General features: G+C 44.7%; 2 protein-coding genes across 14 annotated transcripts in view; both read right to left on the reverse strand.

Moving 5' to 3' along the window:
• LOC110536139 (transforming acidic coiled-coil-containing protein 1) overlaps nucleotides 1–24419 on the reverse strand; it is a 36446-nt gene extending 12027 nt beyond the window's left edge. The window contains exons 1-2 of one of the 3 annotated variants that reach the window (XM_036935997.1): nucleotides 24128–24419; nucleotides 2037–2128 (exon numbers count right to left, since the gene is read on the reverse strand). In XM_036935997.1, coding sequence (XP_036791892.1) covers nucleotides 2037–2128; nucleotides 24128–24192 — 157 coding nt within the window. In that variant the 5' untranslated portion in view covers nucleotides 24193–24419. Of the gene's footprint in view, nucleotides 1–2036; nucleotides 2129–5105; nucleotides 5917–24127 lie in introns of those variants that run through there. The other 2 variants (XM_036935995.1, XM_036935996.1) reach the window with 2 other exon arrangements.
• Nucleotides 24420–31390: 6971 nt separating this feature from the next.
• Nucleotides 31391–60019, reverse strand: LOC110536142 (phospholipase DDHD2). 11 transcript variants are annotated; one of them, XM_036936001.1, is made up of 20 exons: nucleotides 59934–60019; nucleotides 58932–59161; nucleotides 56165–56357; nucleotides 55695–55882; nucleotides 55328–55417; nucleotides 55039–55159; nucleotides 54647–54736; nucleotides 54204–54345; nucleotides 53634–53842; nucleotides 48801–48868; nucleotides 47845–47964; nucleotides 47679–47774; nucleotides 47346–47540; nucleotides 37215–37241; nucleotides 36390–36545; nucleotides 36170–36272; nucleotides 35866–36027; nucleotides 35522–35623; nucleotides 34166–34331; nucleotides 31391–32609 (listed from the first exon to the last, which is right to left on the reverse strand). In XM_036936001.1, exons 2-20 carry the CDS (start codon nucleotides 59079–59081, stop codon nucleotides 32528–32530), a joined length of 2460 nt encoding a protein of 819 aa, XP_036791896.1. In that variant the 5' UTR covers nucleotides 59082–59161; nucleotides 59934–60019; the 3' UTR covers nucleotides 31391–32527. The 11 variants fall into 11 exon arrangements, 10 of the variants coding, with proteins under 10 accessions (XP_036791896.1, XP_036791894.1, XP_036791895.1 ...); XM_036935999.1 differs by having other exon boundaries at nucleotides 58932–59164; nucleotides 59754–60011; XM_036936000.1 differs by having other exon boundaries at nucleotides 58932–59099; nucleotides 59748–60011.
• Between the last annotated feature and the right edge of the window lie 12070 nt (nucleotides 60020–72089).

Below are 72089 nucleotides of genomic sequence, written 5' to 3' on the forward strand. Positions count from 1 at the left end.
CCCAGTGCGCAGGGTGGAAAACATCTCTGGAATAGGATGGGGCATTGGGTGTATGTATACCAAATGGCACCCTATTCCCTACATAGTGCACTATATAGGGTGACATTTGGGACGTATGGTGTCTCATCTTTAAACCCTACAGTGACTCAGACCACTGCAGCCCCACCGCCTCAGTTCATGGCTATTTAAAAGCATGTATGGACTGAGGTATGTTTGAATATCCTCTCACTTCCTGTTAGAACACTCACAATGGCTCCTCACTTCTAGAATGCTAAGAATGGTACCTTACAATGATCCCTGTGTCAACAAACACCTCGTCAAAAGCAAACACTGATACACACACACACACACACACACACACACACACACACACACACACACACACACACACACACACACACACACACACACACACACACACACACACACACACAGTAATACAGTCGTGGTTTGAGTACATGTTCAGCCCAGCTGCTAACATACTTCTGGGTGCTGGGGCTGCTCATTCCAGTCTGGGCTGAGAGGGGCTCTAGCCCAGGCCCCTGATGTGCTTCTGTTCTCTGGGGGCCGGGGCTGCTCATTCCAGTCTGGGCTGAGAGGGGCTCTAGCCCAGGCCCCTGTCAACCACATTTGAGGGGTTAGGCTTCAGAGAGAATGCATCGCTGAGCAGTCCTGCCACTATGTCCTGCATGTCTCATTAACGTTGGGATACATGCAGCTCTACAGACACAAGTCAGTGTCCTTGGGTTATTACGTGTGTGTGTGTGCGTGCACGTGTGCGTGCGCATCAGGGTTGCAGACTCATACTGCTGTACAGTGATCTCGCTGTTACAGAGAAATCCAGCAGATTTCAGGAACACAGAACAATGAGACTACACAGCCATCCACACACGCACGCCAACACACACAGACACACAGACACACACCCTTGTGATATTGCTCTCTCTTTCTCAGAGAGATAGGGTGTGTCAGATCATCTTTCAATTGTCCTTTCTCAGAGATATCAATAACATGTCACAGTTAAACTGCCCTCTGTGGATGTGTAATACAGAGTCATGACAATCCCAAATGTATGCTCTGTCAGAACGAAGAAACGTTCCTTATAGTATACTGTAGAATACTATACTACACACTGTAGTATGCCTCGATCATGTGTAGTACTTACTATATAATGTTGTAGTATACTGTAGTAAATACTACAGTCTGCAAAACCACTACTGTAATTACTATAGTATATACTATTATTTTTCTTACTGCAGTACTTCTACTATAGTAAACTGTAAATAGTACAGTATATTACAGTAAAGTCCACAAAAACACTACAGTGAATACTATTGTATTCAACCATAGTATACTATTTTTTTATGTGGGCAGACATCAGACATCTAGTGTTGTTGTTACCATGTAGATTGCTCCCTGAGGTGACGTAGTCAAGTAGACTGTGATTATTCCTCCAGACTGAATTGTCTCTCAGTGAATGTTTTATTTAGGGCACTAACCCAAATATACACAAGCAGCATGTGATTGGCTGCTGTTCTATAAGAGGAGGGGTTGTTATTGTCTACAGAGACAGAGATGTAGTACATTTGGATCATAGAATGCCATCTTCTGATTGCATTGTGTCTAGATATAGGATAATGAATCCAAAACAAAATCAACTAATCCGGTCCAAGACGCCACAGAGCAGTTCATTTTAATAGGAGAACATTGTGTGTCTACAAACTCCACAATGGTCAACAACACATGATCTGTTTCATATGACCCGTGTGGGATGTACGTTTGGTGTGTGTGTGTGTGTGTGTGTGTGTGTGTGTGTGTGTGTGTGTGTGTGTGTGTGTGTGTGTGTGTGTGTGTGTGTGTGTGCGTGCATGCGTCTGTGTGTGTGTGTTTGTTAGAGGGGCACTCTCGTTTATGTTGTTGCCACTGACCCAAAAAAGAGTTGTCTTTATTGGTCTCTGTGGCATTACTGAGCAATAATAGACTAGCTTATGACCAGCGGCCATCTGTCAATTTGTGAGCTGAGGATGGAGTCTCACCTTTGTCGGCAGAGTTATCCAGCTGGGTCAGGTCATTCTGCAGACCTGGAGATTCCGCCACTGGAGTCTCAAAGTTCCCTTCTGAATCTGAACTAGAGAGAGACAGCGAGAGAGAGAGACAGCGAGAGAGAGAGACAGCGAGAGAGAGAGAGAGAGAGAGAGAGAGACAGAGAGAGAGAGAGAGAGAGAGAGAGAGAGAGACAGCGAGAGAGAGAGAGACAGCGAGAGAAAGAGACAGCGAGAGAGAGAGCGACAGCGAGAGAAAGAGACAGCGAGAGAGAGAGACAGCGAGAGAGAGAGAGAGAGAGACAGCGAGAGAGAGAGAGAGAGAGAGAGAGAGAGAGAGAGAGAGAGAGAGAGAGACAGCGAGAGAGAGAGAGAGAGAGAGAGAGAGAGAGAGAGAGAGAGAGAGAGACAGCGAGAGAAAGAGACAGCGAGAGAGAGAGACAGCGAGAGAGAGAGAGAGAGAGAGAGCGAGACAGCGAGAGAGAGAGAGAGAGAGACAGCGAGAGAGAGAGAGAGACAGCGAGAGAGAGAGAGAGAGAGAGAGACAGCGAGAGAGAGAGAGAGAGAGAGAGAGAGAGAGAGAGAGAGAGAGAGAGAGAGAGAGAGAGAGAGAGAGAGAGACAGCGAGAGAGAGAGAGACAGCGAGAGAGAGAGAGAGAGAGAGAGAGAGAGAGAGAGAGAGAGACAGCGAGAGAGAGAGAGAGAGAGAGAGAGAGAGAGAGAGAGAGAGAGAGAGAGAGAGGGATTACAGGTCAGTACACTGATCTATTTCCTTGGAACTTTCAGGACGTCTGGTGGAGTGAGGTCATACCTTCTCTATGATGTCATATCCTGTCATGTTAGTGTACCACCTGCTGCTCTGTATGGCTCCTTCAACAGCCCGCCAATGGAGTTTATAAGGAGTGTCACAGTAAGATAAGTAAAGGGGGAGGAAAGGGAAAGAGGGAGGAAGGGGAACCCTGCCTGGCCACCTGCTTCCACTAGCCTCCTCCTCATCCTGCCAACGTGTCCTCAATACACAAGGACAGACTGTGTCGCAGTCTCTCGCTCTCTTCCACTTTCTCTCTCTCGGTCTCTTTCACTCTCTCACACACACACAGAGTCTTGTATAGCTAACCTTGTGGGGACACACAATTCAGTCCCCATTCAAAGTCCTATTTTCCCTAACCCCCTGACCCTAACTCTAACCTTAACCTGTACTCTAACCCTAACCCAAAAACCTAACCCTAACACTAACCCTAGCTCCTAACCCTAAACCTAATTCGAACCCTAACACTAATTCTAACCTTACTCCTAAACCCCATAGGAACAGCATTTGACCTTGTGGGGACCAACAAAATGTCCCCAGTTGGTCAAATGTTGGTCTGTTTACTATTCTTGTGGGGACATCTGGTCCCCACAAGAATAGTTAAACATGTCCACACACACACAGCTTGGAAATAAGTCTGGGCCTGGTGTCTGGGACCCAGAGATGGGTGTGTGTGTGTGTGTTTTCCCAGGCACTTAAATGCACATCAGACCGTCCACACACTAATGAAAAACAGCTCAGGGGAACAAAGACACTCCTGAAACACAGACAGACAGCCCTCCCTCCCTCTCTCTCTATATATCACACACATCACATCTAAACCACACAGAGGTAATCCTTAAAAAACACACACACAAAGCAGGCCCAGACAATCAGTCCCAGCGATGGCCTCTACACTGAGATCTTGGACAGTTACTTGGAAACTAGAAACTGGCACAAAAAAATCCCACATCTTTAGAAAGCTCAACCTCCCTTCCCCCAACCCTCCTCCAACCTTCCCTAACCTTCCACCAACCCTCTCTTCCTGGCCCTCTCTCACAGACAGACATATTATGAAAGCAGACAGATTATTTGTTGTCCCATAAGAACGCAAATAGAGCTACAGTACCTACAAAAACAGTTTTACCAGAAGGAAGGAGGGGGTGTCTGAGTGTGTATGAGTGGTCACCTGCTTTTAGACATGACAACATGATCTAATCACGGTTACGCAGAGCGGCAGCAAAGAACAAGAGACCACGTCAAAACAACATCACATCACATCTCCCTCTTTCTCTTTCTGACTCTCTTTCTCTCTGTCATTTACTGCCTCTCTCCCTCTAGGTTTCTGCCTCTCCTTCCCTCTAGGTTTCTGCCTCTCTCTCCTTCCCTCTAGGTTTCTGCCTCTCTCTCCTTCCCTCTAGGTTTCTGCCCTCTCCCTCCTCTTTCTCTCTCTCTCTCCTTCCCTCTAGGTTTCTGCCCTCTCCCTCCTCTATTTCTATCTCTCTCTCCTTCCCTTTAGGTTTCTGTCTCTCTCTCCTTCCCTCTAGGTTTCTGCCTCTCTCTCCTTCCCTCTAGGTTTCTGCCCTCTCCCTCCCCTCTTTCTCTCTCTCTCTGTCTGTATGAATAATAACAGAAAATTCACCCCAGTCATCCGGACAGGTTACTTCAGTCTGCTGATAATCTCTCTGCACGTGTACACACACATTGTCTCTCCTCTCCCTCGCTCGTGTGCCAGACAAGAGAACAAGAGACCACGTCAAAACAACATCACATCACATCTCCCTCTTTCTCTTTCTGACTCTCTTTCTCTCTGTCTTTTACTGCCTCTCTCCCTCTAGGTTTCTGCCTCTCCTTCCCTCTAGGTTTCTGCCTCCCTCTCCTTCCCTCTAGGTTTCTGCCTCTCTCTCCTTCCCTCTAGGTTTCTGCCCTCTCCCTCCTCTCTTTCTCTCTCTCTCTCCTTCCCTCTAGGTTTCTGCCCTCTCCCTCCTCTCTTTCTCTCTCTCTCTCCTTCCCTTTAGGTTTCTGTCTCTCTCTCCTTCCCTCTAGGTTTCTGCCTCTCTCTCCTTCCCTCTAGGTTTCTGCCCTCTCCCTCCTCTCTTTCTCTCTCTCTCTATCTGTATGAATAATAACAGAAAATTCACCCCAGTCATCCGGACAGGTTACTTCAGTCTGCTGATAATCTCTCTGCACGTGTACACACACAATGTCTCTCCTCTCCCTCGCTCGTGTGCCAGACAGGCATCACACACACACACACACACCTGTAGCCTACTTACTTTCCCCCTTCATCCTTGGTTCTGGGCCCTCCGTCCTCCTCCTCCCCTCCTCCCCGTACAGCTGACCAGGTCCATTTGGCCCACTGGACCGGAGACAGCAGAGACCCCCAGGACATCTTTATTGAGACACACCAGGTCCACTACCACTCCTTTATACAGTACCCCACCCTTTGGGTACGGTTCCACCGCTCTGGCTCTGATGATACTCCTGGTTCTAGTTCTGGTAACCTGATGGTTCTACAGTTCAATTGTCGGTTCTGCTACTCCCACACAGAGTCCAGTTCTCGTCTTCAGCTAGTGTTCTGGATCGGACTCTGCTGCTCCTCTGTGCATCAGCATCAACACACCAGAGGAGAGGAGCGGAAAGGAAAGGAGAGGGGGAGGAGGAGTGACTCACCACAGAGTATGTTTACCTCTCTCTCTTCTCCTTCTGTCTAGCTCTCTCTTTGAGCTGTTGTGTGTGTTCTTTCTCTTTGAGAGGATGTTGGTTTTATGGCATCTCTCGTTTCTCTCTTCTCTCTTCACTTCCTCCTCTTGCTCTAGTTTCCCAGCCTGCTCTTTTACATTGTTGATTTCCGGAACAAACTGTGACAGAGGCTGACAGTTCTGTGATGACGCTGTTGGTTTCTGACTCTCTGTCAGATTACAGATTAATGTAGCATCAGTAGCCTCTTCTCTTCTTCCTCTGCCTCTCTCGGTTTCTCTCTGCCTCTCTCTATCCTCCGCTCCAACTCTGAATGCTAGACCAGCAATCAGCTGGCTGCCAGACTGCTCCCTCCTCTTTCCTCTCCCCGCTCCCTCCCTCGTCTGCTCTCACTCCCACCCAAAGAGAGTTTGCCTAGCCCTCCACCCCTTCCCCCATCTCTCTCAGGCTGTTCTATTGTGAAATGGAGAGAGGCATGTTGTGAGAGGAGGGAGAAGAGAGGGAGGGTAGAAGGAAGGGGGTGAGAGAAGGAAGGGAGCAAGTTTCCTGTTTCAAAAGAGCCGTTGGATTTTTAAGAGTCAGCTGACTGTTTACACAGAGTGGTAGATCCCTAGTGTCCCAAGGAGTGGGAAAGAGAGGGAGGAAGAAGGGAGAGGAGGAGAAGGAGGAGAGAGGAAGACACCTAACACAGCTACAGTAGGACGACAGGTTGTACACATGTTTCTGTCAGACCTGACCAGACACAATATAGATAGAGAGTTAGATAGATAGAGTTGATGTCGGAAGTTTACATACACTTTAGCCAAATACATTTAAACTCAGTTTTTCACAATTCCTGACATTTAATCATAGTAAAAATCTCTGAATTATTTATTTAAGCTATTATTTCTTAAATCACTTTCCCAGTGGGTCAGAAGTTTACATACACTCAATTAGTATTTGGTAGCGTTGCCTTTAAATAGTTTAACTTGGGTCAAACGTTTCGGGTAGCCTTCCACAAGCTTCCCACAATAAGTTGGGTGAACGTTGGCCTATTCCTCCTGACAGAGCTCCTGTAACTGAGTCGAGTTTGTAGGCCTCCTTGCTCGCACACGCTTTTTCAGTTCTGCCGACAAATGTTCTATAAGATTGAGGTCAGGGCTTTGTTATGGCCTCTCCAATACATTGACTTTGTTGCCATTTTGCCACAACTTTGGAAGTATGCTTGGGGTCATTGTCAATTTGGAAGACCCATTTGCGAACAAGCTTTAACTTCCTGAGTGATGTCTTGAGATGTTGCTTCAATATATCCATATAATTTTCAATTCCTCATGATGCCATCTATTTGTGAAGTGCACCAGTCCCTCCTGCAGCAAAGCACCCCCACAACATGATGCTGCCACCTCCGTGCTTCACGGTTGGGATGGTGTTCTTCGGCTTGCAAGCCTCCCCCTTTTTCCTCCAAACATAACGATGGTCATTATGGCCAAACAGTTCTATTTTTGTTTCATCAGACCAGAGGACATTTCTCCAAATAGTACGATCTTTGCCCCCATGTGCAGTTGCAAACCATAGTCTGGCTTTTTTATGGCGGTTTTGGAGCAGTGGCTTCTTCCTTGCTGAGCGGCCTTTCAGGTTATGTCGATATAGGACTCATTTTACTGTGGATATGGATACTTTTGTACCTGTTTCCTCCAGCATCTTCACAAAATCCTTTGCTGTTGTTCTGGGATTGATTTGCACATTTCGCACCAAAGTACGCTCATCTCTAGGAGACAGAACGCGCTCCTTCCTGAGCGGTATGATGGCTGCATGGTCCCATGGTGTTTATACTTGCATACTATTGTTTGTACAGATAAGCGTGGTACCTTCAGGCATTTGGAAATTGCTCCCAAGGATGAACCAGACTTGTGGAGGTCTACATGTTATGGTGAGTGAATGAGGACCCAAAAGCGAACTAACTTAAACAGAGCTTCTTTAATAACCAAACATAGGTAGGCTCAGATAGACCGGCAGATTCCGACAGGACAGGACAAGGTTACAGCAAACATGACGATAGTCTGGCTCAGGCATGAAACACAACAAACAAGAATCCGACAAGGACAGGAACAGAAACAGAGAGAGATATAGGGACCTAATCAGAGGGAAAAAGGGAACAGGTGGGAAACGGGGTGAATGGGTAGTCAGAGGAGACAAGGAACAGCTGGGGGAAAGCGGGGGAGAAAAGGTAACCTAACAACGACCAGCAGAGGGAGACAGGGTGAAGGGAAAGGACAGAGACAAGACACAACATGACAGTACATGACAGTACCCCCCCACTCACCGAGCGCCTCCTGGCGCACTCGAGGAGGAAACCTGGCGGCAACGGAGGAAATCCTCGATCAGCGCACGGTCCAGCACGTCCCGAGAGGGAACCCAACTCCTCTCCTCAGGACCGTACCCCTCCCAATCTACGAGGTACTGGTGACCACGGCCCCGAGGACGCATGTCCAAAATTCTACGGACCCTGTAGATGGGTGCGCCCTCGACAAGGATGGGGGGGGGGGGGGGGGAAGACGAGCGGGGGCGCGAAGGACGGGCTTGATGCAGGAGACATGGAAGACCGGGTGGACGCGACGAAGGTATCGCGGAAGAAGAAGTCGAACTGCGACAGGATTAATGACCCGAGAAATACGGAACGGACCAATGAACCGCGGGGTCAACTTGCGAGAAGCCGTCTTAAGGGGAAGGTTCTGAGTGGAGAGCCAAACTCTCTGACCGCGACAATATCTAGGACTCTTAGTTCTACGCTTATTAGCAGCCCTCACAGTCTGCGTCCTATAACGGCAAAGTGCAGACCTGACCCTCTTCCAGGTGCGCTCGCAACGTTGGACAAAAGCCTGAGCGGAGGGGACGCTGGACTCGGCGAACTGAGATGAGAACAGCGGAGGCTGGTACCCGAGGCTACTCTGAAAAGGAGATAGCCCGGTCGCAGACGAAGGAAGCGAGTTGTGGGCGTATTCAGCCCAGGGGAGCTGTTCTGACCAAGACGCAGGGTTACGAAAAGAAAGACTGCGTAAGATGCGACCAATAGTCTGATTGGCCCGTTCTGCTTGACCGTTAGACTGGGGGTGAAAGCCGGAAGAGAGACTGACGGAAGCCCCAATCAAACGGCAAAACTCCCTCCAAAATTGAGACGTGAATTGCGGACCTCTGTCCGAAACGACGTCTGACGGAAGGCCATGAATTCTGAAAACATTCTCGATGATGATTTGTGCCGTCTCTTTAGCAGAAGGAAGCTTAGCAAGGGGAATGAAATGAGCCGCCTTAGAGAACCTATCGACAACCGTAAGAATAACAGTCTTCCCCGCTGACGAAGGCAGTCCGGTGACAAAATCTAAGGCGATGTGAGACCACGGTCGAGAGGGAATGGGAAGCGGCCTGAGACGGCCGGCAGGAGGAGAGTTACCGGACTTAGTCTGCGCGCAGACCGAACAAGCAGCCACGAAACGACGCGTGTCATGCTCCCGGGTGGGCCACCAAAAACGCTGGCGAATGGAAGCAAGCGTACCCCGAACGCCAGGGTGGCCGGCTAACTTGGCAGAGTGAGCCCACTGAAGAACGGCCAGACGAGTAGGAACGGGAACGAAAAGAAGGTTCCTAGGACAAGCGCGCGGCGACGGAGTGTGAGTGAGCGCTTGTTTTACCTGCCTCTCAATTCCCCAGACAGTCAACCCGACAACACGCCCCTCAGGGAGAATCCCCTCGGGGTCAGTGGAGGCTACTGAAGAACTGAAGAGACGAGACAAAGCATCAGGCTTGGTGTTCTTAGAGCCCGGACGATAAGAAATCACGAACTCGAAACGAGCGAAAAACAGCGCCCAACGCGCCTGACGCGCATTAAGTCGTTTGGCAGAACGGATGTACTCAAGGTTCCTATGGTCAGTCCAAACGACAAAAGGAACGGTCGCCCCCTCCAACCACTGTCGCCATTCGCCTAGGGCTAACCGGATGGCGAGCAGTTCGCGGTTACCCACATCATAGTTACGTTCCGACGGCGACAGGCGATGAGAAAAATACGCGCATGGGTGGACCTTGTCGTCAGAGAGGGAGCGCTGAGAAAGGATGGCTCCCACGCCCACCTCTGACGCGTCAACCTCGACAACGAACTGTCTAGAGACGTCAGGTGTAACAAGGATAGGAGCGGATGTAAAACGATTCTTGAGGAGATCAAAAGCTCCCTGGGCGGAAACGGACCACTTAAAGCACGTCTTGACAGAAGTAAGGGCTGTGAGAGGAGCTGCCACCTGACCGAAATTACGGATGAAACGACGATAGAAGTTCGCGAAGCCGAGAAAGCGCTGCAGCTCGACGCGTGACTTAGGGACGGGCCAATCAATGACAGCTTGGACCTTAGCGGGATCCATCTTAATGCCTTCAGCGGAAATAACAGAACCGAGAAATGTGACGGAGGAGGCATGAAAAGTGCACTTCTCAGCCTTCACAAAAAGACAATTCTCTAAAAGGCGCTGGAGGACACGTCGAACGTGCTGAACATGAATCTGGAGTGACGGTGAAAAAATCAGGATATCGTCAAGGTAAACGAAAACAAAGATGTTCAGCATGTCTCTCAGGACATCATTGACTAATGCCTGAAAGACAGCTGGAGCGTTAGCGAGGCCGAAAGGAAGAACCCGGTATTCAAAGTGCCCTAACGGAGTGTTAAACGCCGTCTTCCACTCGTCCCCCTCCCTGATGCGCACGAGATGGTAAGCGTTACGAAGGTCCAACTTAGTGAAAAACCTGGCTCCCTGCAGGATCTCGAAGGCTGAAGACATAAGAGGAAGCGGATAACGATTCTTCACTGTTATGTCATTCAGCCCTCGATAATCTATGCAGGGGCGCAGAGACCCGTCCTTCTTCTTGACAAAAAAAAACCCTGCTCCGGCGGGAGAGGAGGAGGGGACTATGGTACCGGCGTCAAGAGCTACAGACAAATAATCTTCGAGAGCCTTACGTTCGGGAGCCGACAGAGAGTATAGTCTACCCCGGGGGGGGGGTGGTTCCCGGAAGGAGATCAATACTACAATCATACGACCGGTGTGGAGGAAGAGAGGTGGCCCTGGACCGACTGAACACCGTGCGCAGATCGTGATATTCCTCCGGCACCCCTGTCAAATCACCAGGCTCCTCCTGTGAAGAAGAGACAGAGGAAACAGGAGGGATAGCAGACATTAAACATTTCACATGACAAGAGACGTTCCAGGAGAGGATAGAATTACTAGACCAATTAATGGAAGGATTATGACAAACTAGCCAGGGATGGCCCAAAACAACAGGTGTAAAAGGTGAACGAAAAATTAAAAAAGAAATGGTTTCACTATGATTACCAGAAACAGTGAGGGTTAAAGGTAGCGTCTCACGCTGAATCCTGGGGAGAGGACTACCATCCAGGGCGAACAAGGCCGTGGGCTCCTTTAACTGTCTGAGAGGAATGTCATGTTCCCGAGCCCAGGTCTCGTCCATAAAACAGCCCTCCGCCCCAGAGTCTATTAAGGCACTGCAGGAAGCTGACGAACCGGTCCAGCGTAGATGGACCGACAAGGTAGTGCAGGATCTTGAAGGAGAGACAGGAGTAGTAGCGCTCACCAGTAGCCCTCCGCTTACTGACGAGCTCTGGCCTTTTACTGGACATGAAGTGACAAAATGACCAGCGGAACCGCAATAGAGACAGAGGCGGTTGGTGATTCTCCGTTCCCTCTCCTTAGTCGAGATGCGGATACCTCCCAGCTGCATGGGCTCAGCACCCGAGCCGGCAGAGGAAGATGGTAGTGATGCGGAGAGGGAGGCGACGGAGAGCGCGAGCTCCTTTCCACGAGCTCGGTGACGAAGATCAACCCGTCGCTCAATGCGAATAGCGAGTTCAATCAAGGAATCCACGCTGGAAGGAACCTCCCGGGAGAGAATCTCATCCTTTACCTCTGCGCGGAAACCCTCCAGAAGACGAGCGAGCAAGGCCGGCTCGTTCCAGCCACTGGAGACAGCAAGAGTGCGAAACTCAATAGAGTAGTCTGTTATGGATCGATTGCCTTGACATAGGGAAGACAGGGCCCTGGAAGCCTCCTCCCCAAAAACAGATCGATCAAAAACCCGTATCATCTCCTCCTTAAAGTCCTGATACTGGTTAGTACACTCAGCCCTTGCCTCCCAGATTGCCGTGCCCCACTCACGAGCCCGTCCAATAAGGAGAGATATGACGTAGGCGACACGAGCAGTGCTCCTGGAGTAAGTGTTGGGCTGGAGAGAAAACACAATATCACACTGGGTGAGGAACGAGCGGCATTCAGTGGGCTCCCCAGAGTAACACGGCGGGTTATTGATTCTGGGCTCCGGAGATTCGAAAGCCCTGGAAGTGGCCGGTGGATCGAGGCGGAGATGGTGAACCTGTTCTGTGAGGTTGGAGACTTGGGTGGCCAGGGTCTCAACGGCATGTCGAGCAGCAGACACTTCCTGCTCGTGTCTGCCTAGCATCGCTCCCTGGATCCCGACGGCTGAGTGGAGAGGATCCGAAGTCGCTGGGTCCATTCTTGGTCGGATTCTTCTGTTATGGTGAGTGAATGAGGACCCAAAAGCGAACTAACTTAAACAGAGCTTCTTTAATAACCAAACATAGGTAGGCTCAGATAGACCGGCAGATTCCGACAGGACAGGACAAGGTTACAGCAAACATGACGATAGTCTGGCTCAGGCATGAAACACAACAAACAAGAATCCGACAAGGACAGGAACAGAAACAGAGAGAGATATAGGGACCTAATCAGAGGGAAAAAGGGAACAGGTGGGAAACGGGGTGAATGGGTAGTCAGAGGAGACAAGGAACAGCTGGGGGAAAGCGGGGGAGAAAAGGTAACCTAACAATGACCAGCAGAGGGAGACAGGGTGAAGGGAAAGGACAGAGACAAGACACAACATGACAGTACATGACACTACAATTTTTCTTTAGCTGATTTCTTTTGATTTTCCCATGATGTCAAGCAAAGAGGCATTGAGTGAAGGTAGGCCTTGAAATACATCCACAGGTACACCTCCAATTGACTCAAATTATGTCAATTAGCCTATCAGAAGCTTCTAAAGCCATGACATCATTTTCTGGAATTTTCCAAGCTGTTTTAAAGGCACAGTCAACTTAGTGTATGTAAACATCTGAGCCATTGGAATTGTGATACAGTGAATTATAAGTGAAATAATCTCTCTGTAAAGAATTGTTGGGAAAATGATTTTTGTCATGCACAAAACAGATGTCCTAACCGACTTAACAAGAAATTTGTGGAGTGGTTGAAAAACGAGTTTCAATGACTCCAACCTAAGTGTATGTAAACTTCTGACTTCAACTGTAGATAGATAGATAGATCAATCTATCTCTATAACATGAACAACATTCAGTTTGCTACTGCTGTATTTGTTCCACTGACTCTTCTATCCTCATCATTACAGTTTACTACATCTGTCACATCAAAACAAATCCAACTAAAACATTTAGTTCCTCTCATGAATAGACAACAACCATCCTTACAACCCTCCAGACCTGTTCTCTCTATAGTGGTTTGTCAACCATATGGAAACTCTCTCTTTCCCATCTCTGCAGACACACACACACAACATGAACCACACATGAATACATACACCCACAAGCCTGAAGGGTGCTCATGATGGCTTACATAACTCACAAAATGCGCACACACAGACACACACACAGACACACACACAGACACACACACAGACACACACACAGACATACACACATACACACACACAGACACACAGCACTGAGTACCACATGTTGTGGCAAAATCTGACTAACAACCATCCCAATCACTGAAACACACACACACACACAAACATACACACAAACATACACACAAACATATGCACACACACAAACTAGTCCAAGCCAAATGAGATGTGTTGTACAGTGCCTTGCGAAAGTATTCGGCCCCCTTGAACTTTGCGACATTTTGCCACATTTCAGGCTTCAAACATAAAGATATAAAACGGTATTTTTTTGTGAAGAATCAACAACAAGTGGGACACAATCATGAAGTGGAACGACATTTATTGGATATTTCAAACTTTTTTAACAAATCAAAAACTGAAAAATTGGGCGTGCAAAATTATTCAGCCCCCTTAAGTTAATACTTTGTAGCGCCACCTTTTGCTGCGATTACAGCTGTAAGTCGCTTGGGGTATGTCTCTATCAGTTTTGAAAAATCGAGAGACTGAAATTTTTTCCCATTCCTCCTTGCAAAACAGCTCGAGCTCAGTGAGGTTGGATGGAGAGCATTTGTGAACAGCAGTTTTCAGTTCTTTCCACAGATTCTCGATTGGATTCAGGTCTGGACTTTGACTTGGCCATTCTAACACCTGGATATGTTTATTTTTTAACCATTCCATTGTAGATTTTGCTTTATGTTTTGGATCATTGTCTTGTTGGAAGACAAATCTCCGTCCCAGTCTCAGGTCTTTTGCAGACTCCATCAGGTTTTCTTCCAGAATGGTCCTGTATTTGGCTCCATCCATCTTCCCATCAATTTTAACCATCTTCCCTGTCCCTGCTGAAGAAAAGCAGGCCCAAACCATGATGCTGCCACCACCATGTTTGACAGTGGGGATGGTGTGTTCAGCTGTGTTGCTTTTACGCCAAACATAACGTTTTGCATTGTTGCCAAAAAGTTCAATTTTGGTTTCATCTGACCAGAGCACCTTCTTCCACATGTTTGGTGTGTCTCCCAGGTGGCTTGTGGCAAACTTTAAACAACACTTTTTATGGATATCTTTAAGAAATGGCTTTCTTCTTGCCACTCTTCCATAAAGGCCAGATTTGTGCAATATACTGATTGTTGTCCTATGGACAGAGTCTCCCACCTCAGCTGTAGATCTCTGCAGTTCATCCAGAGTGATCATGGGCCTCTTGGCTGCATCTCTGATCAGTCTTCTCCTTGTATGAGCTGAAAGTTTAGAGGGATGGCCAGGTCTTGGTAGATTTGCAGTGGTCTGATACTCCTTCCATTTCAATATTATTGCTTGCACAGTGCTCCTTGGGATGTTTAAAGCTTGGGAAATCTTTTTGTATCCAAATCCGGCTTTAAACTTCTTCACAACAGTATCTCGGACCTGCCTGGTGTGTTCCTTGTTCTTCATGATGCTCTCTGCGCTTTTAACGGACCTCTGAGACTATCACAGTGCAGGTGCATTTATACGGAGACTTGAATACACACAGGTGGATTGTATTTATCATCATTAGTCATTTAAGTCAACATTGGATCATTCAGAGATCCTCACTGAACTTCTGGAGAGAGTTTGCTGCACTGAAAGTAAAGGGGCTGAATAATTTTGCACGCCCAATTTTTCAGTTTTTGATTTGTTAAAAAAGTTTGAAATATCCAATAAATGTCGTTCCACTTCATGATTGTGTCCCTTCATGATTGTGAATACTTTCGCAAGGCACTGTATGAGAAACATCAACCATGACTAATCTAATAACCATTTTCTACTGTGGAAGAGCGGAGCGAGGGATGGAGAGAGAGAGGAAACAGTTGACAGCTTCTCTTTTATCTCTTATTTCATGTCCTCTTTACTCTGCTCTCTTCTGCTCAGACGTGATCAGCAAGATGGAGAACACACAAAGACACACAGAGGCTACCCTCTCTCCCTCTGACACCTTCTCCGTCTCAACCTCTCTCAGACCAAACCCCACTGTAGACCTTTGAGAAAGAGAGAGGAAGGGCAGAAGAGAGCGTGAGGGTGCGTACCGCGTATTCTGTATATTTTTGTAGGACTTTTTGTCATGTCTATCAGGAATGCCTGGCATAGCTTGCCCTCCCCTCTCTATTGTCTGCTGTCTGTGGCAGGCAGGACAGACCTGTTGGGGGAGCTATTCAACCGTTTTTATCACAGCCTTCACATCCCTTATCACCATGTCAACACCCTCTCTCTACATCTGTATAGACCAGGGTCCACTCACACTACCCTGGTCAAGCAGACACAAGATTTGTTTCAGAATGTGAGCTATTGCGAGCTCAGGCTGGTTTCACAAGGCTACACCCAGACTACATGTGGGATAAACAGTCCACTTTAAACACAAGCACACGTACGCATGCACACACAAACACAGTTAGGTCTGACAGAGCAGAGGTTGAGAGTGCCTTGACTCACAGGCAGGAAAATGTGCAGAGGAAAGAAAAGAGAAGGAGATGAAGAGAAGACAGAGTGAAAGAAAGAATAGTCAGGTCTTACGTAACTCCTTTCCTTGCATCCAGAAATAGACCAGCACACATGGAACACTGGCGGAGCCACAGACATATAGCCATACTCTAGTCTAGAACCCATGCAGTCTGGAACACACTGACACTTCACACTGACACTTCTAGAACAACACCAAAGGTCTAACTCCATGAAGCTTCACAGAGCTTAAACCAAACAGAGGCTGTTTCTATAGAGTAAAGAAGGATATTAGAATTCTAACAGACATACAGCCAGTCACATTTATGACTATAGATGACTTCAGCTTCCCTGAGTAAACACAGAGGGTGAGTAAACACAGAGGGTAACATTCCCTGAGTAAACACAGAGGATAACATTCCCTGAGTAAACACAGATGGTAACATTGCCTAAGTAAACACAGAGGGTAACATTCCCTGAGTAAACACAGAGGGTAACATTCCCTGAGTAAACACAGATGGTAACATTGCCTAAGTAAACACAGAGGGTAACATTCCCTGAGTAAACACAGATGGTAACATTCCCTGAGTAAACACAGAGGGTAACATTCCCTGAGTAAACACAGGGGTAACATTCCCTGAGTAAACACAGATGGTAACATTCCCTGAGTAAACACAGATGGTAACATTCCCTGAGTAAACACAGAGGGTAACATTCCCTGAGTAAACACAGAGGGTAACATTCCCTGAGTAAACACAGAGGGTAACATTCCCTGAGTAAACACAGAGGGTAACATTCCCTGAGTAAACACAGAGGGTAACATTCCCTGAGTAAACACAGAGGGTAACATTCCCTGAGTAAACACAGAGGGTAACATTCCCTGAGTAAACACAAAGGGTAACATTCCCTGAGTAAACACAGAGGGTAACATTCCCTGAGTAAACACAGACGGTAACATTCCCTGAGTAAACACAGAGGGTAACATTCCCTGAGTAAACACAGAGGGTAAAATTCCCTGTGTCTGGAAGTCTGACCACATCCTAACCCTATCCCCCAGACAACTAGCAGACTAGTGTGTGTGTGTTGTGTACGTGCGAACAGTCTAGTCTATCATCCCTTTTCATTTAATTAAGATGTGACTGAAAGTGACAGGTGTGTGTGTGTGTGTGTGGTTAGGAGCTAAATATAACTAGTATGATAAACATTCATTGTAGCCACATGAGGAATGATATACCGTATGAGATAATTGAGCAGGCTAGGACACACAGATGGGGATTACCAAAAGCGTTTTAATCCCTTCCATGACTCTGAATGATGATCTGAACAGTACATTTGTCTTTCCTATAATAGCAGGTCTGCCTGGTGAAGCCGTGGCACTGAGACAAAAACAGGTTCAACAACCCCATCTGGTGGTCAATAGAAGTCAACATATCTCTCCTTCTGGTCAAGTAGGCCTACATACTATAATGTAGTGGTGAACCAGTCCCTCCAGTCTAAGGCCATACATACCTAAACACTGAGCACCTTACAGCACCCTAACAGTTTTATTCATGGTTTGATCACAAAACACTCAAACTGTCCATGTGAACTTATGGTGGATACACATGAATGTTGTCTGTCTTGTGCAAGAGGAGAGCTCCATCTAATGGTGATCAGTGGTCTCTGACCAGGTCCAGTCTCTTAACTGTCAGTCTGGAGGAGAGGCTCTGTTTTAGTCAGACAGAAACACACAGGAATGAGAGAGAAAATCACTGTTTAGAGTGCTAAGTACACCCACCCTCTGTCTCTACGAGTCCCTCTCTGTCTCTCTCTTTCTCTCTCTCTCTCAGTACCTCTCAGTCTCTCTATGTCTCTCTCAGTCACCCTCAGGCAGTACTAACCATGTTTGAAATTTGAATACTGTTGTACAACTCTGTTCTGAATGCAGTAATGCTTTAACCTAGTTTCTCCCATGCTTGTGTATGTGCGTGTACGTGTGTGTAGAGCATCATCATGACGGGTGTTTAAATATAAATGACTATTGTCGGCATGGTTACAGTAACCAGGCCAGCTGACATTACATCATCATCCTGGGGATGTAGTCTGAAGTGCATTGCATCATCTTGTACTCCAACAACAGCCCTTGTAATTGTGCTAGATGGTGAGAGAGAGAGAGAGAGAGAGAGAGAGAGAGAGAGAGAGAGAGAGAGAGAGAGAGAGAGAGAGAGAGAGAGAGAGAGAGAGAGAGAGAGAGAGAGAGAGAGAGAGAGAGAGAGAGAGAGAGAGAGAGAGAGAGAGAGAGAGAGAGAGAGAGGGGGATGTAGTCTGAAGTGCTTTGCTTCATCTTGTACTCCAACAACAGCCCTTGTAATTGTGCTAGATGGTGAGAGAGAGAGAGAGAGAGAGAGAGAGAGAGAGAGAGAGAGAGAGAGAGAGAGAGAGAGAGAGAGAGAGAGAGAGAGAGAGCGAGAGAGAGAGAGAGAGAGAGAGAGAGAGAGAGAGGGGGAGAGAGAGACATGAGTAGGAAAGACAAGTGCAGATAGTGCTACAATCAGTCCTTTGATGCTGAATTTGGGAGGCATCCCCGAGATAGGGGATAACTAACATCTGCACATTTAATTTAGGCCCCAGAAAACACACACTGACACACAAATGATAGATGAAAGGATCAGTACAACCTCTACTACACAGAGGTCTAGACATATTATCTTGAAAGATTAAGGACACCTGCTCTTTCTATGACTTAGACTGACCAGGTGAAAACTATGATCCCTTCAGATCAGTGTAGATGACGGGGAAGAGACAGGTTAAAGAAAGATTTTTAAGCCTTAAGACAATTGAGATATGGATTGTGTATGTGTGCCATTCAGAGGGTGAATGGGAAGGACAAACAATTCACAGTACATTCGGAAATTATTCAGACCCCTTCACTCTTCCACATTTTGTTACGTTACAGCCTTATTGATTAAAAATATTTTTCCCCCTCAATCTGTGTGTGTGTGTGTGTGTGTGTGTGTGTGTGTGTGTGTGTGTCAGTGTAAGTGTGTGTGAGTGTGTGTGTGTGTGTGTGTGATTAGTCGTTGCAAAAGAACTAGTGCAAAAAAGGGTCAATGCAGGTAGTTTGGGTAGCCATTTAATTAGCTATTTAGCAGTCTTGCTGTTCAAGGTCCTGTTGGTTCTAGACTTGGTGCATTGGTACACTTGCCATGTTACAGCAGAGAGCATAGTCTGTGGCTTGGGTGGCTGGAGTCTTTGACAATTTATGGGGCCTTCCTCTGACACCGCCTGGTATAGAGGTCATGGATGGCCTGGGAGCTCGGCCCCAGTGATATACTGGGCCATACGTACTACCCTATAGCGCTTTGCTGTCGGATGCCAAGCAGTTGCATACCAAGCGGTGATGCAGCCAATCAAGATGCTCTCAATGGTGCAGCTGTATAACTTTTTGAGGATCTGGTGGCCCATGGAGGAGGGGTGGTGGGGGGCGGTGAGGGGAGGGGGATGAAGAAATTAGGAGTCAGATTTCTGTTCCACTTAAAAATTATGAAGAGGCATTGTGTGTTTGGACCATGATTGATCCTTAGTGATGTTAAATTGAAGCTCTCAACCCGCTCCACTAAAAGCCCCCTCGTGCGAATTGGAGTGTCCTCGGCCCTCCCTTTTCTGTAGTCCATGATCAGCTCCTTTGTCTTGCTTACGTTGAGAGAGAAGCTGTTGTCCTGGCACCACACTGCCAGGTCTCTGATCTCCTCCTTGTAGGCTGTCTCATCGTCGTCGGTGATCAGGCCTACCATTGATTGGCATGTCGTCTGCAAACTTAATGATGGCGTTGGAATCGTGTGTGGCCACGTAGTCATGGATGAACATGAAGTACAGGAGGAAACTAAGCATGCACCCCTGAGGGGCCCGCATGTTGAGGATCAGCGTGGTGGATGTGTTGTTGCCTACCCTCACCACCTGGGGGAAGCCCGTTAGGAAGTCCAGGATCCAGTTGGAGAGGGAGGTGTTCAGTCCCAGGGACCTTAGCTTAGTGATGAGCTTCGAGGGCACTATGGTGTTGAACGCTGAGCTGTAGTCAATGAACAGCATTCTCACATTGGTGTTCCTTTTGGGAAAGGCAGTGTGGAGTGCAATAGAGAGTACATCTGTGGATCTGTTGGGCCGTATGCGAAATGGATTGGGTCCAGGGTGTCTGGGATGATGGTGTTGATGTGAGCCATGACAAGACGTTCAATGCATTTCATGGTTACAGATGTGAGTGCTACATGGCGAAAGTAATTTAGACAGTTTACCTTGCCGTTCTTGGTCATAGGGACTATGGTGGTCTGCTTGAAACATGTAGGTACAGTATTACAGACTGGGTCAGGGAGAGGTTGAAAATGTCAGTGAAGACACCTGCCAACTGGTAAGCGCATACTCTGCGTACGCGTCCTGGTAATCCGTCTGGCCCTGTGGCCTTGGGAATGTGAACCTGGTTAAAAGGTCTTACTCACACAGTTATCTGGAACAGCTGGTTCTCTCACGCATGGTTCAGTGTTGCTTGCCTCGAAGTGAGCCTAGAAGGCATTTAGCTTGTGTCACTGGCCAGCTCGTGGCGGGGTTTCCCTTTGTAATCCGTGAGTTTGCAAGCCCTGCCACATCCGACGAGCTCAGAGCCGGTGTTGTAGTATCAGCTTAGTCCTGTATTCACGCTTTGCCTGTTTGATGGTTCGTCGGAGGGCTTAGCGGGAGTATTTATAAATGTCTGGGTTAGGGTCCCGCTCCTTGAAAGTGACAGCTCTAGCCTTTAGCTCAGTGTGGATGTTGCCTGTAATCCATGGCTTCTGGTTGGGATATGTACGTAGGTCACTGTGGAGACTGAAAAGTGCATTGGAACATATTCCAGTCTGTGCTAGCATAACAGTAGTTTAGCATCCGCTTCATCGGACCACTTCCTAATTGAGCGTCTCACTGGTACTTCCTGTTTGAGTTTTTGCTTGTAAGCCGCAATCAGGAGGATAAAGTTATGGTCAGATTTGCTTATCTTTTTGCCTATGTGTGTGTGTGTGCATGTGCGTGTGTGTGGCTATGAGGGATAAAATTGTGGCTCTTATTTGCTGATCTATTTCAAGCAAATCATCATTTTTAAGTGGAACAGAAATCTGACTCCTAACTTCTTCATCCCCCTCCCCTCCCCTCACCGCCCCTCCTCCATCTCTTTCATTCCTATTGTGAGTTGAGAGTGACCTGCATTTGGAGGGGTTCTCAGGGGGAGTGGGATATACAAAAAAATTCACTTCCATTTCACACCACACACTTATACATGTGTGAAACAGGGCAAATATAAGCACGCCCTATCAGATCTTTAGAGCCTATTCAGAATGTAGAACGTTGATCTATCTTTGGCCTGAAGCTCTCCCTCTTCCTCTCCACCTCTTCTCCTCTTCCTCTGTTCCTCTCCACCTCTCTGTCAGTACTAAATCACCAACATTACAACTCGCTGTCTATAGACAGACATTGTGCGTGTGTGTTCGTGTGCATGCAGTGGTGTAAAGTACTGAAGTAAAAATTATTGAAGTACTACTTAAGTACTGTTTGGGGGTATCTGTATCTTACTTTTTATATTTTTTTAACTTTTACTTTTACTCCATTACATTCTTAAAGAAAATATGTACTTTTTACTCCTATACATTTTCCCTGACACCCAAAAGTACTAGTTACATTTTGAATGCTCAGGCAGGACATCAATATGGTCCAATTCACAAACCTAACAATATAAAGCTTTGCCATCCCTACTGTCTCTGATCTGGCGGACTAACTAAACACAAATACTGTGTTTGTAAATGATGTCTGTGTGCCCGTTTGTTCGTAAATGTAAAAACAAGAACATTAAGTCACCTGGTTTGCTTCATATAAGGAATTTGATGTATAGCATTTACTTTTTCTTTTTACTCAAGTTTGACAATTGAGTACTTTCCCCATTACTGTACTTAAGGACATTTAAAACCAGATACTTTTAGACTTTACTCAAGTAGAATTTTACTGGGTGACTTTTCATTTTTCATTTCCATTAAGGTTTTTATCTTTACTTTTACTCAAGTCTGACAATTCAGTACTTTTTCCACCACTGTGTACACCATTGTTTGGGGGAATTATGTATCCTGTGTGTCCCTGTATTGCTACACACAATAGTCTGGTGTCTGTCTGTCCCTCTGTCCCTCCTCTCTGTCAGTCTGTCCTTTCACAAGACAGAAGCCACTCATCAGTAAAAGGCACATTACAGTCCGCTTAGAGTTTACCAAAGGGCACCTAAAGGACTCCCAGACCATGAGAAACAAGATTCTCTGGTCTGATGAAACCAAGATTGAGCTCTTTGGCCTGAATGCCAAGCGTCACGTCTGGAGGAAACCTGGCACCATCCCTAAGGTGAAGCATTGTGTTGGCAGCATCATGCTGTGGGGATGTTTTCAGCAGCAGGGACTGGGAGACTAGTCAGGATCAAGGGAAAGATCAACGGTACAAAATACAGAGAGATCCTTGATGGCAAAGGTTCACCTTCCAACAGGACAACGACCCTAAGCACACATCCAAGACAACGGAGGAGTGGCTTCGGGACAAGTCTCTGAATGTCCTTGAGTGGCTCAGCCAGAGCCTGGACTTGAACCCCATCGAACATCTCTGGAGAGACCTGAAAATAGCTGTGCAGCAACGCTCCCCATTCAACCTGACAGAGCTTGAGAGGATCTGCAAAGAAGAGTGGGAAAAACTCAGTCTGAGGCAAATGTTCACCTTCCAACAGGACAACGACCCTAAGCACACAGCTAAGACAATGCAGGAGTGGCTTCGGGACAAGTCTCTGAATGTCCTTGAGTGGCCCATCTAGAGTCCGGACATAAACCAGATCGAACATCTCTAGAGAGACCTGAAAATAGCTGTACAGATACGCTCCCCATCCAACCTGACAGAGCTTGAGAGGATCTGCAGAGAAGAATGGGAGAAACCCCAAATACAGGTGTGCCAAGCTTGTAGTGTCATACCCAAGAAGACTTGAGGCTGTAATCGCTGCTAAAGGTGCTTCAGCAAAGTACTGAATAAAGGGTCAGAATACTTATGTCAATGGGATATTTCAGTCTTTAATTTTTAGTAGATTTGCAAAAATATTGTCATTTTGGGGTATTGTGTGTAGATTGAGGGGGAAAAAACAATTAAATCAATTTTAGAATAAGGCGGTAATGTAACAAAATGTAGAAAAAGTGAAGGGGGTCTGAATACTTTCCGAATGCACTGTAAAATCAGCCAAACAAAGGCGGCTCTGTCTGTAGGCTTTCCTCTGATTTTATGAGGGCTCCAACTAGCAGAAGAAGTCTCAGATCCAAGTCTCGGAGCCACTCAGGGCTTCAGGCTGTAAAATACCTTACAGTTGCACTACTCTGGGTAATTCAGTGTCAATCAGAATGACCTCCACTGTAAACAACTGCTGTGGAACATAACAACACCACTAATACATCCAGTGGTACTAATGAGACACCGTGACAACAGGATGGTTAGAGCAGAGCAGCATCATGGTTTGACTGGGTAGTGCGTGTGTGTGTGTGGGGTACTAAAGGGAAAGTGATGAAGTGTAAGAGGATTAGCAGATCATTAACATGGTACTGATCCACTGGGTCCTACTTGGAGAAAGAGAGGACTGGCTGGTATGTTACCATGGATTTATGAGTTAGTGAGTGAGTGAGTGAGTGAGTGAGAGAAATAACAACCAGATCTTTTATCACATAAGACCATAATTAAGGGACTCAACCACACCTTAACACTTGACTGAGGAGGACATCAATACCAGAGATAATGCAGAAAAGGCTATATTGACAGAAAATATTGTTCTCCTGTTGACTGATTACTGAATTTACATTCCACTATTGGGTTTCTTATGTACACATCTAGAACATTGTTTCTATCTTTCTCCCTAACATGTATTTGTAATTGAACTGCTTTTCATGAAACACTGTGTAGTATCATATAATTCAATTTTAGCTTGAACGTTTTTGCTTGTTGCTTCTCTGCAAGACATCTTACTTCACAAGGGTTGAAGTTATACAAAACTGTGAATCCAGCAGCTGTTAGTGGTCAGGTGTGCCTCTGTCAGAAGTGTGTCTGTCAGTAAACCTGACCACATCTCTCTCATTACATCATTATTCATTACATTAGATTAGCCTCTACTAATGATCCTAATGACCTGTTCTCTCCTTCCCCTGTTCTAAAATGAAATAATTTACATTGACATGCTCACAGGACAGGAAAAATATCAATTTGGATAGAGTGCTCTAAAAGAGACATGCCAGTCGCTTGGAATAAGTCATAACACACACACACACACACACACACACACACACACACACACACACACACACACACACACACACACACACACACACACTGTAACAGTGATAGGGGGGTGTAGTCTACTCACATGCTGCTCTTCTTCCTGGGGGAGCCAAAGGAGTTCTTCCTGTGCTGACTGAGGGAGCCCCCCATGGCAACGCTGGGTGTGTGTTGTGTGTGTTGTATCTTCTTCAAAGCGACCGGCTAGTCTTTTTTTAGAGCGCTTTCTCCATATTCCCACTCTTCCAAAATAGTAGAATCCTGGTGATGAAGGCACAGCCTCTATAGACTCTTCTCATTTAACACACTGCATCTCTCTTTCTCTCTCTCATCTAGGCTGAATGGTCTAGCAGCTCAGGAGTCCTGATCACATGTCAACTACTACACCAGTCCCTGCCCCTCTCCCTCTCCTCTCCCTCCTTCTAACCCCTCCTCTCCCTCTCTCCCTCTCCTCTCCCTCCTTCTAACCCCTCCTCTCCCTCTCCTCTCCCTCCTTCTAACCCCTCCTCTCCCTCTCCTCTCCCTCCTTCTAACCCCTCCTCTCCCTCTCTCCCTCTCCTCTCCTTCCTTCTAACCCCTCCTCTCTCTCTCTGCTTCTCTCTCGCCGTCCCTCCTGCACAGAGCAAATTACAGTCACTTGTAAGGAATTACAGAGATTCTCTAGAGAAAGAGAGTGAATAGGGGAGAGAGAGAGAGAGAGAGAGAGAAAGTGGGAAGAAGGGGGTAGTCTTAAAGGCCACTAAGCTCTGGGAGTGAGGGCGGGGGAGGATAGCTTGGCAGAGGGGAGGGAGGATGGGGAGGTGTGGCTAGCCTGGTATGGGTGAGGGTACTGTCCGGAGGGAGTCTCGGCCCTATTGTTAGTCGCTGAACAACAGACAGAGATGGGAGGAGGGAGAGGGGGGTGGTAAAGATGAGAGAGAGACCAATTAGGATCTGGCTAAAAATACTTGAAATCAGTTATAGAACTCATTGCCCTCTATAGTTGTGAGGTCTGGGGTAACCAATAATTCACAAAAATGGGACAAACACTATATTGAGACTGCATGCAGAATTCTACAAAAAATATCCTCTGTGTACAATGTAAAACACCAAATGCATGTAGAGCAGAATTAGGACGATACCCGCTAATGATCAAAATCCAGAAAATAGCCATTAAATTCGCAACCACCTAAATGGAAGCGATTCCCAAACCTTCCATAACATAGCCATCCCCTACAGAGAGATGAATCTAGAGAAAAGTACCCTCAGCAAGCTGGTCCTGAGGCTCCGTTCACAAATACAAACAGAGCCCCAGGACAGCAACACAATTAGACCCAACCAAATCATGAGAAAACAAAAGATAAATACTTGACACATTGGAAAGAAATAACCAAAAAACAAAGCAGACTGGAATGCTATTTGGCCCTTAGAGTGTACATAGTGTCAGAATACCTGACCACTGTGACTGACCCAAAACTAAGGAAAGCTTTGACTATGTACAGATTCAGTGAATATAGCCTTGTTATTGAGAAAGGCCGCCGTTAGCAGACCTGGCTCTCAAGAGAAGACAGGTTATGTGCACACTGCCCACAAACTGAGCTTTACTTACTAACCTCCTGCCAAATGTATGACCATATAAGAGACACACATTTCCCTCAGATTACACAGACTCACAAAGAATTAAAAAATCAAATTACATTTTGATAAACTCCCATATCGGTTAGGTGAAATACAACAGTGTCATCACAGCAGCAATATTTGCGACGTGTTGCCACAAAAAAAGGGCAACCAGTGAATAACAAAAACCATTGTAAATACAACCCATATTTATTTTCCATTTTGTACTTTAACTACTTGCATATTGTTATTACACTGTACATAGCCATAATGACATTTGAAATGTCTGTAATTTTTACTGAAATCATTTTAAAAAATGTTGATGTTTATTTCACTTTTGTTATTATCTATTTCACTTGCTTTGGCAATGTAAACATGTGTCCCATGCCGATAAAGCCCACTGCATTAGAGAAAGAGAGAGAGAAAGAAAAGAAGGGTGAGCAGGCTGGTAGATACCTATAGACTTCCAGTCATTGCGCTAACGCTAGTTAGCATTGGCTTGCAAAACTACCTCTAGCCAGTGTTGCCAACTTAGCAACTTTGTTGCTATATTTAGCAAGTATTCAGACCCCTCTAGCGACACATTTTTAAAAAATGACTAGCGACAAATCTAGTGACTTTTTCTGGTGTTATTGGAGACTTTTGGAGACTGACGTGAGAGCACGTAGCAGCGGGTGCTGCCATGGGCCCCACCCCGTCCCAAAGCACTCACAGTCCTTGCGCAGCAGTCCCTCCCAGCTGCAATCAGAGCAGGAGATGTTCACCCCTCCACGTCCAGACTGCAAATGAATCGCGCATGCGGGAAGCTGCCGCTGGCTGATCCCACACTGGCTTACATTCAGGGAGGGATGTAAATGTAAAATGCTCTTTGTCTAAAATAAATCAATGCACAAAAATAAATCGCTGCATTTGACTCACATAGCCTCAGTCACTTACTCACCTTGTCCACTGTGTGTGTGCCACTCTGTGACATAAGCTAAACATCTAGCTGCCTAGCTCATCATTAAACTGTACACTCAAAAATACAGAAAGGAGAGGGAATCAAACCCTGATTTCAAAGGCTGGTTGAAGCCGTTTATTGGAGATGATACACGGGCATACTGGCTGTATTGTAAGGCTGATTTCTACGCCAAACTTAGTGATGTAAAGTAACACATGACAACTCAAAAACATACTCAAAAGGCAAAGCCTTATAACAGTTCCACCCAAAACAAGCTGCCATTTATGGTTTAAAAAAATGTACTCTGCAAAAAAGGCTGAGGCCACCATGGCATTAGCCCTCGCTGAACACTGTTCCATGCTGGCATGTGATCACATTGGAGAAACATGTAGAGCTGCTTTCTCAGACTCCACTGCTGCTACCCACTTCAAAGTGCACAGAAATGATTAATGACGTCATGAAGTCATTTAGCAACTTCTAGCGAATTTTAGGACAGCCAATAGCTACTTTCCTTACTGAGGAGTTGGCAACACTGCCTCTAGCTTCCTTCATACTGGACAACGAGACATACAAATGTCATCCACACGTTCATTTGACTCTGGGGAAGTAGATAAGGTCCTCAATCCTTAAGTATGCTTCCCAGCCGAAACAGTTCGGAAGAGTTTGCGCATTTATTATGATGACATTTTGTGATGCTTTTGTTCGTTTTGGACTTTGGTGAGGGTTTTTTCAGCTGTTCAGGCACACAACATATTTTCTGGAGGCAAGCTGAAGTTCGGAGCCAAAGTCTACGCCCCTTCGTCGGTGATTGGTCAACAGTAGGGATTCTTCAATAAAATCTTTGTTTTCATTCAACGAGAGACAACTCGTTTTCATGCACATTTTCTCATTGAGGAACACTGCACCAAACACCTTACTTAAAATTGTGCGACTAAGATCTCCTAGGCAAAAGGTATTTTAAGGGAGTATGCCAGCACACTTGTTCGGTTCGGCTAGGCGTCAGCCGATCTGGCGTGAGAAACTCCAATAACCCTAACCAAAGGATCAGGTGCAAGAAGGACTATAAACCACTGACACATGCTTTCTTATCAAAACATGATCCATGAAGTCTAATATTTTTCTAAACACATATACAGTCGTGGCCAAAAGTTTTGAGAATGACACAAATATGAATTTTCACAAAGTCTGCTGCCTCAGTTTGTATGATGGCAATTTGTATATACTCCAGAATGTTATGAAGAGTGATCAGATGAATTGCAATTAATTGCAAAGTCCCTCTTTGCCATGCAAATGAACTGAATCCCCCAAAAACATTTCCACTGCATTTCAGCCCTGCCACAAAAGGACCAGCTGACATCATGTCAGTGGTTCTCTCGTTAACACAGGTGTGAGTGTTGATGAGGACACGGCTGGAGATCAGTCTGTCATGCTGATTGAGTTCGAATAACAGACTGGAAGCTTCAAAAGGAGGATGGTGCTTGGAATCATTGTTCTTCCTCTGTCAACCATGGTTACCTGCAAGGAAATACGTGCCGTCATCATTGCTTTGCACAAAAATGGTTTCACAGGCAAGGATATTGCTGCCAGTAAGATTGCACCTAAATCAACCATTTATCGGATCATCAAGAACTTCAAGGAGAACGGTTCAATTGTTGTGAAGAAGGCTTCAGGGCACTCAAGAAAGTCCAGCAAGCGCCAGCACCATCTCCTAAAGTTGATTCAGCTGCGGGATCGGGGCACCACCAGTACAGAGCTTGCTCAGGAATGGCAGCAGGCAGGTGTGAGTGCATCTCAGTGAGGCGAAGACTTTTGGAGGATGGCTTGGTGTCAAGAAGAGCAGCAAAGAAGCCACTTCTCTCCAGGAAAAACATCAGGGACAGACTGATATTCTGCAAAAGGTACAGGGATTGGACTGATGAGGACTGGGGTAAAGTAATTTTCCTTTCCGATTGTTTGGGGCATCCGGAAAAAAGCTTATCCGGAGAAGACATGGTGTGCACTACCATCAGTCCTGTGCCAACAGTAAAGCATCCTGAGACCATTCATGTGTGGGGTTGCATCTCAGCCATGAATAAAGCATGGTACCAACACATCCTTCAAGAGCAATTCTCCCAACCACCCAGGAACAGTTTGGTGACAAACAATGCCTTTTCCAGCATGATGGAGCACCTTGCCATAAGGCAAAAGAGATAACTAAGTGGCTCAGGGAACAAAAAAATTGAAATGTTGGGTCCATGGCCAGGAAACTCCCCAGACCTTAATCCCATTGAGAACGTGTGGTCAATCCTCAAGAGGTGGGTGGACAAACAAAAACCCACAAATTCTGACAAACTCCAAGCATTGATTATGCAAGAATGGGCTGCCATCAGTCAGGATGTGGCCCAGAAGTTAATTGACAGCATGCCAGGGCGGATTGCTGAGGTCTTGAAAAAGAAAGGTCAACACTGCAAATATTGACTCTTTGCATCAACTTCATGTAATTGTCAATAAATGCCTTTGACACTTATGAAATGTTTATAATTATACTTCAGTATTCCATAGTAACATCTGACAAAAATATCTAAAGACACTGAAGCAGCAAACTTTGTGAAAATTAATATTTGTGTCATTCTCAAAACTTTTGGCCACGACTGTATATGGTTCTTAGTCTCTGTAAGATTCAATTGTAAACCAGTTTATATGAATAAGTCAATCCGATAGCCTGTCAAACAATGAAATAAAAAACACTTGTGACAAAAATACTCTTTTAAAGTTTTATTATGACATAAACAATATGTAAGCACACTGTATAGCCTATGCATGGTACTGTGGTTGAATAAAAAAAAGTACATTTGGTAACACGACAGGTTTAATGCATTACGATGCTATATGAACTCCTTATAAACATCTTATCTCATAATAATCCTGACTAAAGTACAACCATTGAGTCAGTAAAACTATTATAATAAGACATAATAAGGGCTCATACATGCTTATATCAAGTATTAAAGTATACTTGTCAGCTTACATTAAATGTCATTAATATTATATTTTTGGGGCGGTTTGAATATACAATGTCACCAAGTGCAAAACTTGAGGTTAACAGAACAAAATATATCATTCAAGAGTGAAGCAGAGAGGATGAGTGCTCACAAAGCAGGGTTTAGGGGTCAGAGGGATATCTCACACAGCACATTTTAAGCAGGGAGTCAAGCTGCCTAATCAGAACCTCAAAGCCTCTTCTGTGGTTGTAGAATGATTAGAAAACTAAGATCTGTTGTTCAGCTAGGTCCTGTCCAGGGCGTTTACATGTGGCTTGCTGTCGCAGTAAGCCACACCTAACACCCTGGACCAAAGCTATTGTTCTCCCCTCTGCTGACACAGCTGGCTGGAGTGAGGAGGTCCATGGTCTGATTGGACCACAGTGATGATTCATGCCATGTTAAAGGACTGCAGGTTTGTTGCTGGTTGTGTGTCAGTGATACAGTAGGGACAGAAATGATTGGCACCCTTGATAAAGATTACAATTACAATTAAAATACTGAGCTATATTGTATAATCAAAAAAAGGGAAATTATATTATAATAGTAATTAGGTGGGTGCTTATATGTGTCATATTTCACACATGTACAAATGTAATAATAATATATATGTTTTTATCTAAAAAAGATATGGGTCAAAAGCATTGACACCCGTTTTCAACATCTTACCCTGCGAGTATTAAGGCATTGAGACTTTTTCTAAAATGTTTTATCTGATTGGAGGCTACATGGGGAGGGATCTTAGGCCATTCCTCCATATATAATCTTTCCAGATCCTGCATATCATTCATATTTTCTTATGGACTGCTCCCTTCAATTCAAACCACAGGTTATCAATGAGATTTAAATCAATCAATTGTGGTCATTTATCCATTTTGTTAATCTCATAAAGCCTTTTAGAAAAAGGCTCAGTGCCATTATCCTCGCAAGGTGAGGTATTGAAAACAGGGGTATCCCAAGCATCGTCTGGAGTGGTGTAAAGCTCACCGCCATTGGACTCAGTGGAAACGTTCTCTGGAGTGATGAATCACACTTCGCCATCTGGCAGTCCAACTGGTGAATCTAGGTTTGGCGGATGACAGGAGAACACTACCTGCCCCAATGCATAGTGCCAACTGTAACATTTGGTGGAGGAGGAATAATGGTCTGGGGCTGTTTTTCCATAGTTCAGGCTAGTACCAGTGAAAGGAAATCTTAACGCTACAGCATAAAATGACACTAGACGATTCTGTGCTTCCAACTTGGTGGCAACAGTTTGGGGAAGGCCCTTTCCTGTTTCAGCATGACAATGTCCCCGTGCACAAAGCAACGTCCATGCAGAATGGTTTGTTGAGATCGGTGTGGAAGAACTTGACTGGCCTGCACAGAGCCCTGACCTCAAACCCCATCGAACACATTTGGGATGAATTGGAACGCCGCCTGCTAGCCAGGCCTAATCGGCCAACATCAGTGCTTGACCTCAATAATGCCCGTGGCTGTCCCCGCAGAAATGTTCCAACATCTCGTGGAAAGCCTTCCCAGAAGAGTGGAGGCTGTTATAACAGCAAAGGGGGGAACCAACTCAACTCCATATTAACGCACATGATTTGGGAATGAGATGTTCAACGAGCAAAATTGGCCCTAACCCCAGTTTAAAGAGGATGGTTGGCACACACCAAAGGGGGGAGGGGGGTGATTTATACACATACTCATAGAAAGAAAACAACCCTGTCCCTTTTCTCCCCTCATACATACCTTCCTCTAAGATTAGTACTTGGAGGAAAAATGTCTTGTCAGTTCCATTAAAGATATGTTATTTTCTACAATAATTTTAATACTTAGCTTTTACATGATACAAATAAATCCAAAAATGTAATTATCTATAGTCAGTCAGTTCATCTAGAGAGGAGTGAGATTATCAGAACATCACATTGCACTGGAATTATGGGTGGAGTACTTTTTATGGTAACACTTTACTTAAGCGTGACATGCAGCCTTCATATGCATGATGTAAAGAGTTGTAATGCCCTTTATAAAATGCTTTTCTAAGCCTTAAGCAGCACCTAAGTAAAGTGCTACCTTTTTGGTAGTCAAGTACGTACTGATACGTACTGGTATACAACCTTCTGGAGACATGCACTAAACACACAGGAGAGGAATTATCATCCTGCATTGTTGTAAATGTATTATAGGACATGTCAAGTCTAAGGCCAAGTAAAAAGAAATGACCTGAAAATAACATATATAAAAGTTATGATCCAGACATGATCAAACAGGATCTGATTCTTTAGAAACACACATGTTAAATGCAGTCTGCCCCTTCAACAGGAGGATCCAGCAGCTCAAACCCAGATCCTTCAGTGTGGTTTTAGGAAAATGGAAAACCAGTCTTCCCTATGGTTCTCCCATAGAGTTGGGTAGAGGGCTCACTTGGATAGTATTCAATGTTGCTGCCCATGTGGTCACAGGACGAGAAATTTCAGAGATAGAAATGCACTAGAGAGCTCATCTCCAATGGGTTCTCCAGTCCTCTTCATGTCAGCTGGGACAGGTTTGGTTCTTCAAGGAGCACTTCTCTGTCACACTCTTGACACACACACACCCAGAGGCAGGCGCCATCTGTCCGAGGAGGTGACTCAATGGTTTTGTGAGGCTCAGACACAAAGAATTCTGGGAGAGAGCAGTGGCTGCATGTCCTTTTTCATGTTGCTTTCATTACATTTTAGTAACTTATAAATAACGCTCTGTGTATGTATAAAGACTTTATAGCCCTCTCTGTGTGTTTATAAAGCCTTTAAAACTCTGTGGTTATTCAATATTTATATCTCTGTGTTTTCACTGACTTACTCCTTTCAGCTCCTAATAAAGCAAAGGGCCTCGTTGGTGCATCTCCATGGAATTCATGTGTTGTTATGAAGCCTTTATACCGGTCTCTGTGTTTATAAAGCCTTTGTTATTGCTGTGGCTGCTCAAAGGCCACACCCAGTTTGTCGTAGATCTCCTTTAGCAGCAGCAGAGCAGTGTCCTCAGACTCCCTACACACACAGGAGAGACAAAAGAGTGACTTACTTGTGTGTATGTACTGACATGAATAGTGCATTTGGAAAGTATTCAGACCCCTTCCCCTTTTACACATTTTGTTACGTTACAGCCTTATTCTACAATTGATTAAATAAATAAAATATATCATCAATCTACACACAATACCCAATAATGACAATTATCATTTTTTCAAATAAATTAAAAAATATTTTATTTACATTAGTATTCAGACCATTTGCTATGAGACTCGAAATTGAGCTCAGGTGCATCCTGTTTCGATTGATCATCCTTGAGATGTTTCTACATCTTGATTGGAAGACACCTGTGGTCAATTCAATTGTTTGGACATGATTTGGAAAGGTACACTTGTCTATATAAAGGTCCCACTGTTGACAGTGAATGTCAGAGCAAAAACCAAGCCATAAGGTCAAAGGAATTGTCCGTAGAGCTCAGAGACTGGATTGGGTCGAGGCCCAGATCTGGGGAAGGGTACCAAACTATTTCTGCAGCATTGAAGGTCCCCAAGAACACAGTGGCCTCCATTATTCTTTCTAGAGCTGGCCGCCAGGCCAAACTGAGCAATCGGGGGAGAAGGGCCTTGGTCAGGAAGGTGATAACCATCTCTGCAGCAATCCACCAATCAGACCTTTATGGTAGTGGCCAGACGGAAGCCACTCGTCAGTAAAAAAAAGGCACATGACAGCCCGCTGGGAGTTTGCCAAAATGCACCTAAAGACTGTCAGACAATGAGAAACAAGATTCTCTGGTGAAACCAAGACTGAACTCTTTGGCCTGAATGCCAAGCATCACATCTGGAGGAATCCTGGCACCATCCCTACGGTGAAGCATGGTGGTGGCAGCATCATGCTGTTGGGATATTTTTCAGCGGCAGGGACTGGGACACTAGTCAGGATCGAAGGAAAGATGAACGGTGCAAAGTACAGAGAGATCCTTGATGAAAACCTGCTCCAGAGTGCTCAGGACCTCAGACTGGGTCGACGGTTCACCTTCCAGCAGGACAACGACCCTAAGCACACGCCCAATACAATGCAGGAGTGGCCCAGTCAAAGCCCAGACTTGAACCCGATGTAACATCTCTGGAGAGACCTGAAAACAGCTGTGCAGCGACACTCCCCACCCAACCTGACAGAGCTTGAGAGGTTCTGCAGAGAACAATGGGAGAAACTCCCCAAATACAGGTGTGCCAAGCTTGTAGCGTCACAGCCAAGAAGACTTGAGGCTGTAATCGCTGCCAAAGGTGCTTCAACATAGTACTGAGTAAAGGGTCAGAATATTTATGTATTTTTTATAAATTAGCAAAAATTTCAATAAATCTTTTTTTTGCTTTGTCATTATGAGGTATTGTGCGTAGATTGATAAGGGAAAAAATATATATACCTTTTAGAATAAGGCTGTTACGTAACAAAATGTGGAACATGTCAAGGGGTCATTGGCGTCAGCTAATGGGGATCCTAATAAATCCCAAAAATCTAAAGGTATTAGCATTACACACACACAAGGACACGCACACACACACACAGGTACTGACCAGTAGCAGAGGTGGGACTGGATGGCAAACAGATATTCGTTGAAACTCTCAATTGGCGCCTCCTGCAGTACATAGTCTATCCTCCGCCCTCCATTCAGCATCCCCACCTTCACCTGACGCCCCTTGTCCTCTGCCGACCCTGGAGACTCCACCTCTTCATGCACACCTGCAGGGTCAGAGATGGACCAATCACACAGAGGCAGACGGACTCCTATGTCCAGTCCAGAAACAACTCCTAGCCCTTACTTGCCATTTGCAGATATGAAAGGACTGGAAAATAAAATCATAAATGATGCCGGCTCCACCTAGACTTCTAATTAATAGGATTAGTGAAGTTTCTGCCATTTTGCACATACAAATCTGCAGATGATGAAGCTACCTGGGAATGACAAGTGTTTCTGGGCCAGGTAAGTGACTCCTGTTTGAAGGAAAGATATCGAAGGGGAGGGGAGATTGCTAGAAATTGTGGAGAGAAAGTTAGCGAGTGGAGTGAGAGTTCAGTGGGCGACGGGAGTTAGAGAGTTGAGTGTGCATAGGGAGTGAACGAGTAGAGTTTGCGAGAGGAGTTAGTGAGTGGGGTTAAAGAAAAAAAAATCTGAGCTTCAGGAAGCAGCAGCCACAAGTCAGGCAGTCTATCAATGCTCTGGGAGAGGCCATGTGCATGGGGGAGGGGCCAGGTGCATGGGAGAGGGGACAGGTGCATGGGGGAGGGGCCAGGTGCATGGGGGAAGGGGCTCAGAGATAACAGGGCAACAGGTGAGATATGCTAAGAAGAGAGTGTTTAAAAGGCTTGATATGCTGAGAGAAGAGGGAGGATAATAACACACTACTGAAGAGCGTGAGCTGTGAGACACTGCATCAACAGAACACATCCAAGGTAAGATGGATACTTTCCTGAAGACAGTTAATGCTATTGATTTAACCACACTATGTCTAGTTTCATTATCTAGTTTTAAAATCAGTCAATAGATATCACTGAAATACTCTTGTAACTAGTCTGTCAGAAAATACTGCTTTAGCTAGTAGTAGCCTTAAAATAAATGCTTTGAGGCCCATATCAGGCTTCAATTTCCAGGTAGCTAAGGGACTCTATGCCTAGAGGACAATTTCAACTCTAAATATTAGGCTATTTCATCCAAGTTCAAGACAAAATATGAGGCCAAATGTCAGGCCATTGTTGCTACAAAAAGTTATATTACCATATCTGTGAGTGCACACAGGCGGCTATGTCTCTCTCTCTGACAGAGGGGGGCGCTGTAAGGAGTATTCTCTGTGTACAGAGTTCTGGGCTGCAGCTGACAGTCAGACCACCCATACAGTAGATCATTCTGGCCTCCATATCTCCTGGCTTCTTACCTTGGAAGTAATGTAAGTGAAGGGCTTTGGGCCACTCCAGAATTTTAGTCCACAAATCAGCCTTACTCTTTTCCCTCACAGCAGCGCAGGCTGCTGCAGGGGCTAGGGTCAGGGGTTAGGGGTCAGGGGTCAGGGTAAAGGAAAGAACACCAGAACAGCAGAGAGGAGGGGAAAGGGAACATGCAGGAGGAGACAAGGTTAGACATGTCAGCAAAAACACTCTCACACGCTTCAAACATGCTGAGGACTGGAAGTTAACAGTTATGTTAAAAGCCTTAAAACTTGGGGTATTAGCCTACGCAGAGCAGTAATGCACTGACTCTGTGTGTGTGCATATGTGTTACTCTCTGTCTCTTGCAAGGATCTCTCTGCTGTAGTTTCTCCATCCTCGACAGGGGGCAGTGCAGCGACAGGCATTCGGACCAGAGACTGCCAGGCAGTACGAAACGAGCCGAGAACGTTATTCTTCAGATCAGTACTCATCCGCGTCAGACTCTCTTTCAACTCTAGAGAACACACACGTGCACACACACTCCAAATATTATTATATTTCATGTCATAAGGCTTTTCAACACCACAACACATTACAGACACAAAGATGAATTCTTTAACAGACGTATTGATAGAAAAATAGGTTGATATCCGTACCCAGGTGCATCCTCTTGCGGCCCTTGTGATGTGGGATCAGCATGGGCTCTAGGTCTGACTCAGACACAATCATGGGCTCGATCCGATAGGCCACAGGGTCAAACTTTAGAGGGAGAGAGAGAACAAGCCATGTCCCAATAAATCGGATGTGTGCACGTGTGTGGGTGTTATATTATACAAATCTCAGGCAGGCAGGAATGGTGTGTATGTGTGTGCTTACAGGGTGGTATATGTTATAGAAGTTCTTGCAGGTGGGAAAGGTGTAGTTTGGGTCGATGCGTTTGAGTCCACGGACAGTCAGGAACATTCCGATGGGAGAACCGAACGCAAAGAAGGTCTGAGGATGGAATGCCAGCTGGGGGTAGTTAATGGACACCTGGAGAGAAGACAGGGAGGGAGGGAAAGTGAGCGAGAGAGAGAGTTGGGGGGGGTTTATAAATCACGTGTATATTCAGCCCAGAGAAAACCAAGACAATAGGCTTGAACAGCCCAATAGAAATCGATCCCATGCAAAATGTCAACATTAAGTGATAATACATGGGTCAATACAGTGAAAAATAACGACCCAATAACATTCACACACACATACATACATTCAACATGGGTGCAAAATGTTCATGCATCACAACAAGCCAGCAAACATTGATGGCAACACAAGGTCTGGGTACCCTCACAGCAGATAGCAGGAAACCATGGAGATGAGGACTCACACAGGCATGAACAGTGGATGTGTTCATGTACATACAGTATGTATCCTGGTAACAGTGAGAGTCCTATATGGAAGGAAGGGTGGAGGTGGAATGAGAGATTTGTCTGACTCATATGAGGACAGTAGAATAGATCTTTGAGAGGGCCTGACAGACTAGATGACTGGTCACATTGGTGTTGAGGTTAGGGGCGGGGCTCGAGTTCTTTCTAAGGATACATTCTAATGCTTTCTATGAGGATAGGAGCATAAGAGGAAATGGAAGAGGAAAGAGAAGAGAACTAGTGTTGGGAAGCACAACCAACAGCATGTCCTGTATAGAGAGACAGTGTGACAGACCTGTCCCTTGGCTATGCCCCCGTTGGTCTGTCCAGGCAGGCAGAGGGAGACAAGCAGGAGGGCTAGTTATACCTCACAGTCACTTTTACTACTACAACTACTACTACTACAACTACTACAACTGCTGCTACAACTACTACCCCTGCTGCTACTACTACTACTACTGCTGCTGCTACTACTACCGCTGCTGCTACTGCTACTACTACTGCTGCTGCTACTGCTACTACTACTACTGCTACAACTACTACCGCTGCTGCTACTACTACTACTACTACTGCTGCTGCTACTACTACCGCTGCTGCTACTGCTACTACTACTACTACTACTACTACTACTGCTGCTGCTGCTACTACCGCTGCTGCTACTGCTACTACTACTGCTGCTGCTACTGCTACTACTACTACTGCTACAACTACTACCGCTGCTGCTACTACTACTACTACTACTGCTGCTGCTACTACTACCGCTGCTGCTACTGCTACTACTACTACTACTACTACTACTACTGATGCTGCTACTACTACCGCTGCTGCTACTGCTACTACTACTACTACTGCTGCTACTACTACTACTACTACTACTGCTGCTACTTCTACTACTACTACTACTACTGCTGCTACTACTGCTACTACTGCTACTACTACTACTACTACTACTACTACTGATGCTGCTACTACTACCGCTGCTGCTACTGCTGCTACTACTACTACTGCTGCTACTACTACTACTGCTGCTACTACTGCTACTACTACAGCTGCTGCTGCTACTACGACAGCTACTACTGCTGCTACTACTACTACTGCTGCTACTACTACTACTGCTGCTACTGCTACTACTACTACTACTGCTGCTGCTACTACGACAGCTACTACTGCTGCTACTACTACTACTGCTGCTACTACTACTACTGCTGCTACTACTACTACTGCTGCTACTGCTACTACTACAGCTGCTGCTGCTACTACGACAGCTACTACTGCTGCTACAACTACAACCGCTGCTGCTACTACTACTACTGCTGCAACTACAGCTGCTACACCTACTGCTGCTACAACTACTGCTGCAACTACTGCTGCTGCAACTACTACTACTACTACTGCTGCTACTACTGCTGCTACACCTACTGCTGCTACAACTACTGCTGCAACTACTGCTGCTGCAACTACTACTACTACTACTGCTGCTACTACTACTACAACTACTGCTGCAACTACTACAACCGCTGCTACAACTACTGCTGCTACAACTACTGCTACAACTACTGCTGCAATTACTGCTGCTGCAACTACTACTACTACTACTGCTGCTACTACTACTACAACTACTGCTGCAACTACTACAACCGCTGCTACTACTACTGCTGCTGCTACAACTACTACAACTACAGCTGCTGCTACAACTACTGCTGCTACAACTACTATTACAACTACTACTGCTGATACCACTACACCTACTACTACTGCTACAACTACTACTGCTGCAACTACTATTACAACTACTACTGCTGATACCACTACAACTACTACTACAACTACTACTGCTGCAACTACTATTACAACTACTACTGCTGATACCACTAGAACTACTACTACTGCTACAACTACTACAACTACTACTGCTGATACCACAACTACTACTACAACTACTACTGCTGATACCACTAGAACTACTACTACTGCTACAACTACTACTGCTGATACCACTACAACTACTACTGCTGCTACAACTACTGCTGCTACAACAACTACTGTTGCTGCTGCTACAACTACTGCTGCTACAACTACTGTTGCTGCTGCTACAACTACTGCTGCTACAGCTACTACAACTGCTATTGCTGCTGCTACAGCTACTACAACTACTGCTGCTGCTACAACTACTACAACAACTACTGTTGCTGCTGCTACAACTACTGCTGCTACAGCTACTACAACTGCTATTGCTGCTGCTACAGCTACTACAACTACTGCTGCTGCTACAACTACTACTGCTACAACTACTACTGCAACAACTACTACTACAACTACTACTACAACTATTACTGCTGATACCACTACAACTACTACTACTGCTGCGACAGCTACTACAACTACTACTGCTGCGACAGCTACTACAACTACTACTGCTGCTACAACTACTGCTGCTACAACTACTACAACTACTACTACAACTACTGCTGCTACAACTACTACTACAACTACTGCTGCTACAGCTACTACAACTACTACTGCTACAACTACTACTGCTGCTACAACTACTACTACAACTACTGCTGCTACAACTACTACTACAACTACTGCTGCTACAGCTACTACAACTACTACTGCTACAACTACTACTGCTGCTACAACTACTACTGCAACAACTACTACTACAACTACTACTACAACTATTACTGCTGATACCACTACAACTACTACTACTGCTGCGACAGCTACTACAACTACTACTGCTGCTACAACTACTGCTGCTACAACTACTACAACTACTACTACAACTACTGCTGCTACAACTACTACTACAACTACTGCTGCTACAGCTACTACAACTACTACTGCTACAACTACTACTGCTGCTACAACTACTACTACAACTACTGCTGCTACAGCTACTACAACTACTACTGCTGATACCACTAGAACTACTACTACAACTATTACTGCTGATACCACTAGAACTACTACTACAACTATTACTGCTGATACCACTACAACTACTACTACAACTATTACTGCTGATACCACTAGAACTACTACTACAACTATTACTGCTGATACCACTACAACTACTACTACTGCTGCGACAGCTACTACAACTACTACTGCTGCTACAACTACTACTGCAACTACTGCTGCTACAACTACTACTGCTGCTGCAACTACTGCTGCTACAGCTACTGCTCCTACAGCTACTACAACTACTGCTGCTGCAACTACTGCTGCTACAACTACTACTGCTGCTGCAACTACTGCTGCTACAGCTACTGCTCCTACAGCTACTACAACTACTGCTGCTACAACGACTACTACAACTACTGCTGCAACTACTGCTGCTGCAACTACTGCTGCTACAATAACTACTGATGCTGCTGCTACAACTACTGTTGCTACAGCTACTACAACTGCTATTGCTGCTGCTACAACTACTACAACAACTACAGCTGCTGCAACTACTGCTGCTACAGCTACTACAACTGCTATTGCTGCTGCTACAGCTACTACAACTACTGCTGCTGCTACAACTACTACTGCTACAACTACTACTGCAACAACTACTACTACAACTACTACTACAACTATTACTGCTGATACCACTACAACTACTACTACTGCTGCGACAGCTACTACAACTACTACAACTACTACAACTACTACTACAACTACTGCTGCTACAACTACTACTACAACTACTGCTGCTACAGCTACTACAACTACTACTGCTACAACTACTACTGCTGCTACAACTACTACTACAACTACTGCTGCTACAGCTACTACAACTACTACTGCTGATACCACTAGAACTACTACTACAACTATTACTGCTGATACCACTAGAACTACTACTACAACTATTACTGCTGATACCACTACAACTACTACTACAACTATTACTGCTGATACCACTAGAACTACTACTACAACTATTACTGCTGATACCACTACAACTACTACTACTGCTGCGACAGCTACTACAACTACTACTGCTGCTACAACTACTACTGCAACTACTGCTGCTACAACTACTACTGCTGCTGCAACTACTGCTGCTACAGCTACTGCTCCTACAGCTACTACAACTACTGCTGCTGCAACTACTGCTGCTACAACTACTACTGCTGCTGCAACTACTGCTGCTACAGCTACTGCTCCTACAGCTACTACAACTACTGCTGCTACAACGACTACTACAACTACTGCTGCAACTACTGCTGCTGCAACTACTGCTGCTACAATAACTACTGATGCTGCTGCTACAACTACTGTTGCTACAGCTACTACAACTGCTATTGCTGCTGCTACAACTACTACAACAACTACAGCTGCTGCAACTACTGCTGCTACAGCTACTACAACTGCTATTGCTGCTGCTACAGCTACTACAACTACTGCTGCTGCTACAACTACTACTGCTACAACTACTACTGCAACAACTACTACTACAACTACTACTACAACTATTACTGCTGATACCACTACAACTACTACTACTGCTGCGACAGCTACTACAACTACTACAACTACTACTACAACTACTGCTGCTACAACTACTACTACAACTACTGCTGCTACAGCTACTACAACTACTACTGCTACAACTACTACTGCTGCTACAACTACTACTACAACTACTGCTGCTACAGCTACTACAACTACTACTGCTGATACCACTAGAACTACTACTACAACTATTACTGCTGATACCACTAGAACTACTACTACAACTATTACTGCTGATACCACTACAACTACTACTACAACTATTACTGCTGATACCACTAGAACTACTACTACAACTATTACTGCTGATACCACTACAACTACTACTACTGCTGCGACAGCTACTACAACTACTACTGCTGCTACAACTACTACTGCTGCTGCAACTACTGCTGCTACAACTACTACTGCTGCTGCAACTACTGCTGCTACAGCTACTGCTCCTACAGCTACTACAACTACTGCTGCTGCTACAACTACTACTGCTACAACTACTACTGCAACAACTACTACTACAACTACTACAACTACTACTGCTGCTGCTACAACTACTACTGCTACAACTACTGCTGCTGCAACTACTACTACTGCTGCTACAACTACTGCTGCTACAACTACTGCTGCTACAACTACTGCTGCAACTACTGCTGCTGCAACTACTACTGCTGCTGCTACAACTACTACTGCTGCTACAACTACTGCTGCAACTACTGCTGCTGCAACTACTGCTACTGCAACTACTGCTACTGCAACAACTGCTGCTGCAACTACTGCTGCTACAACTACTGCTACAACTACTGCTGCAACTACTGCTACAACTACTGCTGCTGCAACTACTGCTGCTACAACTACTACTACTGCTACTGCAACTACTGCTGCTACAACTACTGCTGCTACAGCTACTACAACTACTACTGCTGCTGCTACAACTACTACTGCTACAACTACTACAACTACTACTGCTGATACCACAACTACTACTACAACTACTACTGCTGATACCAATACAACTACTACTACTACTGCTACAACTACTACTGCTGATACCACTAGAACTACTACTACTGCTGCTACAACTACTACAACTACTACTGCTGATACCACAACTACTACTACAACTACTACTGCTGATACCAATACAACTACTACTACTGCTACAACTACTACTGCTGATACCACTAGAACTACTGCTACAACTACTACTGCTGCTACAACTACTACTACTACTACTACTGCTGCTACAACTACTACTACAACTACTGCTGATACCACTAGAACTACTACTACAACTACTACTGCTGCTACAACTACTGCTGCTACAACTACTACAACTACTACTGCTGATACCACTAGAACTACTACTGCTGCTACAACTACTACTACTACTACTGTTACAACTACTACTGCTGATACCACTAGAACTACCACTACAACTACTACTGCTGCTACAACTACTACTACTACTACTGCTGCTACAACTACTACAACTACTACTGCTGATACCACTAGAACTGCTACTACAACTACTACTGCTGCTACAACTACTGCTGCTACAACTACTACAACTACTACTGCTGATACCACTAGAACTACTACTACAACTACTACTGCTGATACCACTACAACTACTACTACAACTACTACTGCTGATACCACTAGAACTACTACTACAACTACTACTGCTGATACCACTAGAACTACTACTACAACTACTACTGCTGATACCACTACTACAACTACTGCTGCTACAACTACTACTACAACTACTGCTGCTACAACTACTACTACAACTACTACTGCTGCAACTACTGCTACAACAACTACTGCTGATACCACTAGAACTACTGCTACAACTACTACTGCTGCTACAACTACTACTGCTACTGCTGCTACAACTACTACTACAACTACTGCTGATACCACTAGAACTACTACTACAACTACTACTGCTGCTACAACTACTACTACTACTGCTGCTACAACTACTACAACTACTACTGCTGATACCACTAGAACTACTACTACAACTACTACTGCTGCTACAACTACTGCTGCTACAACTACTACAACTACTACTGCTGATACCACTAGAACTACTACTACAACTACTACTGCTGATACCACTACAACTACTACTACTGCTACAACTACTACTACAACTACTACTGCTGCTACAACTACTACTACAACTACTACTGCTGATACCACTACAACTACTACTACTGCTACAACTACTACTACAACTACTGCTGCTATAACTACTGCTGCAGCAACTACTGCTGCAGCAACTACTGCTGCTACAACTACTGCTACAACTACTGCTGCCTCAACTACTGCTGCTACAACTACTGCTGCTGCTACAACTACTACAACTACTACTGCTGCTGCTACAACTACTACAACTACTACTGCTGCTGCTACAACTACTGCTGCTACAACTACTGCTGCTATAACTACTGCTGCCTCAACTACTGCTGCTACAACTACTGCTGCTGCTACAACTACTACAACTACTACTGCTGCTGCTACAACTACTACAACTACTACTGCTGCTGCTACAACTACTGCTGCTACAACTACTGCTGCTATAACTACTGCTGACTCAACTACTGCTGCTACAACTACTGCTGCTGCTACAACTACTACAACTACTACTGCTGCTGCTACAACTACTACAACTACTACTGCTGCTGCTACAACTACTACTGCTACAACTACTACTACAACTACTACTGCTACAACTACTACTACAACTACTGCTGCTACAACTACTACTACAACTACTGCTGCTACAACTGCTGCAACTACTACTGCTGCTACAACTACTACTGCTGCTACAACTGCTGCAACTACTACTGCTGCTGCTACAACTACTACTACTGCTGCTGCTACAACTACTACTACAACTACTGCTGCTACAACTACTGCTGCTACAACTACTGCTGCTGCTACAACTACTACTGCTGCTGCTACAACTACTACAACAACTACTGCTGCTACAACTACTGCTGCTACAACTACTGCTGCTGCTACAACTACTACTGCTACAACTACTACTACTGCTGCTGCTACAACTACTACTACAACTACAGCTGCTACCACTACTGCTGCAACTACTGCTGCTACAACTACTGCTGCTACAACTACTGATGCTACAACTACTGCTGCTACAGCTACTACAACTACTACTGCTGCTGCTGCTACAACTACTACTGCTGCTGCTACAACTACTACTGCTACAACTACTACAACTACTACTGCTGCTGCTACAACTACTGCAACTACTACTACAACTACTGCTGCTACAACTACTGCTGCTACAACTGCTGTTACTGCAACTACTGCTGCTACAACTACCACTACTGCAGCAACTACTGCTGCTACAACTACTGCTGCAACTACTGCTGCTGCAACTACTACTACTGCTACAACTACTACTACTGCAACTACTGCTGCTACAACTACTGCTGCTACAACTACTGATGCTACAACTACTGCTGCTACAACTACTGATGCTACAACTACTACTGCTGCTGCTGCTACAACTACTACTGCTGCTGCTGCTACAACTACAACAACTACTACTGATGCTGCTACAACTACTGCAACTACTACTACAACTACTGCTGCTACAACTACTGCTGCTACAACTGCTGCTACTGCAACTACTGCTGCTACAACTACTACTACAACTACTACTGCTGCTGCTACAACTACTACTACAACTACTACTACTGCTACAACTAGTACAACTGCTGCTGCAACTACTGCTGCTACAACTACTGCTGCTACAGCTACTACAACTACTACTGCTGCTGCTTCAACTACTGTTGCTACGACTACTACTGCTGTTACAACTACTGCTGCTACAGCTACTACAACTACTCCTGCTGCTACTACAACTACTGCTGCTGCTACAACTACTGCCGCTACAACTACTGCTGTTACAGCTACTACAACTACTACTGCTGCTACTACAACTACTGCTGCTACAACTACTGCTGCTAGAGCTACTACTACAACTACTGCTGCTACAACTACTACTGCTGCCGCTACAACTACTACTGCTGCTACAACTACTGCTGCCGCTACAACTACTACTGCTGCTACAACTACTGCTGCTACAACTACTACTGCTACAACTACTGCCGCTACAACTACTACTGCTGCTACAACTACTGCTGCTACAGCTACTACTGCTACAACTACTACTGCTACAACTACTGCCGCTACAACTACTACTGCTGCTACAACTACTGCTGCTACAACTACTGCTGCTACAACTACTGTTGCTACAACTACTGCTGCTACAACTACTACTGCTACAACTACTACTGCTACAACTACTGCCGCTACAACTACTACTGCTGCTACAACTATTGCTGCTACAACTACTGCTGCTACAACTACTGCTGCTACAACTACTGCCGCTACAACTACTACTGCTGCTACAGCTACTACTGCTACAACTACTACTGCTACAACTACTGCCGCTACAACTACTACTGCTGCTACAACTACTGCTGCTACAACTACTACTGCTACAACTACTACTGCTGCTACAACTACTACTGCTGCTACAACTACTGCCGCTACAACTACTACTGCTGCTACAACTACTGCTGCTACAACTACTACTGCTGCTACAACTACTGCCGCTACAACTACTACTGCTGCTACAACTACTGCTGCTACAACTACTACTGCTGCTACAACTACTGCCGCTACAACTACTACTGCTGCTACAACTACTGCTGCTACAGCTACTACAACTACTACTGCTGATACAACTACTGCTGCTACAGCTACTGCTGCTACTGCTACAGCTGCTACTACTGCTGCTACTACTACTACTACAGTGTACTGCTGCTGCTACTACTGCTGCTACTACTGCTACTACAGTCTACTGCTGCTGCTACTACTGCTGCTACTACTACAGTCTACTGCTGCTGCTACTACTGCTGCTACTACTACAGTCTACTGCTGCTGCTACTACTACTACTGCTACTACTACTACAGTCTACTGCTGCTGCTGCTACTACTACTGCTGCTACTACTACAGTCTACTGCTGCTGCTACTACTGCTGCTACTACTACAGTCTACTGCTGCTGCTACTACTGCTGCTACTACTACAGTCTACTGCTGCTGCTACTACTACTACTGCTACTACTACAGTCTACTGCTGCTGCTGCTACTACTGCTGCTACTACTACAGTCTACTGCTGCTGCTACTACTACTACTACTACTGCTACTATTACAACTACTACTACGACAACAACTACTACTAAAGCGACTACTACTACGTCGACTACTACTACGGCGACTACTGCTGCTACGACTGCTGCTACGACTACTACTACGGTGACTACTACTACGGCGACTACTGCTGCTACGACTACTACTACGGTGACTACTACTACGGCGACTACTGCTGCTACGACTACTACTACGGTGACTACTACTACGGCGACTACTGCTGCTACAACTACTACTAGTGGTGTTACGACTATTACTACTACTAGTACTATTGCGACGACTGCTGCTGATCCGACGACGACGACTGCTGCTGCGATGACGACTACTACTATGACTACTACTAATGCTGCTACTACTACTACTGCTGCTACAACTACTACTACTACTACTACTACTACTACTACTACAGCTCACACCAATCAGTCAGGGCAGCAGAGGTGATGATACATTGAGAGCAGTGTTTCAAGAGTAGAAAGTTAGTTGTCACTGAGTTAGTTGTCTCCGAGTTACCACTGATTTAGTTACCACTGAGTAAGTTACTGCCAAATTATGACTGAGTTAGTTATCAATTAAGTCACCACAGAGTTAGTTACCACAAAGTACCACTTGCACGCAACCCCAGGTAGGGGGTATGTGTCTTTGTGTGTGTGTGTTACCTGTCCAATGCCCACGTCGAAGTATTCGTAGTCAACGGCGCTGGTTATGGACTGGGCTCTGAGAAACTGCTGTCGGCGTGCTGACGCCTCTGAAGACTGGTTGCCAAAGCTAACCGTGGGAGAGGGGGAATCTTCGGAGGGGTCTGGAAGGGCCTGCAGCCCGGGGGCCAAAAGCACCGTTCCCTGCCGACCCTCCTACACACACACACAAATATGTGACAGAAGGAACAATAAATGAGAATGTTAAATATCTGACGTTTGCAGCTGAGACTCCACTGCATGAAAGCGCGCGCACACACACATACAGTACTTTGTGACCTTATGAACCCTGACCTGTAGGAAGTGTCTCTTCCGTATGAAGCTCAGGATCTTCTTCCTCGGTCCCAGAGGGATTCCGAGCTCTGTCAGGTCAGTTTCGTCACACATAGCCTGAGGGAAGACTGGGAGATTAGCGCACGCAGACAGACAGGCAGGCAGGCACGCACTCACACAGTCTCACCAATGAGTCAAGGTCTAGGTCCACGCTCTGTAGTGTAGCCAGGTGCTCCTGGAGGCCCATTTTGCATAGAGCCTGCTCCAACGCATCACAGGTCAGAGGGCAGGGGTCACGGTTACGACCCTACCGGCCAGACGAGGGGTGTTATCATGTTATAGAACATAAATATAATGGGATAGTCATTACATTCATACACTGTGATGTCTATAGCATTAACAAAGTGACATCTAGACCTTAATTGCACTTTACAGCAGGATGTATATCACTAAGACGCCTACAGTTCCCCCTAATATTGAGAAGACATGAGCTATGTAGTACATTTACCACAACAGAACAGCACTGCTGTGAGATTATGTCACGAGAATTTTCAATCCCAATGATTATAACTAACAATTATTTAAGCGTTGACCAATCCCCGAGGTTTGTAAGACTCTGGGTTTAATAATAATTAGGCTAAGACTCAGCTTCAGCAAAAGGTCCGTAAAGTTTATTCAGAGAACATTCTAAAGTCCAAAATGCAAAGACATGTCATTTTATAACTCCTATCCACCAACTACTAACATGCACACACACAGACACACACAGTAGGTGGGCTGTATCTTTCCCAACAGTCCACATTCCTCATTTATCACTACCAAGCTGGCAGTTCCATGCCGTTCCCTCCCTCCCTAGATTAGAGGGACCTTGGAAGGAGCCTCTTTCCTGTTGTCCTTTGTTCTTTCAACTCTCACACCACTACACAGCAACACAATGGTCCAGTCACACATATTATGGAATTATGACTACTAACACATTTCATACAATTCTATGATTTCAGGGTGGAATCCTTTAGTCATTACTTTAAACATATAAATTCCCTTATCAGATTATAAAAGATCTCTGGTACCTGGAGTTTAGCTTGAGGTGTGTGTCAGGTATGTAATAATACTGAGTCTCTGTCATGGCAAAGACCTGGTTACCTCATCTCTGTCTGCCTCTCCTGATCCTGTCTTCTGATTGGTCAGCAGATCAAACAGGATCAGCGAGCCTGTAGGGGCATCCGAGGTCATTCAATAAAAGGTCACAGGTCAAGATAGGCCAATCCTGTATAAGATGTACGATTCCTACAGGTGGTGTTTCTAGACACTTGCATCATTTGAATGAATTCTAATTAGAATGGTTGTCAAATCATATTTTGAGGAGGACAGTTGACAAACTGTATCATACAAATGAAACCCTTGCCAACAACGTGTGTGGGTGTGTGTGTTTGGTCGCACCAATTTTTTTTTATACAAACATTTATTTTAAATTAGTAGGCCCTTGTGTTCTTACAGCAAAGAAAAGAGACTTCAAATAAAGTGAAAAATGTATTTTCTACAGATTTCTTAGTGCCATGTTTTATTTTCTGCTAAATCCTTTGGAGGGCAGAATTTGAAGAAAAAAAGACGATACTAGACGCCAAAATGATATCACTGCAACAAAAAAAGAAAGCGGGGAGAAAGACTGATTTCCCAAAATTCACTTAATTATAATTTTCAAGGACCTACATTTGATATTGAACTGTTTTAACTGTTTTCACACATTTTATTACGTTACAGCTTTATTGTCAAATTGATTGAATGCATTTTTCTCCTCATCAATCTACACACACAATACCCTATAATGACTAATTGAAAACAGGTTTTTAGAAATACCTTACATAAGTATTCATACTCTTTGCTATGAGTTTCGAAATTTAGCTCAGGTCCATCCTGTTTCCATTGATCTTCCTTGAGATGTTTCTACAACTTGATTGGAGTTCACCTGTGGTAAATTCAATTGATTGGACATGATTTGGAAAGGCACACACCTGTCTATGTAAGGTCCTACAGTTGACAGTGCATGTCAGAGCAAAAACCAAGCAATGAGGTTGAAGGAATTGTTCGTAGAGCTCCGAGACAGAATTGTCAAGGCACAGATCTGGAGAAGGGTACCAAAACATTTCTGCACTATTGAAGGTCCCCAAAAATAAATTGGCCCCATCATTCTTAAATGGAAGAAGTTTGGAACCACCAAGACTCTTCCTAGAGCTGGCCGCTCGGCATACTGAGCAAATCGAGGGGGGGAGATGGGCCTTGGTCAGGGTGGTGACCAAGATGAACAGAGCAAAGTACAGAGAGATCCTTGATGAAAACCTGCTCCAGAACTCTCAGGACAGACTGGGGCGAAGGCTCACCTTCCAACAGGACAATGACCCTCAGTACACAGCCAAGACAATGCAGGAGTGGCTTCGGGATAAGTCTCTGAATGTCCTTGAGTGGCCCAGCCAGAGCCCAGGCTTGAACCCAATCTAACATCTCTGGAGAGAAGTGAAAATAGCTGTGTAGTGACGCTCCCGATCCAACCTGACAGAGTTTGAGAGGATCTGGAGAGTAGAATGTGAGAAACTCTCCAAATACAGATGTGCCAAGCTTGTAGCGTCATACCCAAGAAGACTTGAGGCTGTAATCGCTGCCAAAGATGCTTCAACAATGTACTGAGTAAAGGGTCTGAATACTTATGTAAATGTGATATTTCAGTTGTTTTCTTTTTATACATTTGCAAATAGTCATTATGGGGTATTGTGTGTAAATTGATGAGGGGAAAATTCTATGTAATACATTTTAGAATAAGGCTCTAATGTAACAAAATTTGGAAAAAGTGAAGGGGTCTGAATACTTCCCGAAGGCACTGTACTTAGTTTTTACAGATTATTTTACATTCTAAAACGTCAGAATAATGTGGGCATTGCCTGACTAAATAGACATGCTCCCGACACAAACACAACTAATGGAGTCTGTCCATGTGGTATCTAGTCAGTCTTGCTATTTGAGATGTTGAAGAGATATTGAGGGGTTACTGTATCATGTTTTAAAACGTAAAAGAGACGAAGAACCAGGTTCTGTTTGTAATGGAACACTTTGTATGGACAACTATGTTGAAGGCAACATTCGATGTCACCTTGCTCATAATAACCGCACATGGTTTTACGGCAACACACTAGCACAACACCCTTCAATAGAAAAGGCGGGAAACAAACGAAAGCACCTAACATTACATCTCTCATAAAATCATAAAAACTGACCAGAAATGAAATCATGGAATAATTATATTGGAGAAGTAGAACTTTTAAATCGGCGACTAACTTCAATGACTTTTCAAGGACCAAAGACCCTAGACTAGAGAAATGTCTGATTTTCAAGGTAGGCAATCTCATTATGAGTGAATTGTGCATGCAAATATTCAACCAAGACTGAACCTTATAAATACCTGGCTTGCATAGCCATTTTTGCCTTAGCATTTATTGGTAGATACTGTATCATAACTTGGAAAATCTTTCGTACCCTTTCCGCTGGCGATCTTTCCTCCACACAACAACCAGCTGTTTCAGGCTGCGTGCTCTCTCTGCCCAACAGACTATCTATAACACCAAAAAATCTGAACTCCTCACGAAGGGCCGCAGTTAATTTCCTGCAATTCGGCACATTTTGCCATGGAGCATAGAATTTTTTTGGACAAAGGGGGTGACAGAAGATTTAGCAATTGTACAACTCATTTAACGTAATTGTATTAATTTTGCCATGGGGCAGAGAGAATAATAAGCAGTTGTACAGATAATGTCCAGCAATTCTACACATTTGGCCATAGGATGTAGGCGCAAATGTTTGCAGTTTTTAATATAATAACTGATGATCAATGGGCCCCACCCCGGTCGGTAATTCGACCATGCTTACTACAAGTTTAAACAGATGGCCGCTAGACTAATTTACCAATCCAAAAACGTTTTGCTGACATGGGCTAATTGAGTGACTGCTGATGCACAACCAAATTGCACCTTGTGTATTTTATTATTCAAACTTTCAATAGCAAGCTGAGACCACGACTGAGTTCCTCAATTTAAAAAAAAATAACCTAATAATATTTTTTTAAAGTATAATGTTATATTGGACAATTTAGCCACTACAATATATACAGTACCAGTCAAAAGTGTGGACACACTCATTCAAAGGTTTTTTCTTTATTTTTACTCTTTTCTACATTATAGAATAATAGTGAAGACATAAACTATGAAATAACACAAATGGAATCATGTGGTAACCAGAAAAGTGTTAAACAAATCAAAATATATTTTATATTTGAGATTCTTCAAAGTAGCCACCCTTTTCCTTGATGACAGCTTTGCACACTTTTGGCATTCTCTCAACCAGCTTCACCTGGAATGCTTTTCCAACAGTTTTGAAGGAGTTCTCACATATGCTGAGAACTTGTTGGCTGCTTTTCCTTCACTTTGCGGTCCAACTCAGCCCAAACCATCTCAATTGGGTTGAGGTAGGGTGATTGTGGAGCACAGGTCATCTGATGCAGCACTCCATCACTCTCCTTCTTGATCAAATAGCCCTTACACAGCCTGGAGGTGGGTCGGGTCATTGTCCTGTTGAAAAACAAATGATAATCCCACTAAGCCCAAACCAGATGGGATGGCGTATTGCTGCAGAATGCTGTGGTAGCCATGTTGGTTAAGTGTGCCTTGAATTCTAAATAAATCACTGACAGTGTCACCAGCAAAGCACCCCCACACCATCACACCTCCTCCTCCATGCTTCACGGTGGGAACCACACATGTGGAGATCATCCATTCACCTACTCTGCATCTCACAAAGACGTTGGAACAAAAAATCTCAAAATTGGACTCATCAGACCAAAGGACAGATTTCCACCGGTCTAATGTCCATTGCTCGCGTTTCTTGGCCCAAGCAAGTCTCTTCTTCTTATTGGTGTCCTTTAGTAGTGGTTTCTTTGCAGAAATTCACCATGAAGGCCTGATTCAGGCAGTCTCCTCTGAACAGTTGATGTTGAGATGTCTGTTACTTGAACTCTGTGACGTATTTATTTGGGCTGCAATTTCTGAGGCTGGTAATTTTAATGAACTTATCCTTTTTACCCAACTCTGGGTCTTCCTTTCCTGTGGCGGTCCTCACGAGAGCCAGTTTCATCATAGCGCTTGAATGTTTTTGTGACCAGCACTTGAAGAAACTTTCAAAAGTTGTTGAAATGTTCAGAAACAGGATGCACCTGAGCTCAATTTCGAGTCTCATAGCAAAGGGTCTGAATACTTATTTAAATAAGGTATCCGCTTTTATATTTTATAAATTTGCAAAAATGTCTAAAAAAAAGTTTGTGCTTCATCATTATGGGTTATTGTGTTTAGATTGAGGAGGAATTTTTTTTTTGTTTAATCCATTTTAGAATAAGGCTGTAATGTAACAAAATGTGGAAAAAGGGAAGGCGTCTGAATATTTTCCGAATGCATTTTGTGTGTGTGTGTATATTTTTATTTATTTGATTTTAAAAAATAATATTGGTATGCCTACAAAAGAGGGGCTGTGTGTGTGCAGTGTGCATGTGATAAATACAATAGACTAGGTTAAAAATAGCAATATTACAATCGTTTTTACACTGGCCCAAGCAGCCATGATCTACTGGCCCGGAGGGTTTTCAAAACCTCCCCTTCATATCGACACAAACACACACATACACACACACACACACACACACACACCTGTACCGTTGCTGCCTCTTCAGAAAGTTGGTTTATTTTTGGCCAATTGCACATTACTGTTTAAATAAATCATGATGATAAAGCAAATTATAATGTGACCAGGTTAAACAATTTCACTGGCACCCTTGCAAAGAAAAAATGTGTGTTGCACTCCCAAGTCAAATGGTCGCAAATGCTGTTTTGATCGCACTATCGAACCCTGGTGCGTGTGCATGGCTGTGTGCGTGTGTCTCACCCAGGCTGTGTCCAACCACAGACACTGCTCCAGTGAATTCTGGGTGTCTGTGTTTGAACAGTGAGTGGAGCTTGTTAACCTCGGAGGCCACAGTGTCCACTATGGTCTGGCAGTAGGTAGGACTGTTGTAGAAGAACAGGTCGAGCAGAGTGTCATTGGTGAAATGTCTCAGACGACTGATACTGGGGAGAGTGATCCTCTGAATGTCCCTGAGAGATAGGGGAAAGAGAGAATGGGAAGAGAGGGAAGAGAGAAAGAGAAGGAGGGGAGAGAGAGATAGAAAGGGAGGTTGGGGAGAGAGCAGGGTGAGGGGGAAAGAGAGAAGGGGATAAGAGGGGACAGAGGGGGGTGAGAAGGGGAGGATAGGGGAGAGAGATGGGTAAAGAGGGGGGTTAAGAGGAGGAGAGAGAGGAGGGGTGAGGGGGAGTGAGATGAGATGAGATAAGGAGAGTGGAGAGAGGAGGTCGGTAGACAGAGAAAAAGAGATTAGTAAAAAATGCAGTACTAGATACTGGTTGACTAGACTGAGGATGTGTGTGTGTGTGTGTGTGTGTGTGTGTGTGTTCTTACTCGTCTACTCCAGTGGCATCTCCGTGTAGTGCGCTGTGCCAGTTGACAGGTAGGAACTCCACTCTGCCCACCCTGCCCTCCTCCTGGCCTCTCCTGTAATGGCTCCCCAGTAGGGATAGGGACGCACTCCTGAAGTCATTCACTATACAAAGAGAGAGAGACCGTTAATACACACATACACACACAGAAAGACAGTTCACACACACACACACACACACACACACACACACACACACACACACACACACACACACACACACACACACACACACACACACACACACACACACACACAGAGAGAGACCATTAACACACAGAGATAGTTGACACACACACACACAGAGACCGTTAACACAGCCACAAACACAGTCAAACAGATGCATTGACACACACACACACACACACACACAGTCAAACAGGCACACACACACACACACACTCACCACACTGTATGATAGATCTGAAGCGGATGTCACAGGCGGGGCCGATGCCGTGAACCATGAATACCAGGTGATCTATTGTCTCTGGTTCACCTGGATAACACACACAGACAGGCCTTCAGTAGAGCAGGACGCATGTCTCTCACACACACGGAGATTAGAAACTCGCACACACACACACCTAAAAAGGTGTTTAGTAATGTAGGACAGATATACTGAAAGTAATTCATTATCCTAAATGGTTTTGAGAATGACCAGAGGTCAAACAGTAAATATATCTCTCACACACATATATACACACACACACAGACACAGACACACACACAGACACAGACACACACACAGACACACACAGACACACACACACACACACACACACACACACACACACACACCGTCAGGTATCTCTGCTGTGATGTTGTCGACACCTCTCTTGACAGTACGTGGGCGAGTCTGCTCCGAGGGAGAGGAGACCCACTCGTCCTGCAACGAGATTGGCTGGTACTGCATGATCAGCTGACCATGGAAGAGAGGTTAGAGGTGGAGAGAAAAAGAGAGAGAGTAAATACAGGTTGAGGAGATACTAAAAACATGACACCCCATAACTAATGCATCCAAACTTAGCATAGCATGAGTCAGTCCCATTGGTGTAGTACAGACATGATGAGCGGTCAGCATTCTTACTTTAGGGTTGTGCAGGATGACTGTCTCTCCTGAAGGAAAATCCAGCTTCCTCTTCCACTCATCTAGAGTCACTGCTATCATATAGGCCTCCTGACAGACAGACATACAGACAGACAGACGGACAGACGGACAGACGGATGGACGGACGGACAGACAGACGGGGGGATTACACAACTTAGTAGTGCTGTAATAATATTGTAGTTATGTACTATTGTTGTTGTAATGGTGTATTAGTGTTGTAATGTTGATTATGTTGTAGAAATGTTGTACCAATGGTGTAATAATGGGGGTACTGATGTTGACATGATGCTGTAATAACATTGTAGTGATGTTACAGCACTGCCAGGGTAACGTTAGAGTGTCGTACCTCCAGGTTGGTGCTGAACTCCTCTGGGTAGGGCATGTATCTGGTATCTTTATCTCCTTTATAGAACCAGGTACAGCGTCGCACCTCTGACGGGCCCTGCTCCCAGTACACCGCATACCTCTGCCGCTCCCGAACACGCACGTCATACCTCTCCCCTTCTACTGCCACCACCACCTCCTCCTCTCCTGCTAAACACACACACACACAACATACACAACACATACAACATACACAAGATACACACACAAATACTCTCAATGAACACAGATGAAACTGATACAGAGACTGTGTGAGTATGTCAGTGTGTAGCCTATTCCTCTCATTTCTGCCAGCCGCAGGGACTGACCCAGTGGGCAGCAGACCAGAGAGGACTGTTATGGTGATATCTGACAGTTGTTCAACACACACTCTCTCTACCTCTCTCTCTCTACGTCTACCTCTTTCTGCTGCTCTCCCTCTCTCCCACTCACCGGTAGACAAGGCCTGTTCCAGTCTCTCCGAGTCCTCTCTGCTGAAAGGGAGCCACACATCCTTGGAGTCGACACGGCGACAGTAGAACCAATGGGGTTGCACGGGCTGGTACAGGGGCGGGGCTGGCTCCATGTCAACCAACTCGAAGGAGGAAGTGGAGGAAGGGGAGGTCTCCTCCACCACTCCAGACACCTGCAGGGGTGAAATCATCAACATGACATCATCATACTGATACCTGGGGTGTAATGGTGCTTTCAAGACAACTCCAAGTTGAACCTCCAAGTGAAAATGTGCATACCTTTCCGAGTTGCCTTGAATGCAGCATGAACGCGACTAGAATTCTGTATTTACACATGCACATACAGTAAGAATCAACACTGCATAAACAAATAGTATAAATAACCATCTGTGTGTGTGTATAAATATAAATAACACTAAGCTCTGTGAAACACAGCAGCTACAGTAGCACCCACTTGATCATTTAGTGATCATTCACCTTCACTGGGAAAGTCTACTTTAAGACCCCTATAACCAGGAGGTCTCTGTAGAGATCCATAGTTTCTATTCTAGGGAGGTAGTATCGTCACAACCCCTGACGTAGTTTGACCTACCTTCCCCTCCACACAGCACAGTCTCTCCACAATCACACCATTCTACAGTTACATCCAGGAGCTTCAATAATTAAACAGCAGCCAAGCAGGGCTTCGGTTGTTCCTTTTTCCTGTAGCTCCCACTGATCACTGATCCTCAGGAGATGAGCAGAGACGAGACCAGGACAGAGCACAGCGTAACGGACCTCTCTCGGGCTAAACAAAACCCTGCTTTATTCTCTCTACTGCAGCAAGCATCTCCTCTCTCCTTTGCCTTTCCTCTGTTCCGCTCTTCTTTCCTCTCCACTCTTCCCCTCTATTTTCCAATTTGTTCCTCTACTCACAGCTCTGCCCCAGTGTGTGAAAGAACAGCACAAAGGCTGGATCTCTGTACCTCTGGAAGGGAGATTGACATCCTCACATCACGTGCTGTGCTAGAATTCTGTAGGCAAAAGGAGATTCTGCGACAGTATTTTCCACAGCCAAACCTTTAAACTCTGGGTTGCGAAATAAAATCTCTGATTTGTGCTGTTAAATCTTCCGTTACCTGGGCAATAATTTTATTATTGTGACACCAATGCAGATTTGAAACAACTTCCTATAGTGTGACATTGTTCTTCTAAAACAGATTCCGTAATGTGGCTTCAAGAATGTTTATGGAAGGTTCTTCCTGTTAGCTGCCCAAACAGGAAGTCTCCTTCGCCTCGCAACTGAGTTTTTAACCAAACTAATAAATGACCTGTACCCGCTCACACAAATTGGCTTTTGCCAATCATGACAATGCTTCTGAATATACCAACACTATAAAAGTGTCAACTGTATGACTACCTCTCCCTTCCTAACCTCTGTTGTGTGTTGGCAGTTGGCACAGGTCCTAAGGTGACTGCAGGACATATCATTCTTATTGTAACATTAGCTCTGTGGGGCAGGAGAATGTAACAGTTGACATTGAGCAAGGGGACCAGAGCACACACACACACACACTAGAGCAGGGGGACTAGCGGAGGGGGCATAGTTGTAAGAGGCTGGGGAGGGGCCTAGCAGTGACTGACATTAGTCAAGTGTTCACTGACAAGACAAGCTGCCTTATAGGGCCTCTGCTATAGAAGTGTTATGGGAGGAGTAAATACCACCATTACACGCTGTATTCCCATTGCCTATAGTGTGATAACATTACTGTTCACTTGTGACATTTGGGGATTTTTTTTGCCTTTCAGAATCTGTTTTACATCAGCCAGGTCTGGAAAGCTCCTGGCAAAGTCTCAAGACTGTATTTGTGGTTATAGACTATCGGGGGATTTCTACTGGGTTATTGGAGAGTGACAGGGAAGCCTGTTAACAATATACATTGCCCCCCACACACACACACACACAGGTAATTGATCATGACTTCACACTCCCAGTGCAGTTGAAACACAACAGGGTTGGGCTCAAGTCATACTTTTGGAATTGACTCCACAAATGAATTTGAATTGAATTGGCCAGACCCCACAGGATGTAGCATTTGAGCGTTTCATTGAACTTGACAGGTCACACTTCCAGATACCAAAGACACAATGGAAACAATGTTCATATACTCTTAACCATAGTGCTTAGAATAGCCAATTATATTTCCACCAACCATTTCATTTCTTTGGCTTCTCTTTGAAGGCCTCAGGGTCAACTTGAGGGTTAAATTAATGCATTCTGGGAAATGTAGTACTTTCCCCCATATTGAACTAAATGTAAGTGATTAATTAAATATAATAACAGAATATTCACATACAGGTTTCGTTTTCCTTGATCATTCATTTCAAAAGTTTGTCCTGAAAATCAACTGCTTCAACAAATATTTAATATGCAGTATATAACGACATGTTTGATGTTTTATTTACAAGATGTATATGTGTATAGACTACACCTAACATAGAATAGAAGAGGCATTTGAATTTCATTGAATTTAACTGAATTCAATTCTATTTCCTTAAATTCAAATTAAATTATATTTCTTTTAATTCAAATTGCAATTCTATATTCTGTTTACTACATCAATTAAAATGTAATTAAAATGCAATAATTAAATTGGAATTCATGAAGCATTCTCCAATTCAAACCTGAATTGAGCCCAACCCTGACACACATTTTACTGATCATGCCGTCACAGAACTGTACACAGTTACACAGTACACAAACTCACCTGCTCCACAGGCGTGTTCCCATCCAGAAGTGTGTGCGCAGGTGTGATCCTGTCCAGAGGTGTATGTGCAGGTCTGTCTGACAGGTCCTGAACAGTGATGGTGGGGGCAGGCTGTGAGTGCCCCCCCTCTGGCCCCAGGCCCTCTGACATCACCCTTACCCCACAGCCCTACAGAGAGAGAGAGTTGGGCACTGAGGCACACTGAGGTACTACTGTAGCTAACTGAGGACCTGAAAGAGAAATAATAACAACAAAACCATCATGTTAGCTCATCTGTGGGCACTTTGTTTTATTTGACCTTTATTTATTTAGCACTAGCTAGAGATACACAAGAAAGTAACGGAACCCATGCATGGTATCTGTTTCGGATTAGATCCGCAATAGTCCAAATGGTGACGGAATAGTGCTGGTTCTTTATTATTTGCTGGTTCTTTATTATTATGGCAGCGCGTTAACGTTATAGGTTTCTCTTGTAGGACGGAAAGAGAAGAGCTGTCAGGAGTACAGGTCAAATGATTGGCTTGTACGTGAGGCTCATGACGGTGATGGCGAGATAGCTAACTAGCTAACGTTAATGAATAAAGACCATCTGGCATACGCCAATCAGCCACCAATCTGGGATAGCTTGCTTAGCCTGGCTGCATGTTTAGCTAATATCGCTTGAGTAGATGTTTTTGATTATTAGCTAACTATTACCTACAAGAACACTACACTCCTAGTTAGCCAGCTATAACGGATTCTCCTCAGTCAATGTAGCGCCAGTAGTAGCTAGCTAGCCAGGACGGAGAAGGCAGTCAGAAAACAACATTAACTGACCTGCTGCTGCTGGACTAGGTGGTCGGGCAGCCGGTCGGGGGACTCACATAGCTCTTCTACTGTTATTACATTACAGACGTAACAACCTATCACTCCACCAAGCACGGTTGCCAAATCAATAAAACTATGTAGAAACAGTTGAAACAATCAAAAGCTAGCTAGCTAGCTAGATAGCTATCAAACTACCTAATGTGTGCGGTCATCTCTCGGTTGTGTAGTTGTAGAGAGCCTGTCCTGTCACTACTGGCGATGTTTTAAAAAAATGTTTTTTTTATTGACAACAACTCAATACAGGAAGAACATGTGGGAACGCAAGTATATATAAATAATATACAATGGACAATTGGACTAGGGGGCACAATATCACATTACACAAGGACCTTAAGGGACATACATACACTTATTATTCTAACAGCTTTTTTGTTAGTATAGTATTTAATTGTCTTAAAATATAGTTACATTTATTTTTGTACGTTAAGAAAATGTGGTGTTTTGTTTGTAAATGTACATTTGTGAATATGAAATTTGGCCAAAATAATCATTAAATGAATTACATAAAATGTTTCAGCTTATTTCTATCGTAGGTAAAGAATCCAAACAGTACATCTCTTCATAATAGTGTAAAATCGTCATAAATGTGTTCAATTATAAATCTACTGATGTCTTGCCACAGTTTTCTTACATGAATACAATGCCAAAAAAAGATGTAACACTGTTTCTGGGTGGTCATTACAAAAGGAGCAATTTGATTTGATGTTTTCCTTACACTTCTTCATATAATGGTTGGCAGGATAATATTAATGAATCATTTTAAAGGAAACGTCCTTAATTTTGTTAACAAGTAGGTATGTGTGTGGCAACATCCAAACTTTTTTCCAACAGATATTATCAATAAATCTATTCCAATAAGGCATGACATAAGATATAGAAACACGGTTTGTATCGCTCTGTTGTTGAATGGACCAAAAGAGAAACAAATCTTTCCTACTGATGAGTCAACAGGGGTAATGGGAGGTAGGCTCTGAGGGTCAGGTCTTGACACGTTCCTGAATAATAAAGCAACACCTGAGCATCTAAAACAATTGCAAAATCTTTAGGTGTTACAGGGACCTTGTAAAGTGATAAGAATACCATATAACTAAGTAAAAGACCCTCTGCATTTACCAGTTGGCTCACCGATAGGATAGTATTTCGCAACCAATATTCTAAAAACAAAAAAAATATTTTTATACAATATATCCCGAGTATTCCATGTATAATATCTGTGTGGAGAAAAATGATGCTTATAAATTAAGGACCATGACAATAAAACCTGCCAATGAAAAGCAGAAAGTTTCACTGGAACTTTGTCAATATTATAATTGCAAACCAACATAAAGTTAAGGCCACCAAAAGTAGAGAAGACATGATGAGGAATACAACTCCACATAGAAGTGGGTCTTCTTAGGAATTGTTTTATCCAATTGATCTTAAAAGTATTATTTAAAGTAGTAAAGTCCAGAAAATTCAGTCCATCATTCTCATAAGTGTTCATTACAACAGTTTTCCTAATGTAATGGGTACGATTTCTCCACAGAAAATTGAAAATGATCTGGTCTATCTCCTTGCTTATTTTACCGTCAAGATATAAAGATAGAGCGCCATATGTTAGTCTAGAGATGCCTTGGTTATTAGGACTCTACATTTTAAAGATAAGTCCCTCTGTAGCCATTGATTTAGCTTCTTCTGTTTTTTTTTAATAAGAGGGTTCAAATTTAATAAGCCTCTAGACTTCTGATCCTTTGTAATGGTTATGCCTAAATATGTAAGTTCTTCTTTTACTGGAATACCATAATATGAAGGTGTCACAGCCATGAGTTCACATTTATTAATGTTAAAATATAGACCAGACACTTTGGAAAAGGATTGTATCACATTGATCGATATGGGAATTTGGTTAGCGTCTTTCAGAAAAAGTGTAGTGTCGTCAGCCAGCTGGCTTTTAGTAATTTCTTTACCAGCTATGGAAATACCTTGTACAGGACTATTATTTAAAGAATTTGTAATAAGTTGGGTGATTGATAAAAACAGGTACGGAGAGATAGGACAACCTTGCCTAATTCCTATTTTTAACTCAAATCTAGGTGAGGTGCCATGTTTCAATTTGATAGAGCTGTTTGTATAGAGAGTCTTAATAGCCTTACAGAAAAAATCCCCAAAGCCAAGTATCTCGAGGGAGTGGAAGAGGAACTGATGCTCTACTGTGTCAAATGCTTTATAAAAATCTAAAAATAATATGAAGCTATCCTCGGTTATTAGGTCTGAGTAGTCAAGTATGTTTAATACTAGTCTGACATTGTTGAGAATATGTCTGTTTCTCATAAAGCCAGACTGTGTTTCATCAATGATTGCATCCAGGACTTCTTTAATTATTTTTGCAAGTAGTAAGGCTTATCTTATAATATTTATTAAGAAGAGAAATCGCCTCTGCTCTTACCCCAATTCTTAACAACCCAGATTTCAGTCCAGGATTGCTGGATGCTGGCTTTAACTTTTGGCTTAATAAGGGCATACGCAGGCTAAATGACTTATTTGCTGATAAGATTTAGTTGTCATTTGAGCAGATGGTCGAGAAATATCGACTCCCAAAGCAGAACTTTTTCCGCTTCCTACAAGTAAGACATTATATTCTGAAGAGCACCACCTTAATTGGTAACCCTGATGTGTCTGTCATTGAAAGAATGCTTTTTTTCCCACAAAGGAAAATGTCTGTTAGTCTGTTTTATGATACTTTAAGGTCCTTTTCTGCTGTCAACACACAGAGGGTGAAACAAGTGTGGGAGAAAGAATTGTCTGTTACTATTGACGAAGAGATGTGGGAGGACATTTGGAGATATGCAAAAACAATATCTATATGTAATCGTACTAGAGCAATCCAATTAAGAATAATACACAGATTGCATATATCCCCAAATCGCAGACATGCTTTTAGCCCCACTTCCTCTTCCCCTCAGTGTCTTAAATGCATAACTGATACAGGCACTCTAACACATTGTTTATGGTCATGTACCAAAATACAAAAATACTGGTCTGGTGTTCTGCAAGAAATTGAAAAGATCCTAGGGGTTGATCTAGAATTGGATCCAGTTTCTTTACTGTTATTTCTCCCTAGGAGGCATGTTACTTCTGTGGGTAAAAGGAGGCTTTACAACATCCTTACCTTCGCAGCGAGGAAAACCATCATTTTACAGTGGATTAGTGATAAGGTTCCTTCTATTAAAGATTGGCATAAGATACTATTTGAATGGGTGCCTCTGGAATATCTGACATGTACATTGCATTCTAAAACAGACCAGTTCTACAAAGTATGGGAACCTTATCTAAATTACCTAGAACCTGAGGTATCAGCTATTATGCTGCAAGGATTCTCGTAGAATGGCGGGGATCTATGTATTTCAGAACTACACTGTACGTTCCATGTGTGGAACCTAACCTCTTGGTTTAAACTGAGCTTTTTTGTTTAATTTCTGTTTGTAAGTTTGTTTAAAATGTATGTATTGAGAGACGCAATGATGGTGATGGGGTGAGAGAAGCACCGAGCGGGAAGAGGAAAATGGTGTACGTATGTATGGGTGTGTATGTGTGTGTGTGCGTGCGCGTATATGTGTGTATATGCATGAGTGTATGTATGTATATGTATGGGTGTGTGTATGTATATGTATGTATATATACAGTGCCTTGCGAAAGTATTCGGCCCCCTTGAACTTTGCAACCTTTTGCCACATTTCAGGCTTCAAACATAAAGATATAAAACTGTATTTTTTTGTGAAGAATCAACAACAAGTGGGACACAATCATGAAGTGGAACGACATTTATTGGATATTTCAAACTTTTTTAACAAATCAAAAGCTGAAAAATTGGGCGTGCAAAATTATTCAGCCCCTTTACTTTCAGTGCAGCAAACTCTCTCCAGAAGTTCAGTGAGGATCTCTGAATGATCCAATGTTGACCTAAATGACTAATGATGATAAATACAATCCACCTGTGTGTAATCAAGTCTCCGTATAAATGCACCTGCACTGTGATAAGTCTCAGAGGTCCGTTAAAAGCGCAGAGAGCATCATGAAGAACAAGGAACACACCAGGCAGGTCCGAGATACTGTTGTGAAGAAGTTTAAAGCCGGATTTGGATACAAAAAGATTTCCCAAGCTTTAAACATCCCAAGGAGCACTGTGCAAGCGATAATATTGAAATGGAAGGAGTATCAGACCACTGCAAATCTACCAAGACCTGGCCGTCCCTCTAAACTTTCAGCTCATACAAGGAGAAGACTGATCAGAGATGCAGCCAAGAGGCCCATGATCACTCTGGATGAACTGCAGAGATCTACAGCTGAGGTGGGAGACTCTGTCCATAGGACAACAATCAGTCGTATATTGCACAAATCTGGCCTTTATGGAAGAGTGGCAAGAAGAAAGACATTTCTTAAAGATATCCATAAAAAGTGTCGTTTAAAGTTTGCCACAAGCCACCTGGGAGACACACCAAACTGTGGAAGAAGGTGCTCCGGTCAGATTAAACCAAAATTTAACTTTCTGGCAACAATGCAAAACGTTATGTTTGGCGTAAAAGCAACACAGCTGAACACACCATCCCCACTGTCAAACATGGTGGTGGCAGCATCATGGTTTGGGCCTGCTTTTCTTCAGCAGGGACAGGGAAGATGGTTAAAATTGATGGGAAGATGGATGGAGCCAAATACAGGACCATTCTGGAAGAAAACCTGATGGAGTCTGCAAAAGACCTGAGACTGGGACGGAGATTTGTCTTCCAACAAGACAATGATCCAAAACATAAAGCAAAATCTACAATGGAATGGTTCAAAAATAAACATATCCAGGTGTTAGAATGGTCCAGACCTGAATCCAATCGAGAATCTGTGGAAAGAACTGAAAACTGCTGTTCACAAATGCTCTCCATCCAACCTCACTGAGCTCGAGCTGTTTTGTAAGGAGGAATGGGAAAAAATGTCAGTCTCTCGATGTGCAAAACTGATAGAGACATACCCCAAGCGACTTACAGCTGTAATCGCAGCAAAAGGTGGCGCTACAAAGTATTAACTTAAGGGGGCTGAATAATTTTGCACGCCCAATTTTTCAGTTTTTGATTTGTTAAAAAAGTTTGAAATATCCAATAAATGTCGTTCCACTTCATGATTGTGTCCCACTTGTTGTTGATTCTTCACAAAAAAATACAGTTTTATATCTTTATGTTTGAAGCCTGAAATGTGGCAAAAGGTCGCAAAGTTCAAGGGGGCCGAATACTTTCGCAAGGCACTGTATATCCATCCTGCCCTGCCTTTCTAAAGTCTTCGAAAGCCAAGTGAACAAACAGATTACTGACCATTTCGAATCCCACCGTACCTTCTCCACTATGCAATCTGGTTCCCGAGCCGGTCACGGGTGCCCATCAGCCACGCTTTGCAACACACCTGGTAATGGTGTGTTTCTTTCCTTGCCAGTGGATGCAAGGACAGGTAGCCTAGTGGTTAGAGCGTTAGACTAGTAACCAGAAGTAAAATATGTCGTTCTGCCTCTGAACAACAACTGTTCCTAGGCCGTTGTTGAAAATAGGAATTTGTTGCCTAGTTAAATAAATAAAATACTTGGTCTCAGAGTTTTGTATTATCCTTTACGTAAATCCAAAACGCTCCATTTAGTATGATAGTGTAACGACCTTGGGTTTATAAGCGAGGAAATCGACCCTGCCGCACAAGCATGCTTTTGCGGCACAGTCGATAGCGCGCCGGACCTCGGGCTCGAAGGTCGAGGTTTCGAGACCTGCTCCCTGCTGTTTCATTACATTGGTGTCAGAAGTGATCGGACCTCGGGCTCGAAGGTCGAGGGTTCGAGACCTGCTCCCTGCCTGTTTCATTACATTGGTGTCAGAAGTGATCGAACCTCGGGCTCGAAGGTCGAGGGTTCGAGACCTGCTCCCTGCTGTTTCATTACATTGGTGTCAGAAGTGATCGAACCTCGGGCTCGAAGGTCGAGGGTTCGAGACCTGCTCCCTGCCTGTTTCATTACAATATGTTACATTTCGTATGGTATGTATTAATTTGTGGTTGTACATCACCCATTTTGTAGTACAGTATATGTTACGAATTTGCAAAACCTATGATATTGTAATGAAACAGGCAGGGAGTAGGTCTCAAACCCTCGACCTTTGAGCCCGAGGTCCGGCACGCTATTGATTGTGCCGCAAAAAGCATGCTCGTGCGGCACGGTCGATTTCTGCGCTTATAAACCCAGGGTCGTTACAATATGTTACAAATTCTAGCTAGGTGGCTAACATGAGCAAACTTGCTAATGTTAACTAGGCTAGGGGTTAAGGTTGGAGTTAGGTTAAAGGGTTAGCTAAAAGGGTTAGGGAAAGGGTTAGTTAAGTAGTTGAACAGTTGCTAATTAGCTAAATTGTCCATGATGAGATTCAAACTCAAAACCTTCTTGTTGCTAGACGTTCACATTATGCGCCCCACCCTTCCACCCCGACCAACTACCCTCCTTTTATTTTTGTCTTAAGTAACCATCTGTGTAACCATATCAAATGTAACATTTCATTCTAATTTGAGTGTCCCGGAATGTACATTTTACTATGTTACGTCTAGTCTCTGACCAGGCTGGTGGATGTGGTGTGTTTCTGTCACCCAGGCATGATGGATCAGGCGTATGAGCGTCTGAAGGAGGCAGCATACCTGTTTGGCCGTGTGTGTGATGACCTGAACCCAGAGGCCTGCTCCTTCCTGTCTCAGTCTGATGGCCAGAGTGAGGTTCACAGTCTAGAAGTCAACCAATTTTTTAATGATTTTTCAACTCCGAAACCGATTATTTTTTATGTTTACATTTTAATTATATATATATATATATATTTGTAATAATGAGATTTACAACAATACTGAATGAACACTTTTTTTAACTGAATATAATACATATATAAATAAAATAAAGTAAAAGTGCAATATATGCCATGTAAAAAAGCTAACATTTAAGATCCTTGCTTTGCTCAGAACATGAGAACATATGAAAGCTGGTGGTTCAATATTCCCAGTTCTTCAATATTCCCAGTAAAGAAATATTAGGTTGCAGTTATTATAGGAATTATGACGAGTCAACCATTTCTCTCTATACCATTTGTATTTCATATACTTTTGACTATTGGATGTTCTAATAGGCACTTTAGTATTGCCAGCCTAATCTCAGGAGTTGATAGGCTTGAAGTTATAAACAGCGCTGTGATAAAGCATTGTTAAGAGCTGCTGGCAAATGCAGTAAAGTTTGAATGGATGCTTACGAGCCTGCTGCTGTCTACCACCGCTCAGTCAGACTGCTCTATCAAATCATAGACTTAATTTTAATATAATTATCACAGAAATAGAGCCGTTGGTCATTAATATGGTCAAATCCGAAAACTATCAATTTGAAAAAACAGAACGTTTATTCTTTCAGTGAAATACGGAATCGTTCCGGGTGGCAACCCAAAGTCTAAATATTGCTGTTACATTGTACAACCTTCAATGTTATGCCATAATTATGTAAAATTCTGGCAAAATAGTTTGCAGCGTGCCGTGCAGCCCAAACTGTTGCAATGAACGCAAGAGAAGTGACACATTTTCCCTGGTTAATATTGCCTGCTAACATTAATTTCTTAACCAAATATCTAGGTTTAAAAAAAATAGACTTCTGTGTATTGATTTAAGAAAGGCAAAAGATGTTTATGGTTAGGTACATTCGTGCAACGATTGTGCTTTTTTCACAATTGCGCCTTGTTAAATCATCACCCATTTGGCGAAGTAGGCTGTGATTCGATGATAAATTAACAGGCACTGTCATGTACTGTCATGTTGTGTCTTGTCTCTGTCCTTTCCCTTCACCCTGTCTCCCTCTGCTGGTCGTTGTTAGGTTACCTTTTCTCCCCCGCTTTCCCCCAGCTGTTCCTTGTCTCCTCTAACTACCCATTCACCCCGTTTCCCACCTGTTCCCTTTTTCCCTCTGATTAGGTCCCTATATCTCTCTCTGTTTCTGTTCCTGTCCTTGTCGGATTCTTGTTTGTTGTGTTTCATGCCTGAGCCAGACTATCGTCATGTTTGCTGTAACCTTGTCCTGTCCTGTCGGAATCTGCCGGTCTATCTGAGCCTACCTATGTTTGGTTATTAAAGAAGCTCTGTTTAAGTTAGTTCGCTTTTGGGTCCTCATTCACTCACCATAACAGAAGAATCCGACCAAGAATGGACCCAGCGACTTCGGATCCTCTCCACTCAGCCGTCGGGATCCAGGGAGCGATGCTAGGCAGACACGAGCAGGAAGTGTCTGCTGCTCGACATGCCGTTGAGACCCTGGCCACCCAAGTCTCCAACCTCACAGAACAGGTTCACCATCTCCGCCTCGATCCACCGGCCACTTCCAGGGCTTTCGAATCTCCGGAGCCCAGAATCAATAACCCGCCGTGTTACTCTGGGGAGCCCACTGAATGCCGCTCGTTCCTCACCCAGTGTGATATTGTGTTTTCTCTCCAGCCCAACACTTACTCCAGGAGCACTGCTCGTGTCGCCTACGTCATATCTCTCCTTATTGGACGGGCTCGTGAGTGGGGCACGGCAATCTGGGAGGCAAGGGCTGAGTGTACTAACCAGTATCAGGACTTTAAGGAGGAGATGATACGGGTTTTTGATCGATCTGTTTTTGGGGAGGAGGCTTCCAGGGCCCTGTCTTCCCTATGTCAAGGCAATCGATCCATAACAGACTACTCTATTGAGTTTCGCACTCTTGCTGTCTCCAGTGGCTGGAACGGGCCGGCCTTGCTCGCTCGTCTTCTGGAGGGTTTCCGCGCAGAGGTAAAGGATGAGATTCTCTCCCGGGAGGTTCCTTCCAGCGTGGATTCCTTGATTGAACTCGCTATTCGCATTGAGCGACGGGTTGATCTTCGTCACCGAGCTCGTGGAAAGGAGCTCGCGCTCTCCGTCGCCTCCCTCTCCGCATCACTACCATCTTCCTCTGCCGGCTCGGGTGCTGAGCCCATGCAGCTGGGAGGTATCCGCATCTCGACTAAGGAGAGGGAACGGAGAATCACCAACCGCCTCTGTCTCTATTGCGGTTCCGCTGGTCATTTTGTCACTTCATGTCCAGTAAAAGGCCAGAGCTCATCAGTAAGCGGAGGGCTACTGGTGAGCGCTACTACTCCTGTCTCTCCTTCAAGATCCTGCACTACCTTGTCGGTCCATCTACGCTGGACCGGTTCGTCAGCTTCCTGCAGTGCCTTAATAGACTCTGGGGCGGAGGGCTGTTTTATGGACGAGACCTGGGCTCGGGAACATGACATTCCTCTCAGACAGTTAAAGGAGCCCACGGCCTTGTTCGCCCTGGATGGTAGTCCTCTCCCCAGGATTCAGCGTGAGACGCTACCTTTAACCCTCACTGTTTCTGGTAATCATAGTGAAACCATTTCTTTTTTAATTTTTCGTTCACCTTTTACACCTGTTGTTTTGGGCCATCCCTGGCTAGTTTGTCATAATCCTTCCATTAATTGGTCTAGTAATTCTATCCTCTCCTGGAACGTCTCTTGTCATGTGAAATGTTTAATGTCTGCTATCCCTCCTGTTTCCTCTGTCTCTTCTTCACAGGAGGAGCCTGGTGATTTGACAGGGGTGCCGGAGGAATATCACGATCTGCGCACGGTGTTCAGTCGGTCCAGGGCCACCTCTCTTCCTCCACACCGGTCGTATGATTGTAGTATTGATCTCCTTCCGGGAACCACCCCCCCCCGGGGTAGACTATACTCTCTGTCGGCTCCCGAACGTAAGGCTCTCGAAGATTATTTGTCTGTAGCTCTTGACGCCGGTACCATAGTCCCCTCCTCCTCTCCCGCCGGAGCGGGGTTTTTTTTTGTCAAGAAGAAGGACGGGTCTCTGCGCCCCTGCATAGATTATCGAGGGCTGAATGACATAACAGTGAAGAATCGTTATCCGCTTCCTCTTATGTCTTCAGCCTTCGAGATCCTGCAGGGAGCCAGGTTTTTCACTAAGTTGGACCTTCGTAACGCTTACCATCTCGTGCGCATCAGGGAGGGGGACGAGTGGAAGACGGCGTTTAACACTCCGTTAGGGCACTTTGAATACCGGGTTCTTCCTTTCGGCCTCGCTAACGCTCCAGCTGTCTTTCAGGCATTAGTCAATGATGTCCTGAGAGACATGCTGAACATCTTTGTTTTCGTTTACCTTGACGATATCCTGATTTTTTCACCGTCACTCCAGATTCATGTTCAGCACGTTCGACGTGTCCTCCAGCGCCTTTTAGAGAATTGTCTTTTTGTGAAGGCTGAGAAGTGCACTTTTCATGCCTCCTCCGTCACATTTCTCGGTTCTGTTATTTCCGCTGAAGGCATTAAGATGGATCCCGCTAAGGTCCAAGCTGTCATTGATTGGCCCGTCCCTAAGTCACGCGTCGAGCTGCAGCGCTTTCTCGGCTTCGCGAACTTCTATCGTCGTTTCATCCGTAATTTCGGTCAGGTGGCAGCTCCTCTCACAGCCCTTACTTCTGTCAAGACGTGCTTTAAGTGGTCCGTTTCCGCCCAGGGAGCTTTTGATCTCCTCAAGAATCGTTTTACATCCGCTCCTATCCTTGTTACACCTGACGTCTCTAGACAGTTCGTTGTCGAGGTTGACGCGTCAGAGGTGGGCGTGGGAGCCATCCTTTCTCAGCGCTCCCTCTCTGACGACAAGGTCCACCCATGCGCGTATTTTTCTCATCGCCTGTCGCCGTCGGAACGTAACTATGATGTGGGTAACCGCGAACTGCTCGCCATCCGGTTAGCCCTAGGCGAATGGCGACAGTGGTTGGAGGGGGCGACCGTTCCTTTTGTCGTTTGGACTGACCATAGGAACCTTGAGTACATCCGTTCTGCCAAACGACTTAATGCGCGTCAGGCGCGTTGGGCGCTGTTTTTCGCTCGTTTCGAGTTCGTGATTTCTTATCGTCCGGGCTCTAAGAACACCAAGCCTGATGCTTTGTCTCGTCTCTTCAGTTCTTCAGTAGCCTCCACTGACCCCGAGGGGATTCTCCCTGAGGGGCGTGTTGTCGGGTTGACTGTCTGGGGAATTGAGAGGCAGGTAAAACAAGCGCTCACTCACACTCCGTCGCCGCGCGCTTGTCCTAGGAACCTTCTTTTCGTTCCCGTTCCTACTCGTCTGGCCGTTCTTCAGTGGGCTCACTCTGCCAAGTTAGCCGGCCACCCTGGCGTTCGGGGTACGCTTGCTTCCATTCGCCAGCGTTTTTGGTGGCCCACCCGGGAGCATGACACGCGTCGTTTCGTGGCTGCTTGTTCGGTCTGCGCGCAGACTAAGTCCGGTAACTCTCCTCCTGCCGGCCGTCTCAGGCCGCTTCCTATTCCCTCTCGACCGTGGTCTCACATCGCCTTAGATTTTGTCACCGGACTGCCTTCGTCAGCGGGGAAGACTGTTATTCTCACGGTTGTCGATAGGTTCTCTAAGGCGGCTCATTTCATTCCCCTTGCTAAGCTTCCTTCTGCTAAAGAGACGGCACAAATCATCATCGAGAATGTTTTCAGAATTCATGGCCTTCCGTCAGACGTCGTTTCGGACAGAGGTCCGCAATTCACGTCTCAATTTTGGAGGGAGTTTTGCCGTTTGATTGGGGCTTCCGTCAGTCTCTCTTCCGGCTTTCACCCCCAGTCTAACGGTCAAGCAGAACGGGCCAATCAGACTATTGGTCGCATCTTACGCAGTCTTTCTTTTCGTAACCCTGCGTCTTGGTCAGAACAGCTCCCCTGGGCAGAATACGCCCACAACTCGCTTCCTTCGTCTGCGACCGGGCTATCTCCTTTTCAGAGTAGCCTCGGGTACCAGCCTCCGCTGTTCTCATCTCAGTTCGCCGAGTCCAGCGTCCCCTCCGCTCAGGCTTTTGTCCAACGTTGCGAGCGCACCTGGAAGAGGGTCAGGTCTGCACTTTGCCGTTATAGGACGCAGACTGTGAGGGCTGCTAATAAGCGTAGAACTAAGAGTCCTAGATATTGTCGCGGTCAGAGAGTTTGGCTCTCCACTCAGAACCTTCCCCTTAAGACGGCTTCTCGCAAGTTGACCCCGCGGTTCATTGGTCCGTTCCGTATTTCTCGGGTCATTAATCCTGTCGCAGTTCGACTTCTTCTTCCGCGATACCTTCGTCGCGTCCACCCGGTCTTCCATGTCTCCTGCATCAAGCCCGTCCTTCGCGCCCCCGCTCGTCTTCCCCCCCCCCCCCCCCATCCTTGTCGAGGGCGCACCCATCTACAGGGTCCGTAGAATTTTGGACAT

The sequence above is a fragment of the Oncorhynchus mykiss genome, chromosome 11 (genome assembly GCF_013265735.2).
Source record: "Oncorhynchus mykiss isolate Arlee chromosome 11, USDA_OmykA_1.1, whole genome shotgun sequence".
In the NCBI taxonomy this organism is placed as follows: Eukaryota; Metazoa; Chordata; class Actinopteri; order Salmoniformes; family Salmonidae; genus Oncorhynchus; species Oncorhynchus mykiss.

Excerpts from the sequence above, each read along its gene's own strand:
- LOC110536142 (XM_036936001.1), bottom strand. The coding sequence starts at position 59,081 with ATGTCAGAGGGCCTGGGGCCAGAGGGGGGGCACTCACAGCCTGCCCCC. Across the intron at positions 53,843-54,203 it reads GATGCCACTGGAGTAGACGA|GGACATTCAGAGGATCACTC; the intron begins GTAAGAACACAC and ends CCTATCTCTCAG. Across the intron at positions 36,546-37,214 it reads GGGGCATAGCCAAGGGACAG|GTGTCCATTAACTACCCCCA; the intron begins GTCTGTCACACT and ends TCTTCTCTCCAG.